Source organism: Eptatretus burgeri, chromosome 1, assembly GCF_056783735.1.
Source record: "Eptatretus burgeri isolate ZD-2024b chromosome 1, Ebu_testis_v1, whole genome shotgun sequence".
NCBI lineage: Eukaryota > Metazoa > Chordata > Myxini > Myxiniformes > Myxinidae > Eptatretus > Eptatretus burgeri.
The window spans coordinates 35064848-35136936 of record NC_140961.1 but is presented as its reverse complement, the minus strand read 5'-3'; the positions used below and the strand labels follow the sequence as shown (position 1 = coordinate 35136936).

Below are 72089 nucleotides of genomic sequence, written 5' to 3'. Positions count from 1 at the left end.
ACTGTTGCATGACTGCAGTGAGTACATCATCCTGTAGTAATATTAATTATATTTTTCCCTTGTAAGTTCAAAGTTGAACTCGTCTAAGCCATTTACAATAGATATGAAGCTCGGTGCCAAATTTGGATATTCTAGCTACCCTCGTCCAATTATTCTGCTGACAAACAGGAAAATGCACAGACGGGATTATCAGAATACCCACGAGCTCGCACAGTGTGTGGCTGCAGCAACAGTAACACCGATGAGATTATCACAACACTCATGCACTCAGCCTACGGCTGCAATGTAAATAGTAACATGGTTAAAGTCTAAAATACATCTTTTTTGAAAAATATATTTGCTGTGCAGATGTGCTCCCCCTTGACGTGAATGCACACTTGTTTGCTGCCACATAGGCCTGCTCCTTCACTACCATACAGGTGTGCTGGAATCAAAAATACTTCACGCAAATGAAAAGTTTTTTTCGGCTTTGTCCAGTGAGTATCTGCTTTGAATTCCTAAGTACTTTGAATGAGGTTCTTCAAAAGCATTGAAAACTTGAGGTTCTTGAACCTTTTGCTTTGCAAGTTGTCAATGAAAGGCTTCATTTATGAAAAAACTAATTAAACAAACAAATTAACAAAAAAAAAAACTAGTGAACTTGATTCCTCATCAAAACATCATTGCATTACATAAAACAGCGCAACAAAAGGTTCCTCTTAACAATAGGCTGAAAAACTTACTTCCAATTAAAAGCAAAATCATGGAATCCATCATAAATGACACGGCATATCATTCTTCTTTCCCTTGGCCCGATGTCAGACCATCATTTTGGTTTCTGACCCTGTCGCCTACCCTGTGAATGCTGCTGCTGCTGCCGTCCCTAAAAACCCTGAATCTCAGCAAAGAGATAACAGCCATGTCTGGAAACATCATAACCATTTGATATGACATAGTAAATCCGATTCCATTCCATTCCATTGGGACTATACTTTGTGCAGAGCATTGATGCTACCGAAGCAGTCTCCTTGGCCATTGGACACAACCCTGGATGGATCGCCACTCCCACAGTATACTAACATGCTGGCACTCATTTTCCCGACCTCGGAAGGATGACAGGCAGAGTCAACCCCACCTGGTATGAATTGAACAGACGAGTGTGATTTGAACTCAGGATCCTCAAATCCCAAGCCCACCACCCGAACCATTAAGCCAACACCAGGCATAGTACACCCTATGTGTACACGCAATCTTGTCGAAAAGGACAACAATTTTGGTCGAGTTTAAAACTGCAGCACATATTGAACACGACAAACAAATAAACACATATGGAAGGATATAAAGAACTATCCCATACACATTTAACAATTTGTTATCCCTTGGGTCACTTTCATTAAAATATTCTCAATCTGAAATCTTTGCACATCCTTTCTGAACTCAACAGGATGTGATCAAAGATGACATATACTGAACTGAAATCAAGTTCAAGCAATAACAACTCAATGTACCTTCAACAAAACAAAAATTGGCATTTCAAAATGGCTCAATGAAATATTGAAACAAAGCTCATGTGGCAATATTAATGACAATTACAGCACACTATTCCCTCATGTGCAACAGCTTTTCCAGTTTCCCAGGAGTCTCTCTAATATGTTCTCACCCAAGGATAAGTCATTTGTGTAATTGTGTATGCTGACCTTTTTCACTCCATTCTGCAAAATTCACAGATCCAAGATTTTCTTTCAAATAACTTCATATTTCTATCTGATATTTCAAAATATCCATTGTCTGCTTCGGGATTTTTTTTCTAACTTGTTCAGTAACTTGTCCAAATTTTGAAAAATTGACAATGTTCTTGGCAGAAAATCACAACTGATGGTGCACGTTGTCAATGAAGACACATATATGCTATTCACAAAAGTGTGAACCCTTAAGTGTTTTATTTAACACAAGGATTTGGCTAATAGAGGAGTTGAACGACAAAGTGCACAAGGTTCACAAATTACCCAAGGATATTGGGGATGGCTCAGGGAGGGGGGACTTACATCAGGAGGAAAGGGGAATAACACAAGAAAGTTGCACCGATTCAGTCATATCTTTGGAAGAAATGTCTTCCAAATCGATATATTAATTTTTGGGATACAAAATCCTGGCTCATGGAAAAGCGATTTTACAGCGAATACAGAAGGAAGGACCTGAGAGTGAGCCAGTGGGACGTCGACACCACAGCAAAGACATTCATGAACCAGAGGAGGAGAGAAGTGAGAACGAAAAATAGCAACATCAAGTAGAAAGGGTTGGTGAGGAAGAGTTTATGAGTAGAAATATATCTCAGGTTGGGACTTTTAGTGAGAGTGCACTGCAAACTTGAAGTCCTGAAAGGAAGAGTGGGATTGAACAAATTGAGAGAGATTCCATAAGGACGGAAGAGAGAAACTTTGAATGGAGGTGAGAAGTAAGCCTGTAATTTGTGAGTGCCATAAGGAGAAGATCACTGAAAGCATGTGTGCAACCTGAATGGTTTAGGAAGGGATGGAGAGACGTATGAAAGAACAAAGGGAACAAGACCAGGGACAAAAGGTAAAAAAAAAAGAAGCCATCAACTTGATTGTGATGAGAGAGGTATTCCTTGTGCTTCTGCTTCAAATTTTCAACTCTACCAGACTGCATTTAATTTTATCTTCTAATGTTCATCTCCCCTTTCTGGTATCGATAGAGAGGACAAATTTTCAAATCACATTATAAATCACCAAAAGTAAAAATCACTTGTGTGGTTAAGTCCAGCATTATCATGGATGTCATAAAACCAGGTACAAAGGTGGACTTGTATGTTGCAAGTCGCAAGCTTCATGTATCCAACGGGATGCAAAACTGTTGCATGCATGAGATATGTCCAGGGGGATTGTCCTGACTATTTGTTTAAGTTAGGGTCTTCAACCATTGCAGAAAGAGAAGTAGCAGCATGTTCATAATTGAGTGACTGGAACAGAATACAAACTAATGTTCAGATGTCAGATGATTTCAAAGGAGAAACCACTCACTTTGGCAGTTCTACAATAATGAACTCCATAACTTTTTGGAAACATGATTGTAATATTGGAAATATGAATACTCGCCTTATGAAGTGACTTCACATTGCTCTCAGTCAGGTTTGCCTTCCCAGACCAAATCATTATCAGATGCGATGGAGATGGCAGCCAAATCCTTCTGAGAGGGCAGATTGCAATCCTTGCCAGTTGGCCTGTGCGAACAACCATATTCTGTAGCGTTGAGGTTCCTCACTTATAATAGAGATATGAGCTTTAAAATGTGCTCAAAGGAGTCAACATGGGTGGAAGAGCAACAGAGGAGGTTGTAAAGAAAGTTAGTCTTTACCAGGTCAAGAAGAAGGAAGACGTACCATTTGAGAAATGAAGCTGGAAATTGAAATATGATCCTAAAGACTTGCACAAGACCTCAGTTGCAATTCCATGGCTGATTGTTGCAGACCTCATATTAATCGAGCTGACATCGTTACAGTTATAGTCGCTATGAATGGGAAACAGAGAGTGGAGAAGGATGGTTATGAGTTGATCCATGTTTGTAGAAATTGTGGTATATGGAATTGAGACATAGATAGTACACCACAAAGATAAAACGTTTGGTGGTTGGGGAGACGTTTGTACAGCTACAGGTATTCCGTGGGGTTATGAGGGGATAAGGTGGACAATGGACACAGTGGGGACTGGAGTTTTTGACAATGAAGCAACAGCAGTGGGTCAGAGTCGGCGTTGGTCACACACAACAGAGAGAGAGAGAGACAGAGACAGAGACAGAGACAGAGACAGAGACAGAGACAGAGACAGAGACAGAGAGAGAGAGAGAGAGAGAGAGAGAGAGAGAGAGAGAGAGAGAGAGAGAGAGAGAGAGAGAGAGAGAGAGAGAGAGAGAGAGAGGGAGAGAGACAGAGAGAGAGAGAGAGAGAGAGAGAGAGAGAGAGACCGAGAGAGACAGAGAGAGATACAGACACAGAGAGAGACAGAGACAGAGACAGAGACAGAGACAGAGACAGAGACAGAGACAGAGAGAGAGAGAGAGAGAGAGAGAGAGAGAGAGAGAGAGAGAGAGAGAGAGAGAGAGAGAGAGAGAGAGAGAGAGAGAGAGAGAGAGAGAGAGAGAGAGAGAGAGAGAGAGACAGGAGACATCCTGCAAGAGGAACGTTTCTGGGAAACATTAAAATATTGGAAGGAAGTAATATCGAGTACTGTATATGAAATAAATAGGAAGTAATAAATCCTCTCTCTCTCTCTCTTATCACATTACTTATCCTGCTGGCTCAACAATAGCTCAAGCTTGTTTAACTGTCAATGGTCCAATTCATTTCCCAATCTCCCTTCATTGCTTCCCTCTTTTGTTGCTTCTTCTTTTTGGCTTCATAAACCATTTTCTCTCTCTAGCCCATACAATACAGGCATCACGAGCACCATAACCTTTTAAGATGATTATGACCTCCGCCACCGAAAGTGAAGGAGGTTACGTTTTCACCCCTTTCTGTCTGTTTGTTTGTCAGTCTTTGTGTGCACAAGATATCTCAAGAAGTTGTGGACGGATCCAGATGAAATTTTGTGGGCAGGTTGGGTGTGTGACAAGGACGAATGATTCGATTTTGGTGAAGATCCAGATCCGGATCCGATGACAAGAATTTTTAAGTGATTCTTCACCATTGAGAGAAAGGGCCAAAAATGATATATAGCACAATATCTCAAAAAGTTGTGGACAGATTTGGACGAACCTTGGTGGACATGTTTGGTGTGTGACAAGGAAGAATTGATTCAATTTTGGTGAAGATTCGAATCCGGATCTGGACATTAGAATTTTTAAAAGTGATTCTTCATCATTGAGAGATCGGGATAAACTCGTATATAGCACCATATCTCAAAAAGTTGCAGACGGATTCGGATGAAACTCGCTGGACAGGTTAGCTGGGTGACCACGACGAATTGATTCGATTTTGGTGTAGATGTGAATCCGAATCTGGATACGAGAATTATTTAATTTTTAAAGTGATTCTTCACCATTGAGAGATACGGCAAAAACGATGTATAGCTTGATATTTCAAAAATGTAATGGGCCCGATATGTTCTCCTGGATCAGGAATTGCATGGTGGAGGTATGCGCTCCACCGAGTGCCCTTCGAGTTATTATTACACTTTGTTACAGCATATACCAGTGCTGAGGATATTTTATCTTTTTGTTGTAGCTTGTACAATTACAAAATTCATTCTTTCTTGCTGTAAATTTATTGCAAAAATTACTTCGGAAACATAAATATTTCAACAACTCTCATCCGCTTGCCATTCAAAAACAACTTTTTAGCATTTCTCTTTTCGATATTCTCCTGAACATTAGATATGTACTGTGTTGTACAATCTGAGTTTAGTCTTTTGAATTATGTGCCTGAGTTGTTGGTTATCTTATCTTCATTTCATGTTTTTGCATTTTGACAGGGTGGAAATTGACTTATGTGACTTGATTATCATACACTTTCCTGGACGCTTTGATCACAAGGCTTTGTGGTCAATTGGGTTCTGATTAATTTTTTTTTCACAAAAAGTCTCATATTTTAGTGTATTTCTAAGTGAAGAGGAATTGAATGAAAGAAGGAAACCCTTCAAAACACATAAATAGTTTTAAACACACATTTTTTTAAAATCAGGGAACATTAAAAAAAACAAAAAAAACAATTTCGTTGAGCACCCATAATGAAAATAAAACACTTGGTCAGATTCAATTTGGTTTAAGCACCAAAGCATAAGCTACAAACTGTCGATTCATGTGTGTCAAAAAACATGTGTGTCAATTAATAGATTTATTTGGTGATCCACCACAGTTGTTTGTACAAACCTGTTCTCTAAATCTTGGGATTATAAAACATTTCGGTTCTTTCTATCCAGATCCAGACGTGTTGCACTGGAAGGAATTCCAGATGGAACACTGGTCAGGCTTCGTGAATCACAGTAAACATTTGTACCACGACAGGAATAGAGTGAGGACCAATCAGCTTCTGATAACAATAATAACAAATTATGTTTTTTTATTTTTAAACCCTTTCATAAAAAAGAGAATACTGGAAAGCATCCCAAAATACAAAGCCCAACAGAGATGGGAAGTCCACTTTGTACTCAAACTAAAGCTGACAAAAAGAGAAATTTTTCTTTATATTTTATTAATGTTCTCCATATTCTCAGAATAAACGTTTGTTGAAAATTTGTTGACATGCCGAGACAGACACACTGAAGCTCAAATAGTGAATAAAGAAATTAATACGACAGAGATTAAAGAAAACCCAGCCCTCTCGTGTGGAAAAGTGAATTGGCTAATAAGGACGATTTGTAATTACTATGCCTTTGCCCTTTTCACCCAATTATTAATTAGTCTTCTCCATATTCTCATAAACACACACAGACACATGGCTGACACACAGACACACAGACACAGACACACACAATTGCCAAAAAAAACCGTCACATGCTATGTGGACAGACAGGCTAATAAAAGTTTCACCAAAGCTCTCCCCTAATCAAGCTCAAACTTGATATTTTTTTTAAAAAAACAGCATTTGACTAACATCCCAACATGACTGAATAGCCGATGCACTGAGCATGGCCACGTTTGCTCTAAATAAACCCCTCGGTGTGTATTGAATTATTCCTTTAAAGCCACATTACATCCAGCATCCTCGTGTATGTTTTGAAAAAGAAGGTGCTTGATGATGGACCATGTGCTTCATTCTAATCAGTAATGCACAGATATTCAAGGGAACTAAGAATTCACGATCCCTCTGGCTCAGAATGATGGACAAACTCGCTGTAATCATACTGCAGTGGCCCACGTCTCGCAAACTGGTGAGCTAAGACTGCTAGAGATTATCTTGTTAGTCACCTGAGTGGAGGGTTTCGAAGCATGCCCGGCAAGTCTACAGTGTGATGTCGTTGGGAGTTAAATAATCATGGCTGCCCGCTGAAGCTCAATGGACGATGGTTGAATGATAATTTGGTCACACCAGATGGAGATTCCGAGGCTCAAAAATCACAGTGACAGGGCTTTTAAAATGAGCAAGTTTAATGATCAATAAATAAAAGATGTCACCATGGAAACCCACCAGCATGCTTGTACTTGACAAAAACGGTCTCCATTCCTAAAAGTTATTCTAAATATGCAGGCCAACCTTGTTCTTATATAAACACAGCTCCAGTACTTTTGGAATTAAACATCGTGATATTCTGAGCAATCAATTGAAAATAAATTCAGTTCAATGTACAAGAGCAAACAAAAAAAATATTCCTATTGTCAGAACAATAATGAATGCTAAAGTTTACTGTTAGAAACATCTGCGAAAGAAGAAACATTTTGAAGAACTTGGATAAACAGCTTGTCTCTTGGGCTGATGATATAGTGTTATGATATTTGGACGTGGCGATTCAGACCTAACATCAGGTCCAGCTGGAATTCCTGCCAGTACAACATGGCTGAGTCTGTGGGGTTTGTTTGCTTCTTATCATTTAACTCAATGAAAAAAAATATATATACATCGAAGGGATTTGGCGGTTACAAGTTTAAATACGTTTGGACTTTTATTGCTAGTCAACATCACAAGAGAGCAAAATAAAATGTGATTTTTTTTTGAAACTTGCACATCTCAGAAATCAACGGGATTTGTCCAAAGATGAAAAACACTATCACCTTCGACAAAAGGTGAAGAAGCAACTTGAAGCTGTTCGAGCTCAGGAATGCAAAGTAAACAGTCAGAAAATTGGAATTTCAAAAGTCAGGCTTGATGAATTTAGATTCATACACAGCACACACACTACTAATAATGATAATTACACGTTTTCACTTACAGCATCACCAGCAACTTTTCCAAGCCCCCAACAGTCTCTGTCTCTGTCTCTGTCTCTGTCTCCTTTCATTGCCAAGCCTAAGTTTTCTCTTCCAGTTGAGTATCCTGCTCGTTCTTTACTCTGATTTGTAAAATTGATTGTTCTGAAATGTTTTGTCCAAGAGAGGATCATAATTCATAGATTTAAAAATGACATGTATAGCTTCTCCACTAAATGGAGAGCTACAAAAAGTATATTTATTAAATTTCACAGTTTCTTGTCAAAAACTCAAGTGATGTCACAGGATGATGTACAACACAATGGTGTGTTCGACCAACAGAATATCGAGCCTTATGGCTGACCAAACGGGTCCAATTCGCATTCAGAGGGAACGTTTGAAATCCTGTTTTTGTCTCGAGAACCTAAATATAGGTCTCATTAATCCTCTTAAGATACTCTACTCATAAAATACCGTCCAGAAGCCTACAAGAGTACAGTTTTTTGTGATTATAACAAACAAACTTTTCCATTTGGCAGTACAACTGGTATATTATGTCAATCATGCAGTAATGTGACCTTAAGTATGCATTTGATTGGTAGTTTTAGAGTTGTCAGATATATATATATATATATATATATATATATATATATATATATATATATATATATATATACATAACATTACAATCCATAAAAGCCCACACACTGGCTTTATTTATTTAATAATTCCTTTATTTCCATATTGACTACAATGGTTAAGTGTTACAGAACGGACGCTTGTATGCGCGCACACACACACACACACACACACACACATGCACGCACACCTGGAATTATTGGTAGTACCACTATTCTTTAGCAATATAATTGTCATTCACATTCTCATTCCGAGCCAAAATGCACATCAGTGCTGACTGTGCACAGTTGAAACAAGAAAACATACAATGGAGATGCTGACTCATCTCATTTTCTCTTATTGCAACACCGTTCAGAGGTCATGAAGCTATACTGTTGCATGACTGCAGTGAGTACATCATCCTGTAGTAATATTAATTATATTTTTCCCTTGTAAGTTCAAAGTTGAACTCGTCTAAGCCATTTACAATAGATATGAAGCTCGGTGCCAAATTTGGATATTCTAGCTACCCTCGTCCAATTATTCTGCTGACAAACAGGAAAATGCACAGACGGGATTATCAGAATACCCACGAGCTCGCACAGTGTGTGGCTGCAGCAACAGTAACACCGATGAGATTATCACAACACTCATGCACTCAGCCTATGGCTGCAATGTAAATAGTAACATGGTTAAAGTCTAAAATACATCTTTTTTGAAAAATATATTTGCTGTGCAGATGTGCTCCCCCTTGACGTGAATGCACACCTGTTTGCTGCCACATAGGCCTGCTCCTTCACTACCATACAGGTGTGCTGGAATCAAAAATACTTCACGCAAATGAAAAGTTTTTTTCGGCTTTGTCCAGTGAGTATCTGCTTTGAATTCCTAAGTACTTTGAATGAGGTTCTTCAAAAGCATTGAAAACTTGAGGTTCTTGAACCTTTTGCTTTGCAAGTTGTCAATGAAAGGCTTCATTTATGAAAAAACTAATTAAACAAACAAATTAACAAAAAAAAAAACTAGTGAACTTGATTCCTCATCAAAACATCATTGCATTACATAAAACAGCGCAACAAAAGGTTCCTCTTAGCAATAGGCTGAAAAACTTACTTCCAATTAAAAGCAAAATCATGGAATCCATCATAAATGACACGACATATCATTCTTCTTTCCCTTGGCCCGATGTCAGACCATCATTTTGGTTTCTGACCCTGTCTCCTACCCTGTGAATGCTGCTGCTGCTGCCATCCCTAAAAACCCTGAATCTCAGCAAAGAGATAACAGCCATGTCTGGAAACATCATAACCATTTGATATGACATAGTAAATCCGATTCCATTCCATTGGGACTATACTTTGTGCAGAGCATTGATGCTACCGAAGCAGTCTCCTTGGCCATTGGACACAACCCTGGATGGGTCGCCACTCCCACAGTATACCAACATGCTGGCACTCATTTTGCCGACCTCGGAAGGATGACAGGCAGAGTCAACCCCACCTGGTATGAATTGAACAGACGAGTGTGATTTGAACTCAGGATCCTCAGATCCCAAGCCCACCACCCGAACCATTAAGCCAACACCAGGCATAGTACACCCTATGTGTACACGCAATCTTGTCGAAAAAGACAACAATTTTGGTCGAGTTTAAAACTGCAGCACATATTGAACACGACAAACTAATAAACACATATGCAAGGATATAACGAACTATCCCATACACATTTAACAATTTGTTATCCCTTGGGTCACTTTCATTACAATATTCTCAATCTGAAATCTTTGCACATCCTTTCTGAACTCAACAGGATGTGATCAAAGATGACATATACTGAACTGAAATCAAGTTCAAGCAATAACAACTCAATGTACCTTCAACAAAACAAAAATTGGCATTTCAAAATGGCTCAATGAAATATTGAAACAAAGCTCACGTGGCAATATTAATGACAATTACAGCACACTATTCCGTCATGTGCAACAGCTTTTCCAGTTTCCCAGGAGTCTCTCTAATATGTTCTCACCCAAGGATAAGTCATATGTGTGATTGTGTATGCTGACCATTTTCACTCCATTCTGCAAAATTCACAGATCCAAGATTTTCTTTCTAATAACTTCATCTTTCTATCTGATATTTCAAAATATCCACCATCTGCTTCGGAATTTTTTTTCTAACTTGTTCAGTAACTTGTCCAAATTTTGAAAAATTGACAATGTTCTTGGCAGAAAATCACAACTGATGGTGCACGTTGTAGAGGAAGACACAGATATGTGTACTGTACTGAAATGGAAGATGCTTAGCAGGCAGACACGAGCGGAAGGACAGTCGAGCCGGGCTGTGTTGTGCAAGTACGAGCGCGGGCGTACTCTGCCCGGCAGCTCTCCTTTATTCGTATGCACACGCACGAGCCGGACGACTCCAGCATTACTACGACGCCTCAGGCGGCGCGCACACCTCATATCCCTTGCCGACCCCCACGGCCACTCCTCCCATCATCACGCCCACCATGCATCATCACCATGCCCTTCCCCATAGGCCCGCAGACTCCACCACACACCTCCCCCCTAAAACTATGATTATTAACTGATTACCATTATAAGAAGCATGCAGAACATGAAGGACTTTGTATAATAATCATGGAAATAAAATGAAAATAGCAAAGTATAATAACACACCACATCATATAATGTGTCGATGCGAGCGAGTGGAGCAGCAAAGGCCAGGTCTGACCGCGTTACCGATATGAAGCAGCAAAATGAGAAGCACAGCAGCACTACGCAGCAAAAACGCTCCCAGGCGGCCCATGCTGACATGACCCTCGCCAAGGTCGTAACGACCTTTCGAGCCAACCTCCCCCGGCACCATCAAACGCCTCCGGCCCACTCCCCCCAGGCAGACCCGACGTAGATAAACATCCCGAGGCCGGCAGCCCGCTATCTGGAAGCCGTGGCACCAGCCTTGATCGACCTTGGCCGGGGGCACTGAATAGCGCCGCTGGCTGCATGCATTTAATGCGCCAAAACAACTCACGCACCACAATCAGTTGAGACGCCAACGCCCGTCCCAACGGCCTTGAGCGAACACAGAGAGTTGCGCTCGCAATCAGAGGTGGGGGTAACGCTGACCAGGGCACCAGTCTTGGTTCCGAGTCGATCTCCGAGACCCACACGGCCGCTAGACGGGAGCAACTCCACTTAAACCACACTGCAATCATAGGCTCGTTATAAATCACTACGAATATTATTCGAAGCATCGCAAATTCATTTTTCCGTACAGCGCGCTTTTTTGATAAAATCCCAGCACATGACAAAGCAATTACCTGCGGCCCGGGACAATGGACGGCCAACTCAACCTTTTTATTCGCCACCACCGCCCCTGAAGCCCCCACATCACATTGATCATAATCCAACTCCCATTGACTGATCTCCGCCAAATCCACTTTTACACGAGAACTGCTGGCATTTATTTCAACAACGTTAAACTGCATTACTAGAGCAAGGAAAAGCACATATGCCCTGAACAACAACCCACAACCCGCATCACGAGTCCGTTTCTTGGTTGTCGACTCGATGTTGTGACTCGCGACTCCCTCTAACGCCACGGGCTCACCGTCACCTGTCGAAGCTGCCTGCACAACAACGACGCGCATTGCCTCACGAACCCTGCCAAAGCGCGGGAACTGAATCGCGAGCGAAGCACGGGAACTCATCGCGAGAGCTGATACGGCTCTCGCCGCCTGCCAGAGCCTCGCCCTCGGTACTCGACGAAGGCCTCGAAGAGAGCACTGGCACATCTGGAGGTACGAACCGGAGACCCAGTCCGAGGTGCGCCAGCCAGTCTCGACCCAACAGGGGGGCCCCTCCCCTCGTACAACGAACACCGAGAGCTGGGCGCGTCGATCTCGGTAGCGCACTGAGACGTCGGCCCTCGCAAGCGGTGCAATCGCCTCACCAGTGTACGTGTATAACGACAAGGCCGTCTTGACCAGGCGAATACCACGAAGACCACGAGCCGCCCGCTCATCCATGACCGACACTGCCACCCCGGTATCCACGCAAAACACAGTCGGTTGGCCATTCACTTCGACCTCAACCGTGAAAGGCGTCGTCATCTCCGAACCAACGGAAAACAGACTCAACCGTGGTTGCATCTCCCGCTCTGGCTCGCCGGCATTGTCAGGCCCCGGTTGCAGGCCGATCTCCAGGTCACTGGGGTCCTCTCGCACCTCGTCATCCAAGACCCCAACGGAGGCCCCCGCCATCCGACACACACGCTTCAAATGTCCCACCTTGTGACAATGCAAACACACGGTGTTCTTATACGGGCACATTTGTCGCAGGTGCGGACCCCCACACCCCCAGCAGCCGCGGAAAGTCCCTTCACTCCCGGTGCGACTGTGCTGCGGTGTCCCTTCGCTCCCAGTGCGACCGTGCTGCGGTGCCCCTCGTCCCGCACCGCCAGGCGCGCGTGCGACCTGCGGAACTTGAGCCACCGCTCCGACTCCGGGCTGCATGACTCGCGGCACTTGTGCGGTTACCGCGTGGACTTCGGGATTAGCCGCCATGCTCCAGCTGGAGCTACTCATTACGTCCTGGCCAGCAATGGCGCGGACATCCGTGAGCGTCTGCTCGACAGACGAAGCAGTCGCGACCACCGAGTCGAATGTGATGTCGGTTAATCGCAGGATAGCCGCTACCATCTTTGCGTCTCGCAGACCAGAAATAAAACGATCTCTGAGCCGTGTCGGACGCTCCTCTGCCGTGAATTTGCAAGGCACAGCCGCATGCTTCACTCGTTCCACGAAGTCCGCAACGCGCTCCTCGCCACCCTTAGCGAGATGATCGAACTGGAACCGCGCGGATGTAACGACTTCTCCGGCGCCAAGTGGGTCTTCATTTTCGCCACAATGTCCTGAAAGGATAGCACATCATCACTGGGTCTATTTGGAGCCACCAAATCACTCAGCAGGCGGTAGTGCTCCGTTGATAGCGAGGCGAGCAAGATCGCCTTGCGTTTCTCTTCATCCTCTACATCATTCGCCTGAAAGTAGCAACCTAACTGTTCAGAAAACAACTCGAACTCATCTCCCCCGAACACGGGTACACGTCCGTGTGCCGTGCCTCGACCTTCCGCCATGCTCCGTGAGACCCTTGGCTCCGTAGCTTGGAACCGCCCGGGTTACTTGCCGACCCTGCACACGCTGATCCGCAGATCCTTGTCGCCAACTGTACTGTACTGAAATGGAAGATGCTTAGCAGGCAGACACGAGCGGAAGGACAGTCGAGCCGGGCTGTGTTGTGCAAGTACGAGCGCGGGCGTACTCTGCCCGGCAGCTCTCCTTTATTCATATGCACACGCAAGAGCCGGACGACTCCAGCATTACTATGACGCCTCAGGCGGCGCGCACACCTCATATCCCTTGCCGACCCCTACGGCCACTCCTCCCATCATCACGCCCACCATGCATCATCACCATGCCCTTCCCCATAGGCCCACAGACTCCACCACAATATGCTATTCACAAAAGTGTGAACCCTTAAGTGTTTTTATTTAACACAAGGATTTGGCTAATCGAGGAGTTTAACGACAAAGTGCACAAGGTTCACAAATTACCCAAGGATATCGGGGATGGCTCAGGGAGGGGGGACTTACATCAGGAGGAAAGGGGAATAACACAAGAAAGTTGCACCGATTCAGTCATATCTTTGGAAGAAATGTCTTCCAAACCGATATATTAATTTTTGGGATACAAAATCCTGGCTCATGGAAAAGCGATTTTACAGCGAATACAGAAGGTAGGACCTGAGAGTGAGCCAGTGGGACGTCGACACCACAGCAAAGACATTCATGAACCAGAGGAGGAGAGAAGTGAGAAGGAAAAATAGCAACCTCGAGTAGAAAGGGTTGGTGAGGAAGAGTTTATGAGTAGAAATATATCTCAGGTTGGGACTTTTAGTGAGAGTGCACTGCAAACTTGAAGTCCTGAAAGGAAGAGGGGATTGAACAAATTGAGAGAGATTCCATAAGGACGGAAGAGAGAAACTTTGAATGGAGGTGAGGAGTAAGCCTGTAATTTGTGAGTGCCATAAGGAGAAGATCACTGAAAGAATGTGTGCAACCTGAATGGTTTAGGAAGGGATGGAGAGACGTATGAAAGAACAAAGGGAACAAGACCAGGGACAAAAGGTAAAAAAAAAAAGAAGCCATCAACTTGATTGTGATGAGAGAGGCATTCCTTGTGCTTCTGCTTCAAATTTTCAACTCTACCAGACTGCATTTAATTTTATCTTCTAATGTTCATCTCCCCTTTCTGGTATCGATAGAGAGGACAAATTTTCAAATCACATTATAAATCACCAAAAGTAAAAATCACTTGTGTGGTTAAGTCCAGCATTATCATGGATGTCATAAAACCAGGTACAAAGGTGGACTTGTATGTTGCAAGTCGCAAGCTTCATGTGTCCAACGGGATGCAAAACTGTTGCATACATGAGATATGTCCAGGGAGATTGTCCTGACTACTTGTTTAAGTTAGGGTCTTCAACCATTGCAGAAAGAGAAGTAGCAGCATGTTCATAATTGAGTGACTGGAACAGAATACAAACTAATGTTCAGATGTCAGATGATTTCAAAGGAGAAACCACTCACTTTGGCAGTTCTACAATAATGAACTCCATAACTTTTTGGAAACATGATTGTAATATTGGAAATATGAATACTCGTGACTTATGTATGGGCTAGAGAGAGAAAATGGTTTATGAAGCCAAAAAGAAGAAGCAACAAAAGAGGGAAGCAATGAAGGGAGATTGGGAAATGAATTGGACCATTGACAGTTAATGAAGTGACTTATGAAGTGACTTCACATTGCTCTCAGTCAGGTTTGCCTTCCCAGACCAAATCATTATCAGATGCGATGGAGATGGCAGCCAAATCCTTCTGAGAGGGCAGATTGCAATCCTTGCCAGTTGGCCTGTGCGAACAACCATATTCTGAAGCGTTGAGGTTCCTCACTTATAATAGAGAAATATGAGCTTTAAAATGTGCTCAAAGGAGTCAACATGGGTGGAAGAGCAACAGAGGAGGTTGTAAAGAAAGTTAGTCTTTACCAGGTCAAGAAGAAGGAAGACGTACCATTTGAGAAATGAAGCTGGAAATTGAAATATGATCCTAAAGACTTGCACAAGACCTCAGTTGCAATTCCATGGCTGATTGTTGCAGACCTAATATTAATCGAGCTGACATCGTTACAGTTATAGTCGCTATGAATGGGAAACAGAGAGTGGAGAAGGATGGTTATGAGTTGATCCATGTTTGTAGAAATTGTGGTATATGGAATTGAGACATAGATAGTACACCACAAAGATAAAACGTTTGGTGGTTGGGGAGACGTTTGTACAGCTACAGGTATTCTGTGGGGTTATGAGGGGATAAGGTGGACAATGGACACAGTGGGGACTGGAGTTTTTGACAATGAAGCAACAGCAGTGGGTCAGAGTCGGCGTTGGTCACACACAACAGAGAGAGAGAGAGAGAGAGAGAGAGAGAGAGAGAGAGAGAGAGAGAGAGAGAGAGAGAGAGAGAGAGAGAGAGAGAGAGAGAGAGAGAGAGAGAGAGAGAGAGAGAGAGAGAGAGAGAGAGAGAGAGAGAGAGAGAGTGACAGAGACAGAGACAGAGACAGAGACAGAGACAGAGACAGAGAGAGACAGAGAGAGAGAGACAGAGACAGAAAGAGAGAGAGAGACAGAGACAGAGACAGAGACAGAGACAGAGACAGAGACAGAGACAGAGACAGAGACAGAGACAGAGAGAGAGAGAGAGAGAGAGAGAGAGAGAGAGAGAGAGAGAGACAGAGAGAGAGAGAGAGACAGAGAGAGAGAGACAGAGAGAGAGAGACAGACAGAGACAGAGACAGAGACAGAGACAGAGACAGAGACAGAGACAGAGACAGAGACAGAAAGAGAGAGAGAGAGAGAGAGAGAGAGAGAGAGAGAGAGAGAGAGAGAGAGAGAGAGAGAGAGAGAGAGAGAGAGAGAGAGAGAGAGAGAGACAGAGACAGAGACAGAGACAGAGACAGAGACAGAGACAGAGAGAGACAGAGAGAGAGAGACAGAGACAGAAAGAGAGAGAGAGAGACAGAGACAGAGACAGAGACAGAGACAGAGACAGAGACAGAGACAGAGACAGAAAGAGAGAGAGAGAGAGAGAGAGAGAGAGAGAGAGAGAGAGAGAGAGAGAGAGAGAGAGAGAGAGAGAGAGAGACAGAGACAGAGACAGAGACAGAGACAGAGACAGAGACAGAGAGAGACAGAGACAGAGACAGAGACAGAGACAGAGAGAGAGAGAGAGAGAGAGAGAGAGAGAGAGAGAGAGAGAGAGAGAGAGAGAGAGAGAGAGAGACAGAGACAGAGACAGAGACAGAGACAGAGACAGAGACAGAGACAGAGACAGAGACAGAGACAGAGACAGAGAGAGAGAGAGAGAGAGAGAGAGAGAGAGAGAGAGAGAGAGAGAGAGAGAGAGAGAGAGAGAGAGAGAGAGAGAGAGAGAGAGACAGGAGACATCCTGCAAGAGGAACGTTTCTGGGAAACATTAAAATATTGGAAGGAAGTAATATCGAGTACTGTATATGAAATAAATAGGAAGTAATAAATCCTCTCTCTCTCTCTCTTATCACATTACTTATCCTGCTGGCTCAACAATAGTTCAAGCTTGTTTAACTGTCAATGGTCCAATTCATTTCCCAATCTCCCTTCATTGCTTCCCTCTTTTGTTGCTTCTTCTTTTTGGCTTCATAAACCATTTTCTCTCTCTAGCCCATACAATACAGGCATCACGAGCACCATAACCTTTTAAGATGATTATTACCTCCGCCACCGAAAGTGAAGGAGGTTACGTTTTCACCACTTTCTGTCTGTTTGTTTGTCAGTCTGTGTGTACAGGATATCTCAAGAAGTTGTGGACGGATCCAGATGAAATTTTGTGGGCAGGTTGGGTGTGTGACAAGGACGAATGATTCGATTTTGGTGAAGATCCAGATCCGGATCCGACGACAAGAATTTTTAAACTGATTCTTCACCATTGAGAGAAAGGGCCACAAATGATATATAGCACAATATCTCAAAAAGTTGTGGACAGATTTGGACGAACCTTGGTGGACATGTTTGGTGTGCGACAAGGAAGAATTGATTCAATTTTGGTGAAGATTCGAATCCGGATCTGGACATGAGAATTTTTTAAAGTGATTCTTCATCAATTAGAGATCGGGATAAACTCATATATAGCACGATATCTCAAAAAGTTGCAGACGGATTCGGATGAAACTCGCTGGACAGGTTAGGTGGGTGACCACGACGAATTGATTCGATTTTGGTGTAGATCTGAATCCGAATCTGGATACGAGAATTATTTAATCTTTAAAGTGATTCTTCACCATTGAGAGATACGGCAAAAACGATGTATAGCTTGATATTTCAAAAATGTAATGGGCCCGATATGTTCTCGTGGATCAGGAATTGCATGGCGGAGGGATGCGCTCCACCGAGTGCCCTTCGAGTTGTTATTATTACACTTTGTTACAGCATATACCATTGCTGAGGATATTTTATCTTTTTGTTGTAGCTTGTAGAATTACTATATTCATTATTTCTTGCTGTAAATTTATTACAAAAATTACTTTGGAAACATAAATGTTTCAACAACTCATCCGCTTGCCATTCAAAACCAACTTTTCAGCATTTCTCTTTTCGATATTCTCCTGAACATTCGATATGTACTGTGTTGTACAATCTGAGTTTAGTCTTTTGAATTCTGTGCCTGAGTTGTTGGTTATCTTATCTTCATTTCATGTTTTTGCATTTTGTCAGGGTGGAAATTGACTTTTGTGACTTGATTATCATACACTTTCCTGGACGCTTTGATCACAAGGCTTTGTAGACAATTGGCTTCTGATGAAAAAAAATTCACAAAAAGTCTCATATTTCAGTATATTTCTAAGTGAAGAGGAATTGAATGAAAGAAGGAAACCCTTCAAAACACACAAATAGTTTTAAACACACATTTTTTTAAAATCAGGGAACATTAAAAAAAAAAATTTAGTTGAGCACACATAATGAAAATAAAACCTTTGGTTCGATTCAATTTGGTTTAAAGGTCCCCTGACATGCAAAACTTTCTGGTTATTTATATATTAACTTGACCTTCCTCATGAAGAAATCACCCATGTTTTTTTCTTAAATAAAAAATGGGATAATTGGAGCAATATTTCGATCATTTCTGGTGCTTTTCAGAACTTGCTATGCCCCCACCCCTAAAAAAAAGTTGACTTCAGCGAACCGCAGCGTTGACGTCACAGACAGAAACTCGCACAGAGTGGATCGACTCGAGATCTCTGGAGTCTAGACCAGCGTTTCTCAACCTTTTTACCCCTCAGCCTTCACTAAGGGATATTGTCGTCACAGGCGTTGTCCGGGCGTCTGTCAACTTTTGGTTTCTGTCAATTTCGAGGAGAACGCCTTGTCCGATTAAATCCATTTTTGCAGGGTGTGTTGGGGTTGAGTAGAGGAAGGTTCCTTTCGAAAATGGGCGCACTGCGATTTTCAGTGTGGCCGCCACGGCAGTAGTCTTGAAATTGGTTTTCGTCAATTTCGAGAACGGCTTGGCTTGTACGATTAAATGCATTTTTGCAGTGTGTGTGTTGGAGTTGAGTAGAGGAAGGTTCCTTTCGAAAATGGGCGTGCTGCGATTTTCAATAGCCGCCACGGTAGCCATCTTGAAGTCTGATTGATTTTTGATATGACGTCCAACGTGCTCTAACTGACTGCTTCATCGTGACATCACTGCTTCCTTTTACAATGCATGGGCTGAGGGGTTACGCCCGCTTTGCGTACTATCAAACAAAAAATTAAAAATTAAAAAAAAAATTTTTTTACCCTTGTGGAACCCTTGAAATAGTTTTCATGTCTCAGGGAACCCCTGCATAAAAATTATTATGTACCATTATTAATATCCCGCTCTTTTATATTTTTATCGTAGTTCACGTGGTAAATATAATATTTTTTTTTTGGATACCCGGTTTAAGGAAAAAATGACCCCCTTTTTGTCAAATTTATTGGCAATGAAAAAAAAAACATACTGCTCGTTTGAGACCTCACACCGAGGTTTTAATTCACAAAAAAAAATTAGTATTATTTTTTGGTTTGAAAACGTCATTTTTGAAAGTGTTTGTCAACATTTTGACAATTGTTTGACTGTTTGTCAAAAGTGTCAAACAAAGTCTGTTCGGCAATTAAAAAACACACCTCATGTAACTTGATCAACAAAACTTAAACAAATAAAGCTGAAGCAATAAAGGTAAACAGAAGAACTAACCTAGAGAGAGAGAGAGAGAGAGAGAGAGAGAGAGAGAGAGAGAGAGAGAGAGAGAGAGAGAGAGAGAGAGAGAGAGAGAGAGAGAGAGAGAGAGAGAGAGAGAGAGAGAGAGAGAGAGAGAGAGAGAGAGAGAGAGAGACCGTGCAAGGAAGCAAAGAGAAGATAGATTGACACCGTGCATGCGTCCCATACTTGAGTCAGTCACTCAATGATGCATGAATCCGCCGCGTACAGGACGTCCACTAACCAGTGAGGGCGGTTTCACACTGGCGCCATATAGACATCGTTAAATACATTCCCTATGGTTGTTATAATTGTAAATAATATAAGAGGTTGAAGCCTCTATTATAATAACCAAGGAGTTTCCAACGATATGCCGTACGTGTATAGTAAAATTACGAATATTAAATCAAACAAAAACTACTCAAAAATACGTTAGCCTATTTATTACTGTTTCTCACGGAACCCCTCGCGACCTCTTGGGAACACTAGGGTTCCGGGGAACCCCGGTTGAGAAACACTGGTCTAGACTAGTCCGATAAATCCGTCGTCCGTCCGCCAAGGCCTATGAATCCGTCGTCCGTCCGACTAGGCCGATGAATCTGACGTGCTGTCGCTTTCTTTTATTATTCTCTTTTTCTCTGTCTCTCTGTTTCAGTCTCTCTCTGCAGCCTGTGGCTGCTGGTTGCATCATTGGTTGGGACACGGCTATACCGCTGATGCAGTGTCCCCCTTACCAGCACACTGGTGCTCATTTTGCCATCCTCGGAAGGATGACAGGCTGAGTCAACCTCCTGGTGTATTTTAATTCAGTGGCCAACGAGGCTTGAACTCAGGACCCTAGGATCCCAAGCCGCCACCCTCACCACTAAGCCAACACCAGGCTTATTGTTTTCGACTGGTGCTACATGACAACAGTAGGAATAAAATAAATAAAAATGCAACAGAACGTCAGATTTATCGGACTACTCCAGACAATTGTGTCGCAAGCTGTGTTCTGCACACAAGTTTTCATCGTATCCGAACAGCGAGGTTGCTTTGTTTTATGCGCGGAGAGATACGGCCGATGACATGCGCTGGCCTTGCTTGCGATTTATTCGCCGCGGAGAAGCATCTCCGCTGCGCTGCGCTGGTCACGTCACCTCACAAAAATATTTCTGATATCGAGCAGTATGCAAGTCGAATTTACATTATTGAATTACGAATAGAATTTAGTCTTACCAGTTGTTATTTCCGAGTCTTCCTTCGATGTCCTCCCGATCATAATGAACGCCAGGAATTTCATTGCCATTTTCCTCTGCTTGTCCTGCTTCGGGCTCGAATTGGTAAGGCCATATTCCATTTCCAGCTTCCTGAACTTCACCTCCCGCGACTACGTTATCCGATAATTCTCCATGTCTCTCACACTCAATGTCGTTGCCAGACAAATGAAAGTCCATGTCATCCATTATTCAAAACCAAATGTTCGATTTTTTTAAAGCAGAAATGAACGAAGCGATTGAGTCGACCAATCGAATGTGGAAACACACAGGAAGCCAATAGAATCACGTCAACCACCAACCCGAGTAATTTATGTGCAGCCTTTGTCATCCTGTAGTTGACGTCATGTGGGTTATGCCCCTTTCAGGCAAATTTTTAGGGGCGTTCCCGAAGAGGTTTGTTTTTTTTAATTTTACATTTTACAGAATGAGTATTGTGAAAAAATTGTCAGATCTGAAATCACAATGAAAAACTCCTATAGGACATATATAAATGAAATTTCAGTACTTTTGGGTGTCAGGGGACCTTTAAGCACCAAATCATTTGGCATATTTACAAACTACAAACCATCATGGCTTCCATATTTACAAACTACAAAAAGCTACAAACCGACCATTCAAGCGCATCAAAAAGCATGATTGATAGATTTATTTGGTGATCCAGCACAGTTGTTTGTACAAACCTGTTCTATAAATCTTGGGATAATAAAACATTTAGGTTCTTTCTTTCCAGATCCAGATATGTTGCACTGGAAGGAATTCCAGATGGAACACTGGTCAGGCTTCGTGAATTACAGTAAACATTTGTTCCCCTGCAGGAACAGAGTGAGGACCAATCAGCTTCTGATAACAATAATAACAAATTATGTTTTTTATTTTTAAACCCTTTCATGAAAAAGAGAATACTGGAAAGCATCCCAAAATACAAAGCCCAACAGAGATGGGAAAGTCCGCTTTGTACTCATACTAAAGCTGACAAAAAGAGCAATTTTTTTTTTTTTTAATATTCTCAGAATAAACGTTTGTTGAAAATTTGTTAACATGCCGAGACAGACACACTGAAGCTCAAATAGTGAATAAAGAAATTAATACGACAGAGATTAAAGAAAACCCAGCCCTCTCGTGTGGCAAAGTGAATTGGATAATAAGGGCGATTTGTACTTACTATGCCTTTGCCCTTTTCACCCAATTATTAATTAGTCTTCTCCATATTCTCATAAACACACACACACACACACACACACACACACACACACACACACACACACACACACACACACACACACACACACACACAAACCAAAAAAAAACCTTCACATGCTATGTGGACAGACAGGCTAATAAAAGTTTCACCACTCTCTCCTAATCAAGCTCAAACTTGATGATATAAAAAAACAGCATTTGACTAACATCCCAACATGACTGAATAGCCGATGCACTGAGAATGGCCACGTTTGCTCTAAATAAACCCCTCGGTGTGTATTGAATTATTCCTTTAAAGCCACATTACATCCAGCATCTTCGTGCACGTTTTGAAAAAGAAGGTGCTTGATGATGGACCATGTGCTTCATTCTAATCAGTAATGCACAGACATTCAAGGGAACTAAGAATTCACGATCCCTCTGGCTCAGGATGATGGACAAACTCACTGTAATCATACTGCAGTGGCCCACGTCTCGCAAACTGGTGAGCTAAGACTACTAGAGATTATCTTGTCAGTCACCTGAGTGGACGGTTTCGAAGCATGCCCGGCATGTCACAGTGTGATGTCATTGGGAGTTAAATAATCATGGCTGCCCGCTGAAGCTCAATGGACGATGGTCGAATGATAATTTGGTTACACCAGATGGAGATTCCGAGGCTCAAAAATCACAGTGACAGGGCTTTTAAAATGAGCAAGTTTAATGATCAATAAATAAAAGATGTCACCATGGAAACCCACCAGCATGCTTGTACTTGACAAAAACGGTCTCCATTCCTAAAAGTTATTCTAAATATGAAGGCCAACCTTGTTCTTATATAAACACAGCTCCAGTGCTTTTGGAATTAAACATCGTGATATTCTGAACAATTAATTGAAAATAAATTCAGTTCAATGTACAAGAGCAAACAAAAAAAATATTCCTATTGTCAGAACAATAATGAATGCCAAAGTTTACTGTTAGAAACATCTGCGAAAGAAGAAACATTTTGAAGAACTTGGATAAACAGCTTGTCTCTTGGGCTGATGATATAGTGTTATGATATTTGGACGTGGCGATTCAGACCTAACATCAGGTCCAGCTGGAATTCCTGCCAGTTCAACATGGCTGAGTCTGTGGGGTTTGTTTACTTCTTATCATTTAACTCAATGAAAAAAATATATAAACATCGAAGGGATTTGGCGGATACAATTTTAAATACGTTTGGACTTTTATTGCTAGTCAACATCACAAGAGAGCAAATTAAAACGTGATTTTTTTTGAAACTTGCACATCTCAGAAATCAACGGGATTTGTCCAAAGATGAAATACATCATCACCTTCGACAAAAGGTGAAGAAGCAACTTGAAGCTGTTCGAGCTCAGGAATGCAAAGTAAAGTCAGAAAATTGCAATTTCAAAAGTCAGGCTTGATGAATTTAAATTCATACACAGCACACACACTACTAATAATGATAATTACACGTTTTCACTTACAGCATCACCAGCAACTTTTCCAAGCCCCCAACAGTTTCAGTCTCTCTGTGTCTCTGTCTCTCTCTCCTTTCATTGCCAAGCCTAAGTTTTCTCTTCCAGTTGAGTATCCTGCTCGTTCTTTACTCTGATTTGGAAAATTTATTGTTCTGAAATGTTTTTTTTCAAGAGAGGATCATAATTCATAGATTTTAAAATGACATGTTTCGCTTCTCAACTAAATGGAGAGCTAGAAAAAGTATATTTATTAAATTTCAAAGTTTCTTGTGAAAAACTCAAGTGATGTCACAGGATGATGTACAACACAATGGTGTGATCGACCGGCAGAATATCGAGCCTTATGGCTGAACAAACGGGTCCAATTCACATTCAGAAGAAACGTTTGAAATCCTGTTTTTGTCTCAAGAACCTAAATATAGGTCTCATTAATCCTCTTAAGATACTCTACTCATAAAATACCTTCCAGAAGCCTGCAAGAGTACAGTTTTTTGTGATGATAACAAATGAACTTTTCCATTTGGCAGTACAACTGGTATATTATGTCAATCATGCAGTAATGTGACCTTAAGTATGTATTTGATTGGTAGTTACAGAGTTGTCAGATATATATATATATATATATATATATATATATATATATATATATATATATATATATATATATATATATATATATATATATATATATATATATATATATACACACAGTACATTACAATCCATAAAAGCCCTCACACTGGCTTTATTTATTTAATAATTCCTTTATTGCAGTATTGACTACAATGGTTAAGTGTTACAGAACGGACGTACACACACACACACACACACACACACACACACACACACACACACACACACACACACACACACACACCTGGAATTCTTGATAGTACCACTATTCTTTGCAATATAATTGTCATTCACATTCTCATTCCTAGTCAAAATGTACGTCAATGCTGACTGTGCACAGTTGAAACAAGAACACATGCCATGGAGATGCTGACTCATCTCATTTTCTCTTATTGCAACACCGTTCAGAGGTCATGAAGCTATACTGTTGCATGACTGCAGTGAGTACATAGTCCTGTAATAATATTCATAATATATTTTCCCTTGTAAGTTCAACTCGTCTAAGCCATTTACAATAGATATGAAGCTCGGTGCCAAATTTGGATATTCTCGCTACCCTCGTCCAATTATTCTGCTGACAAACAGGAAAATGCACAGACGGGATTATCAGAATACCCACGAGCTCGCACAGTGTGTGGCTGCAGCTTCAGTAATACCGATGAGATTATCACAACACTCATGCACTCAGCCTACGGCTGCAATGTAAATAGTAGCATGGTTAAAGTCTAAAATACTTATTTTTAGTTCGCCTGTTCGAAGAACAGAGAGCTATATAGCGATACCCCTGGCATGAGCGTGAGAATGTTAAAGTTTTTGGTGCAAGTTATTTAGAAGCTTGCCATTCATTTAATGTGTACTAGGATGCTGATATTTGGCATGGAGGTTCCTTTGGGGTATACTATTGATGTAGTGAACTTGAAATTAAAAAAGAATTTCAAATTTTTAAAATTTTTGACCTGTTTTGAACTTAACTTTTTTTGTAGCACATCAATGTTAAAGTTTTTTTCCTTTCAATGTTTTTATCTCCCACACTATTTTTTACTGATTACAATATGCAAATACATATATTGCTTTAAAATTATTTGGATCAGACTTCACTGCAATGCTTTATAAAAAATATTATTAGACGAGTCTTTTAAAAACGATAAATGTATAAACAGGCGAGCATTGGGTGGCTTTGACACCAATTCTCTGATTTGAAAAATATATTTGCTGTGCAGACGTGCTCCCCCCTTGACGTGCATGTGCACTTGTTCGCTGCCGCATTAGTGCAGCAGATAACTGCAAAAATACTTTGGTTTGTGATGCAAGCATGAAATTTGGCACAAATACTCTTTGAGGTCCACTTTTTTCAAAAAAGGTGTTGGCCACGCAAAATTCCAAGATGGCGACCATTTTTCAAGATGGCCGCCATATGCACAGAAAATTCCTCTTCTGCAGCTAAATATTTGAAACAAAACACAACATTAAGGGTGTAAACCAAAGTTTTTTGTGTCTAAGATTTTAGCATGATTATTCTTTGTAATGCAACACCTCACAGCATGGTTGTAACAAAGATGGCATCCAAGATGTCTGCTGCAAAACCAAAACAATGCTCATATTTCAGGAAATAATAGACATACTCATAATTTTTGGATCTATACCTAGGTTTTTGGGATCAACTAATTAGGTGGACATGGTTTTAGATTCCTAGTTCCCATGCATACTGCTGAAACAAAGATGGGAGTCCAAGATGGCTGCCACAATAGCTATAAACCATTGTTCACGAACTTGCGTTTGGAACAAAATCAGGATTTTTTGTTTTTTTAAGGTTTACTAACTTGACAGATATGGTTCAGATATGGACAGAAAAATTCTTCCCATTTTGCAAAGGGAAAATCAACCATGGATGGTTAGTCGCCATAGGAGATGCTGAGGCCATGCTCATGCAGCATTTCTACCAGGCTTCTCTTCCTGGTTTTGGCAAAGATAGAGAGACCCATGTACACTGGGAATGGTGTTTCTCTGTCTTTGGAGTGTCTGTGTGTTGCTGCTCCCTATATGTATCGGGAATAGCAGTTATACTGCAGCAGCTGGGAAATGGCCTGGTCAGACTTTGAAGCCCCAAATCTCAGCTGTGATTTGATGTCTGCTCCATGTTCAACCATCCCGACAAATTGAAGGAGAATGGGTGGTATAGCATCTTTAACACAGCCTTCAGGAAATGTGCCATCAAATCTTGATTGATGGTCTAGTATGTGCCGTCTCAAGATTTTTTGCAGCTTTAGCCATCACAAGTGCATCAGAGTATTCTGATGCTTTTGATAGTGAAAAAGCCACATATTTCTGGAATGCTAAAAGCACACCTCTTCCCTTTTTGTGAGCTTCAAGCTCAGGGATTTCAGCCAATAATTTATCCTTTAATCTGGTGGTATTGACAGTGGGAGTATCAACAGCCAGTTGTGCCAGACGTTGTTGGTATAACTGGTAAATATCTGCAAGAAGACTGTGGGACCGTTTGAATTCAGACTGGTTTCAACAATGGAATTCACCAATTCCGAAAGAACCAGTGGGTACACATCTGGTTCCTCCTTAGTTTGATGTGAGTCTTTCTCAAGACTTCTGAGATGGTATCTCTCCCTGTTGTACAGAGCAGTGAGACAGGCACGATGGTATTTTAGTTCCTGGGCAATGGCATCTCCACCACCCAGTTTTGCTAACAACGTGCCATCATTCAGTGTTTGAGCACACTCGTGCAGCCTCTTGTCCAAGTTCATGGTCATAACTTGCTGAAGATCAGATTCAGGTGATGTCTTTTCACACATAATACATACTTGACCATTATGGCTAGTTCGACGCTGCTTCACATGCCCTTCATCTGTTTCACTACCACGAGAGTCAGATCGACGTTTCTTGGCACGATCGAGTTTAGTGTTATTAAATAACAACCGACAACTCATGTGGTACTTTGCCTCATTCCTTCTCAGCGTTGCCTCTATACCTCCACCCTCATTCAGTCTAGCTGGGTCTAAAATCAATGGGAGTGCACTGATCTCATTGAATAGAGGTATATTGGTCACTAGCATAGTATACCCATCATGTTCTGGGACATGATAGGTAGGAGGGGAAGTCAGGGCTTCATTCTTTTTGGCTTTTGGGCAAAGACAGCATCGAGTCCAGTCTGTTTGCCTCTTGGCTAAAATTGGATTCGCATCTGCCATTTTGATTAAGGCCGAGGGTTTATCCTTTTACCACCTAAATCAACGTACATTCCTGTATGGGATACAACTAGGTTCGGGTGACCTGCACCTAGCCCGATCATTCATCCAGTGTCATTTAAGTCCCGTGTGATCTGTACACCATTCAGGTAACTACATGAGCAAGTCATGTATAGCCCCCTTACCCTTGGCTCGGCTCTCCCGCGCTGGCATACCCTGTCAATTCAGGCGCGGCTATCCAACTAAATCTAGTAACTACAAACTACTGTTTACTAGCTACTGGATATTGGGCTGTTAGACAGCATTTGGGACACTAAACTAAACTATACTACAACTACTAGTCTATTACTACAGCATTAGTAAAGCAAGATCAGCTGACACTGAACCCCATGCTGAGTTATACAGCAGTGACGTCACCAGTGTGCCCTGGTTGTGCACTGACATCACTCTATTATGATTATGCTCAGCTTTCCTCCACCCTCTAAAATGCAATCTGACAAAATAAGTATTAATTATAATGAAATCCATTATCTTTATTACCTATTTGCCGACTTATAGTACTTAGTATTTCAATGTTTATTCAATGATGAGATATTTTTAAGTTTTACGACGGCCATCTTGGATGCCATCTTTGTTGTGACAGGTAATTTTGCAATATATGATAAACAAGTGAACATTTATGCAATAAATCAGAAATAAAAGTATTTTACCACTAAATTTTGTGAAATGATAAATGATTATTACCAGCTTGATTTTACTGGAGATACGGCTTAGCAGCCATCTTGAAAATGGCAGCCATTTTAATTTTCAGCAAGAACAATATTTTTGCATAAAGAGTGATCCTTGGAGACGAGAGATCATTAATGTTAAATTTCATGCTTGCATTATAAGATATTCCGATGAAAATTAGAAAATATCTTCAGCACAGTTCCTGAAATATTAGGATTTATAGATTTCATGGCGGCCATCTTGGACGCCATCTTTGCTTTGACAATTTGATTATGAACTCGAGCCCAGACAACATTCCTATTAGATTCTTTGACTGCTAAAACCTAGGTATACGCTCAAAATATTGTCTTTAATCCAAATACTTGCTTTAGGAATACAGTAATCCCCCGTTTATCGCGGGGTTACATTCCAAACCTCCCCACGCTAAGTGAAAATCCGCGATGAATGGACGCCTCCCCAAAAAATTGACTCGTCTGGTCTGGTCGGTTTGGCAGTGATTGGGTTTGAGGTGCCGGAGATCGACTCGTCTGGTCTGGTCGGTTTGGCAGTGATTGGGTTTGAGGTGCCAGAGATCGACTCGTCTGGTCTGGTCGGTTTTGAGGTGCTGGGTATGAGCAGTGCTCGTCCAACTGCGGCAAACCTTTTTCCTTCCCGAAGCATATATCGAGCACCTTAACCTTCTCCTGGAGCGTCCCAGGACCTTCCTCTGGCGCTTCGGTTCCTTGCCAGAAGCCTAAGAGGGTGCAGGGCATTTGGGCGGCATTGTGGGGCTTGGAGAAAAAAACGTAGAAAATATTCGAAGTTCACAAGCGAAACTTTGTCTCGTGCGTGGTGTGACTGGTCGAGCACCACGCGTTATAATTTATTGCTTAAATAATTAATTTATATTTTATATATTATTACCGCGATGTACCGGGGGAATCCGCAAAAAAAATTAGTTACGTTCCAAGGGAAAACCCGCGATGAACCGGGGGCACGATAGGTGAACCGTGATGAAGCGGGGGTTGACTGTAATACTTTTCAATTTGGATGGCGGCCATCTTGGAAAATAGTCGCCATCTTGATTTTTTTCGTGGCCAGCGCCATTTCTTAACACAGTAGACCAAAGAGAGTATTTGTGCCAAATTTCATGCTTGCATCACAAACCGAAGTATTCTAGGGGTATTTTGCAGTTATCTGCCGCACTACATAGGCCTGCTCCCTCACTACCATAGAGGTGTGCTGGAATCCAAAATACTTCAGGCAAATGAAAAGTTTTTTTTCGGCTTTGTCCAGTGAGTATCTGCTTTGAATTCCTAAGTATTTTGAATGAGGTTCTTCAAAAGCATTGAAAACTTGAGGTTATTGAACCTTTTGCTTTGCAAGTTGTTTAATGAAAGGCTTCATTTATGAAAAAACTAATTAAACAAACAAATTAACAAAAAAAAAAACTAGTGAACTTGATTCCTCATCAAAACATCATTGCATTACATAAAACAGTGCAACAAAAGGTTCCTCTTAACAAAAGGCTGAAAAACTTACTTCCAATTAAAAACAAAATCATGGATACCATAATAAATGACACGACATATCCTTCTTCTTTCCCTTGGCCCGATCTCAGACCATCATTTTGGTTTCTGACCCTGTCGCCTACCCTGTGAATGCTGCTGCTGCTGCCCTCCCTAAAAACCCTGAATCTCAGCAAAGAGATAACAGCCATGTCTGGACATATCATAACCATTTGATATGACATAGTAAACCCTATTCCATTCCATCTCATTGGGACCAGACTCTGTGCAGAGCATTGGTGCTACCTAAATAGTCTCCTTGGCTATTGGACACAATCCTGGATGGGTTGCCACTCCAACACAGTATACCAGCATGCTGGCACTCATTTTGCCGACCTCGGAATGATGATAGGCAGAGTCAACCCCACCTGGTATGATTTCAACAGCCGAGTCGGATTTGAACTCAGGATCCTCAGGTCCCAAGCCCACCACCCTAACCATGAAGCCAACACAAGGCATAGTACACCCTATGTCTTGGTTTTTCAAACCCAGGGGCGCGACCTCAAGTGGGGTCGCGGGAATCCGCTTGCAGCGAAACAAAATTGTCTATTTTCGATCGGTGTTCACTTTTACGGGATGTAATATAAACGGTTCGTTCAAAGTATGGGAAACGGTGCAACATGATGCTTGGAATGGGATCCAGCCGATGCGCGGGTTCCCTGAAGGGTGGTTCATTTTGGCGGGAAATTAGTGGTTTGATCCACGGCCTCTCAGAATCAGACTCTGACTCTATCATTAACGTCTATTCACGTCTCCACGTACGACTCGAGACCTTATTTGTAATGGCAGCACCGGCCACCAGCAAATCTCAAGGACATTCTTACCAGGATAAATTTCTGGACCTTGGATTTTACTAAGTGGTGGATAAAAGTGGGGCACAGAGGCCTCAGTGTGTGATTTGTTTCGAAGTGCTTTCTACGGAGTCTATGAAACAAATTAAGTTGCAGAGGCATTTGACTACAAAACATGCGCCTTATCAGGATAAGGAGAGAGCGTTCTTTGAGAGGAAACTTCTTGCACTCAAGAATACGCGTCTTGACAGAGAGGGTACATGCCATCAGACCAATTATCGGGCATTAGAGGCCTCGTATCGAGTGTCGCTCCATGTTGCCAAGACTAAAAAGCCTCACTCCATTGCGGAAGAACTCGTGCCACCATGTGCAAAGGACATGGTATCTCTGATGGTTGGGGAGGAAGCGGCGAAGAAACTGGCAGTTATACCCCTCTCTGACAACATCATCCAATGCAGAATTGAAGATACGAGTCTGGACTTAACGGCTCAGGTTGTACAGAAGATCAAGGAATCGCCGTGGCAAGCCATACAGTTGGACGAGTCCACTGACATCGCATCGTACGCGCAACTCATCGTCTGGGTCCGCTTCATCAAGGCTGATAACTTTGTCGATGAGGACATTTTTGGGAAACGAGAGCAGTTTTATCGTGACCATGATCTGGACTTCGGAAAGTTGCTCGGTTCTACAACAGACGGCGCGCCAGCAATGTTAGGAGTGCGTTCTGGATTCAACGCTAAATTGCTTGAGGTGGCTCCTGAGATCTCCATGGTACACTGCATGATTCACCGAGAAGCGCTCGCCTCTCGTACTTTGCCAGAAACCTTGCAGAGCGTGCTCTCAGAAGTCGTAAAAATGGTGAATCACATCAAATTGAGCGCCATCAACACTAGGTTATTCAGGCTATTCTGCCAGGAGATGGACGCCGACCATAAGAATTTACTATTCTCCACTCAAATCATGATGGTTATCTCGAGGAAACCTTCTTCTGTGCGTTTACGAGCTCAAAGATGAACTGAAGGAGTTCCTACGCACACAAGGGAAAACGGCATGTGTTGCGTTGCTTGAGTCGGACTCTTGGCTGTCAGAACTGTGCTCTCTCATTGACATATTTGAACGACTCAATGTCCTCAACCGCTCCCTCCAAGGCAAAGACGCCAACCTTATGAATTTTCACGACAAAATGAGCGGATTTCTGGCGACTCTAAAATGACTGGCAGACAAAGCAGCTGTTAAGCGCTTCAGCCTTTTCCCCCATCTGGTGGAGCATCTAATGACCTGCCAGTACGATGATACTGAGCTTGACAGTCTTTCTGGGGAGATAGCACGTCACCTTCGGTCGCCCATTGAACAGTTCGAGCACTATTTCCCTGAGCTGGATCTGCAGTCCTTTTCTGTGGTTCGGGACCCTTTCACGGATCCACTGGACTCGATTGCCGATGAAGATGATACAGCACAGGAAGAGCTTGTGCAGCTCCAGTAGGATTCAGGAGCGTAGGCTCTTGTGCGGACGAATTCGTTGTTGACATTCTGGTGCAAAATGCTGCCATCGTACCTGACCTATCACGGTGTGCCATTAAGGTTCTCATGCCATATTCTTCATCATACTTTTGTGAGCAGTCGTTCTCCACCATGGTGGTGATTAAAACAAAGTACAGAAATCACCTAGAAATGGAGCATGATATGATCCTGGCATTGTCATCTACTTCTCCACGAATAGAGGAGTTGGTTTCTGAAAAACAGGCTCATCCTTCTCACAAAATGTATCTAAATGTCATTCGGACTAAACTTCTGAAACATTCAACTGTACTATTTGGATACTGTCGGCTATTCTCCATTTACTCATCTATGAAAACATGACGATGGTGAATAAAGTAAACAGAAATGTTCTTGTGTCATATGAAACCTTATGTATTATGAATTGGGGTTTGAATCTTTTGGGTCACCACTAAAAAAAAGTTTGAAAACCACTGCCCTATGTGTACACGCAATCTTGTCGAAAAGGACAACAATTTTGGTTGAGTTTAAAACTGCAGCACATATTGAACACGACAAACTAATGAACACATATGCAAGGATATAACGAACTATCCGATTCACATTTAACAATTTGTTATCCCTTGGGTCACTTTCATTACAATATTCTCAATCTGAAATCTTTGCACGTCCTTTCTGAACTCAACAGGATGTGATCAAAGATGACATATACTGAACTGAAATCAAGTTCAAGCAATAACAACTCAATGTACCTTCAACAAAACAAAAATTAGCATTTCAAAATGGCTCAATGAAATATTGAAACAAAGCTCACGTGGCAATATTAATGACAATTACAGCACACTATTCCATCATGTGCAACAGCTTTTCCAGTTTCCCAGTAGTCTGTCTAATTTGTTGTTACCCAAGGATAAGTCATATGTGTGATTGTGTCTGCTGACCTTTTTCACTCCATTCTGCAAAATTCACAGATCCAAGATTTTCTTTCAAATAACTTCATATTTCTATCGGGTATTTCAAAATATCCATCGTCTGCTTAGGGATTTTTTTTCTAACTTGTTCAGTAACTTGTCCAAATTTTGAAAAATTGACAATGCTTCTTGGCAGATAATCACAACTGATGGTGCACGTTGTTGAGGAAGACACAGATATGCTATTCACAAAAGTGTGAACCCTTGAGTGTTTTTATTTAACAAAAGGATTTGGCTAAGGATTTAACACAAGGATCTCTCTGTCGCAGCACACACAACACTGCTGAGTAAGTCGTACTGGTTTGTTTGTTCTCACTTGTACAATGACTCTATTAATCATTTCCTCCTGCAAATATAATCCATCGATTCATCAAATATGTATATCTATGATGCATTCTTCAAATAATACTTTTATTTTTGGGTTAATTAAAAAAATATAAGTCCTGCATATTGTTAGGATCAAAGAGCACACAGCTGGATCAGGAATCCAAGACGCACAAATTTCAATCAAGATGAGCATTTCTATTTCCACAAATTATGAATCGATTGAATGAGGTGTCACTTGTATTTGCAGACAAATATAACATAATCGCAATTAATCGATGATATCACGATGTAAATTTGCCTTTTTGATTGAAAGGCATACGAATAAATCAATAGTCATTCAAGTATTCCATTTTTTGAGTTATATCAAATCGTTTTAAAAATGATTTTTAAAATGCAGTTTTTGACCCAAAATAGCCGTTTCCATGGCAACCATAGGTCAAAATTCATGGCATTCACTCAGAAAAATTGCTGCTAGTTAATGAAAACCATTGACCACCGTCAAATTAAATTTATCAATGAAATCTAATTTTTTTAATTGGAATTCAAAAAAGTGGTTTTTGCCCCAAAGCTCTGATAAAGTTGCCATTTTCAATGGTCATCACATCAAAATATGTTCCCGAGCTATAGAATTTTCCAAAAAACCAGAGGTTTGCCACCCCAGGTGGTACCGACATCTGCTCTGGCCCATGGAAGCCTGGTGTTGGCTCAGTGGTTAGGGTGGCGGCTTGGGATCCTAGGGTCCTGAGTTCAAGCCCCGTCGGCCACTGAATTAATACACCAGGGGGTTGACTCAGCCTGTCATCCTTCCGAGGTCGGCGAAATGAGTACCAGTTCCAGTGTGTGTACTGGTAGAGGGGCACTGCATCAGCAACACAGTCGCGCTTCAAGAAATGATAGCTACTCCGGCAGCTAAGCTGCCAGACGCCCACCACCTGGCCCATGGACTAAGAGTGCACTGTTAACTTGAAGTCGTGAAAGGAAGAGTGGAATGGACAAATTGAGGAAAGCGAATCCACAAGGATGGAAGAGAAAACATTAATGGAGGTGAGGAGTAAGCCTGTATTTTGTGAGTGCCATTAGGAGAATATTATGAGAAGAATTTGTGTAACCTGAAAGGTTTAGGGAGGGATGGAGATAAGAAAGAGCAAAGGGAACAAGACCAGGAAAAAAGTGAGAGAGAGAGACAGAGAGACAGAGACAGAGACAGAGAGAGAGAGAGAGAGAGAGAGAGAGAGAGAGAGAGAGAGAGAGAGAGAGAGAGAGAGAGAGAGAGAGAGAGAGAGAGAGAGAGAGAGAGAGAGAGAGAGAGAGACAGAGACAGAGACAGAGACAGAGACAGAGACAGAGACAGAGACAGAGAGAGAGAGAGAGAGAGAGAGAGAGAGAGAGAGAGAGAGAGTGAGAGAGAGAGAGACAGAGAGACAGAGAGAGAGAGAGAGAGAGAGAGAGAGAGAGAGAGAGAGAGAGAGAGAGAGAGAGAGAGAGAGAGAGAGAGAGAGAGAGAGAGAGAGAGAGAGAGAGAGAGAGAGACAGAGAGAGAGACAGAGACAGAGACAGAGACAGAGACAGAGACAGAGAGAGAGAGAGAGAGAGAGAGAGAGAGAGAGAGAGAGAGAGAGAGAGAGAGAGAGACAGAGAGACAGAGAGAGAGAGAGAGAGAGAGAGAGAGAGAGAGAGAGAGAGAGAGAGAGAGAGAGAGAGAGAGAGAGAGAGAGAGAGAGAGAGAGAGAGAGAGAGAGAGAGAGAGAGAGAGAGAGAGAGAGAGAGAGAGAGGGAGAGAGAGAGAGAGAGAGAGAGAGAGAGAGAGAGAGAGAGAGAGACAGAGACAGAGACAGAGACAGAGAGAGACAGAGACAGAGACAGAGACAGAGACAGAGAGAGACAGAGACAGAGACAGAGAGAGACAGAGACAGAGACAGAGACAGAGACAGAGACAGAGACAGAGACAGAGACAGAGACAGAGACAGAGAGAGACAGAGACAGAGACAGAGACAGAGACAGAGAGACAGAGACAGAGACAGAGACAGAGACAGAGAGAGAGAGAGAGAGAGAGAGAGAGAGAGAGAGAGAGAGACAGAGACAGAGACAGAGACAGAGACAGAGACAGAGACAGAGACAGAGACAGAGACAGAGACAGAGACAGAGACAGATAGATAGATTCCTTGTGCTTCTGCTTCATATTTTCAACTCTACAAGACTGCATTTGATTTTTTTCTTCTTCTCATGTTCATCTCTCCTTTCTGATATCAACAGAGAGAGAGAGAGAGAGAGGACAAATTTTCACATCACAATTACACTATAAATCACCAAAAGTAAAAATCACTCATCCAGATAAGCCTCAGGATCATCATAGATGCCATAAAACCAGGTACAAAGGTGGCCTTGTATGTTGCAAGCAGCAAGCCTAAGGTGTCGATTATGATGCAAAACTGTTGCATGTCTAAGATACAGTATGTCCATGGAGATTGTCCTGATCACTTGTTTAGCCTTTAGGGTCTTCAACCATTGCAGAAAGAGAAGCAGCAACATGTTCATAATTGAGTGACTGGTACAGAATCCAAACTAATGATCAGATATCAGTTTATTTGAAAGGAGAAAAGACTCACTTTGACAGTACTGTAATAATGAATTCCATAACTTTTTGGATATATGATTGTAATATTGGAAATATAATCACTCGCCTTATGAAGTGACCACATTGTCCTCAGTCAGGTTTGCCTTCCTAGACGAAATGGAGATGCTATGGAGATGGTAGCCCAATCTTTCTGTGAGAGGACAAATTGTAGTCCTTGTCAGTTGGCCTGTGCGAACAAGCATATTCTGCAGCATTGAGGTTGCTCTCTTATAATCGAGAGATATGAGCTTTAAAATGTGCTCAAAGGAGCCAAGATGGATGAAGGAGCAACAGGGTAGGTTGGAGAGAAAGTTAGTCTTTACCAAGTTGAGGAAGGAGGATGAACCAGTTGAGAAATGAGGCTGGAAATTGACATATGGTTCTAAAGATTTCCTGAAAGCCTCAGGTGCAATTCCATGGCTGGTTGTTGCAGACCTAAGATTAATTGAGCTGGCATCGTTACAGTTAAAGTCACCATGGATGGGGAACAGAGAGTGGACATGGATGGTTATGAGTTCATCCATGTTCGTATAAATTTAGGCATATATAATTGAGGCACAGATAGAACACCACAAAGATAAAACGTTTGGTGGTTGCAGAGACATACTGCATGTATGTACAGCCAGAGGTATTGTTATGGGCCAGGTATCGGCTGTGAGCACGACTGCGAGGTGGAGCAGTAGGGATGACCACCGAACACCCGGAATCGAGATCATCCGAAAGGTACGGGTCCCTTACAGGACCGTGGATTGTCAATAAATCAACCGCGTGGGCACAGGGTTATTTGCCAAACTTCAAAATACCTCGAGGCTCACGTGGCGAACAAGTTTTCACACCCTCGACGGCACTCGTACGGGATGAGCCGTTTCCGTGCTCAACCCGTGTGTGACCCGAGCGGATGGTTACCTAGGTCCCGTCGGTCCAAAGGTACAATTTGCCGCTTCCCAATTCCCAAAACGCACTGTGCTAAACCAATAAAGGAAAGGACAAAGACGAGCTGAAACATTCAACAAATGGCAATATTTATTTACAATAGGTGGGGAAGGAACACATAAAGGGCAGAGTTATCACGACGAATAGAAATGCAAGTATGTACAAGGCAAAAAGAGCACTTAACAAGTTGCTACTTAAAGACAGGGCCCCAGACACACACGTGCAAACACAAATGCCCCAAAAGAAAAATGGACCTTCCCGCCTCGTGCGGTCTTCGACGTCCTGGATCGGCGGGACTCGAACCCGCAGCTCAATGCCGCTGCAAGCACCGGGTATGGAGGACAGCGTCGGGCTCCCTCCTGCACGCGACGAGCCCAAAGCCAGAAGACCAGCAGCGACACGATACCAGCCCAGCGCCAGCGACGAGAGATCGATCCGAGAGCCAGACCACGCGCTCGAGCTGACGGAGAACCAGACTACTCGCTCGAGCAGACGGGGCGCAAATTGTTTGTTCTCTGTTCCTTCGTCGTCTTCTCGGGCACGGTCCGCTCATGCGTGGCCTGCGCCTATTGGTCCACTGTCGGCAACCTCGCTCACACCCCCCGGATTGGGCGAGAGAGACATCAGGTTATCGTGAACTCCGCCCACATACCTGCTGACATGCACGTGTGCAATAGTACCGGTGGAGGATGGTGGGAGGAAGCGAAGGCAGGTGTCGTAGTTATTGTTGTTATAAAAATCCTAACTATCAAAATAACTTCGCAGCGCATGTACACTTAATTTCCATTCGACATAGGGGATGGATTCCAACTAGAAACACATACTTATCGAAATAACTAAGGCCAAAAAAAACCAAAACATTTGTTTCCTATTGCATGGCCAAAAAAAATTGGGTCGGAAGGTAGGGAATTTTTTTTTTTTGACAATTTTTTTTGCCATGAATACATTCATATAACTTGATTAAAAATGTTTATTTTCCTTGGTGGTAGTGGTGGGGTGGTAGTGGTAGTGATGGTGTGGTAGTGGTGGTGTGGTAGTGGTAGTGATGGTGTGGTAGTGGTGGTGTGGTGGTGGTGATGGGCGGATGGTGGTGGTGGTGCACTCAACTTGCCAAAATGCACTTTATTCTGTCTTAAATTTCTCTACATATTTAACAGTGAATGCATGCTGAAAATATGCATTGTTTATTAATATATATATATATATATATATATATATATATATATATATATATATATATATATATATTACCGTTTTTACAGCCATTTTTCCCTGCTGTGCAGGGGTTTGGCTTTTCATTGAGGCAATGTTTTATGGCCGGATGCCCTTCCTGACGCCAACCCTGGTCGCCTCTTACGACACACAGGGATATGGTACACCTATTCTAACCGGGGCATACACCGGGACCAGTACACTGGCACTCATTTCGCCGACCTCGGAAGGATGACAGGCTGAGTCAACCCCCTGGTGTTAATTCAGCAGCCAACAGGGCTTGAACTCAGGACCCTGGGATCCCAAGCCACCATCCTAACCACTAAGCCAACACCAGGCATATATATATATATATATATATATATATATATATATATATATATATATATATATATATATATATATATATATATATATATATATAGTTTACCAGCAAGTCCAGTGCGTTTTTGCAAGTCTATTGCACCACCACCACCACACCACTACCACCACCACCACGCCACACCACTGCCACCACCACGCCACCACATCACCATCATCACCACCATCACCACCACAATAGGTGAAACTAACCGTGAAAAGACTGATCCACAAAGCAGTCCTCGTGCGCGTTTGACTCGGGTGCCGCCATTTTGAAACTCTCACTGACGTAACACGCGGGATTCAAAATGGCGGTACCCGAGTCAAACGCGCCTGAGTCCAAATTGTCCAAAACATCGTAGGGTCGCATATAAAAGCAATGGGTCGGTAGGAAACCGGAAACAAACTCCTTTTTTTGTTTGGCCTAAGCTATGGGGACGGCTGTCTGTCTGTGTGTGCACAAGGCTTCCAAATTCGTAACAGTATTTCGTATGATTAGGAGGGGATAAGGTGGACAACAGACAGTGGGGACTGGAGTTGTTGACATTAATTAACAACATCAGCAGGATAGGGCAGGGGTCAGTCAACACAGAACAGAGAATAGCCAGATAGAGATAGAGATATAGAAATATAGAGATATAGAGATATAGAGATAGAAAGATAGAGAGATAGGAGCTATCCTGCAAGTGGAACGTTTCTGGGAAACATTAAAATATTGGAAGGAAGTAATATAGAATACTGTATATAAAATAAATAGGAAGTAATAAATCCTCTCTCTCTTATCACATTGCTTATCCTGCCAGTGTAACAGGATAAGTCGCCCCCTGGACAACTTCCCCCGAGGGGGGGGGGGGTACTTGTCCTAGGATAAGTCTCCCCCCTCCCTGGATAACTTGCCCCCCTATGGCCAAAAATAGATTTATACTAAAATATATATATACCTCTCAGTGTTCATGTTCTTTACATACTATTTTTTATCCATTTTCTATTTTTTTGTATGTGTATTCTATTCCCCTAAGGGGGGGAGAGTTGTCCCGGGGTGGGAGGGGGGGTAGTTAAACTGTTACACCGGCTCAACATTACTTAAAACTTGTTTAATTGTCAATGGTCCAATTAATTCCCCAATCTCCCTTCATTGCTTCCATTTTTGTTGCTTTTCTTTTTGGCTTCATAATCCATTTTCTCTCTTTGGCCTTAACAGGCAGTCACAAGCACCCAAGACATTTTAAGATGAATATTATGATTGCTATCACCTATTCTATCCACACTGATTATCATGACATCTTCGTCTCAACATATTGAACCAAAAAAAAACAATATTCCAGTGTTAAAATCTCGCGCAGAAGCTGATAGACAAAGGCTGAGATACAAGAAGTGCATTCACCAATGTTTTACAATCCGATTTCAATGATTATGAAATCTGATTGATATGATCAGACAGAATTTTAATTATAACAACCTTTTGCTCGACCAATAGTGCTCAAAGCACAAAAGCATTTGCTAATTTAATGTGAAAAAACATAAGGGGTAATCTATTTTAATGCAGTTACAAGTATGTTTAAAGAAAACGAGAGAGAGAGAGAGAGAGAGAGAGAGAGAGAGAGAGAGAGAGAGAGAGAGGGAGAGGGGAGAGAGAGGCAGAGGGGCGAGAGAGGCAGAGGGGAGAGGGAGAGGGAGAGGGAGAGAGAGAGAGAGAGAGAGAGAGAGAGAGAGAGAGAGAGAGAGAGAGAGAGAGAGAGAGAGAGAGAGAGAGAGAGAGAGAGAGAGAGAGAGAGAGAGAGAGAGAGAGAGAGAGAGAGAGAGAGAGAGAGAGAGAGAGAGAGAGAGAGAGAGAGAGAGAGAGAGAGAGAGAGAGAGAGAGAGAGAGAGAGAGAGAGAGAGAGAGAGAGAGAGAGAGAGAGCTGGCACGGTGCGGTGCGGCTAAACCTGGCGCAGCTAAACGCGTTATGTGGCTACGAAGACAGCTCTCTGGCAACAGGACTTCACCCAACACATTTTTATTCAATGAAATTGGCGCATACGAGGGTATGCAAGCAGCAGCTTCTTCACTCTCTGCAGATCTGGATAAAATCACAAGCATGTACAACACATGGAACATGTCTTTCAACCCTAACAAATATCACACTCTCACTGTGTCTCTCCAAAAGGACCGTTTGGAAAACTCCCCCATCTACTTTCTTGAGAATCCTCTGGAAGAAGTCCTTTCATTCAAGCTTCTGGGTCTCACTATCTGCCATGATCATTCCTGGGAAAGCCACATTTCCAAGCTGGCCTCCAAAGCCAGTCGCCGACTGAGCATCCTCCGTCGTGCAATGTCCTTCCTTGGCACACCTGAGCTCCTGATGACGTACAAAGCTTTCGCCCACAGCCTGATGGAGTACTGCTCTCCCCTTTGGGTGATGCTCCTGCCTCTCACCTCTCTCAGCTTCACGCTGTGGAAACCAAGGCATTTCGTCTTTGGGTCTCTCACTCTCTCACCGCAGGCAGGTTAGTGGTCTTTCTGTTTCCTTCCATCTCCTCTCTGGCTTCAACCCCCTGCTCTGACAGTGATCTGCCCCCCCCTCCCATATTTCCACAGGGTGTTCAGTGTCTGCCTATAATCCCCTTCTGGTAAAACTACCAAAATCAAGAATCACTGCTCACTTTCACTCTTTCATTCCTCCTTTTTTTCCTGCCTTTGTAACAAACTCTCACACACTCTTCAATTCCACTCTTCCCTCCAGGTCTTCAAAATAGCTGCTCACAACCACCTCTTATCTTCCCCCATCCAAAATCATAATCTTTTCTACACCCGTTAATCCACTCCTCACCCACCTCCTTCAAATTCCCTGTAGTGTCCATCTTGTTTACCCCGTGTATCCGGCCCCATGACTCTCCCTTCAACAGAACTCTGAATGTCTCTGTTCCACATTTTTTTGTGCTTCCCTCTCCCACCCCTCTTGTCTCTTGCTTATCTTGTTATCCGTTCTGTGTGTTAGCTCTTATACGAGCCTCGACATTGTATATAAAAAAATAGACTTGGTGCTGGTTAGAGTGTCCGCTCTGAGTTTGGTGGTCGGTGGTTCAAACCCTGGCTGAGTCATACCAAAGACTTTTTTTTAATGTTATGGTGCTGCTTCCTTGCTTGGTACTCAGTATTAAAAATAAAGATAGAATGTTAAGTATTAAAAAGATCGAGTATTATAACATGTAATCAAAAAAAAAAAAAGTTCAGTGCAGATTAAATCAAAGCAAGGCCTCATGGCCCCCTCATATGTTATAGTTGTTTGAAGGGAAACTGAAATTATTATATTATATTATATTATAATCACAAAACTTGAAGTTTGTTGACCTGCAGATGCAGCACTGTTGTACTGGCAGGGAATCCAGAAGGAACACTTGTCAGGCTTCGGGAATTGCAGGAAACGGTTGTTCCACTGCAGAAAGAGAGTGAGGATCCATCAGTATTGATTGTGTTGGATTATTTTTACAATGAGTAATTTGTTTATTATTACGAGTAATTTGTGATTATTACTGCAATTTAATTTTTAGGACTTGCCCTTCCATGGAGCGACTTGCACATCCCAAGGAAGGAAAAATACTGAAACATCAGCACTTCTGTACTTCTTCAAGGTGGATAACCTGAACTGTTATATTATTTGTTTTTTAATTAATTCAGCTCGTTCGTTCTGTTCTGGAATTAGCAACTACCATTAACCAATAAGTACTTCACTGCATGTACAACACCTGCTTCTTCATTAACTTTATTTGCAATTGCATTATTTCTCAGGAATAAATATATTTTTTTGGAAAGTAAGTTTTGCTTTCACATTACTTTCCTCATCTTCATGAATGGCATGTGATAACGTTGTAATGTTTATCATTTTCAAAGTGAAGGAAAACGTCTCACATTTCCAGCCTTGAAAAACTGTCAAAAAACTAGATTTGGGAATCAGGTGTTCCACATTTAATGAAAGATTTTCACAAACTATTGATGACAAACATGAATCTGGTACACCACACAGAGGAAAATCTCATGTTTTGTTCCTTGTTCCACTTTGGCACTTCAATGTAAAACATGGAGGACTACAGGCTGAGTGAGCTGGAGAAAAACATACTTGTTGAGTGGTTCATCGAGACAAAGTCAGCCCTGACAATACAGAGGAAGTTCAGGAAGTTATAAATAAATCTAAATTCTGGAAACAGTGGAGATAAGTTAAAATCACCAAAAGCAAAAATCACTCATGCAGATAAGCCTCAGGATTATCATGGATGTCATAAAACCAGGTACAAAGATGGCCTTGTATGTTGCAAGCAGCAAGCCTAAGGTGTCGATTATGATGCAAAACTGTTGCATGTGTGAGATACAGTATGTCCATGGAGATTGTCCTGATCACTTGTTTAGGCTTTAGGGTCTTCAACCATTCCAGAAAGAGAAGCAGCAGCATGTTCATAATTGAGTGACTGGTACAGAATCCAAACTAATGATCAGATATCAGTTTATTTGAAAGGAGAAAAGACTCACTTTGACAGTACTGTAAAAATGAATTCCATAACTTTTTGGATATATGATTGTAATATTGGAAATATAATCACTCGCCTTATGAAGTGACTTCACATTGCTTTCAGGCAGGTTTGCCTTCCCAGACCAAATGAATAACAAATGCTATGGAGATGGCAGCCCAATCTTTCTGTGAGAGGGCAAATTGCAGTCATTGTCAGTTGGCCTGTGCGAACAACCATATTCTGCAGCGTTGAGGTTGCTCTCTTATAATCGAGAGATACGAGCTTTAAAATGTGCTCAAAGGTATTTGGATGGGCAGATACAGAATAGTAAAGTTTGAAAAGAAAGTCAGTCATTGCCAGGTCGAGGAAGGATTATTGCAATGAGTAATTTGTGTATATTATTACGAGTAATTTTTGATTATTATTATGAGTAATTTGTGATTATTATTACGAGTAATTTGCAAGTTTATTTTAACAATGAGTAATTTGTGGTTATTATTGCAATGAGTGATTTGTAAGTTAATTATTGCAATCAGTAACTTGTGATTATTATTGCAATGAGTAATTTGTGATTATTATTGCAATGAGTAATTTGTGTATATTATTACAATGAGTAATTTGTGATTATTATTATGAGTAATTTGTGATTATTACTACAACGAGTAATTTGTGATTATTACAATGAGTAATTTGTGTTTATTATTATGAGTAATTTGTGATTATTATTATGAGTAATTTGTGATTATTATTATGAGTAATTTGTGATTATTATTATTATGAGTAATTTGTGATTATTATTGCAATGAGTAATTTGTGTATATTATTACGAGTAATTTTTGATAGTTATTACGAGTAATTTGTGATTATCATGACGTGTAATTTGTGAGTTTATTATTACAAAGTAATTTATGATTATTATTGCAATGAGTAATTTGTTTATTGTTACGAGTAATTTGTGATTATTACTGCAATGAGTAATTTGTAAGTTTATTATTACAGTGAGTAATTGGTGATTATTATCGCAATGAGTAATTTGTTTTTATTATGACAAGGAGTAATCTGTTTTTATTATTACAATGAGTAATTTGTTTTTATTATTACAAGGAGTAATTTGTGTTTATTATTTCAACGAGTAATTTGTGATTATTATTACAAGGAGTCATTTTTGATTATTATTACGAGTCATTTTTGATTATTAGTAATTTTAAGTTTATTATTACAAGGAGTCATTTTTGATTATCATTACGAGTCATTTTTTATTATGAGTAATTTGTGATTATTATTATGAATAATTTGTAAGTTTATTATTACAATGAGTAATTTGTGTTTATTATTACAAGGAGTAATTTGTGTTTATTATGGCAATGAGTAATTTGTGTATATTACGGCAATGAGAAATTTGTGTTTATTATTACAATGAGTAGTTTGTGTTTATTATGGCAATGAGTAATTTGTGTTTACTATTACAAGAAGTAATTTGTGATTATTATAATGAGTAAGTTGTGTTGTTATTACAGTGAGTAATTTGTGTTTATTATTACAAGGAGTAATTTGTGATTATTATTACGAGTAATTTGTGTTTATTATTACGAGCAACTTGTGATTATTATTGCAATGAGTAATTGTGTTTATTATTAAAATGAGTAATTTGTGTTTATTATTACAATGAGTAATCTGTGACTTATTTCAAGTAATTTGTGTATATTATGAGTAATTTTTGATAATTATTACGAGTAATTTGTGATTATCATTACGTGTAATTTGTAAGTTTATTATTACAAAGTAATTTATGGTTATTATTGCAATGAGTAATTTGTTTATTGTTACGAGTAATTTGTGATTATTACTGCAATGAGTAATTTGTAAGTTTATTATTACATTGAGTAATTTGTGTTTATTATTACAATGAGTAATTTGTGTTTATTATGGCAATGAGTAATTTGTGTTTATTATGGCAATGAGTAATTTGTGTTTATTATTACAATGAATAGTTTGTGTTTATTATGGCAATGAGTAATTTGTGATTATTATTATTATGAGTAATTTGTGTTATTACAGTGAGAAATTTGTGTTTATTATTACAAGGAGTAATTTGTGATTATTATTATGAGTAATTTGTGTTTATTATTACAATGAGTAATTTGTGTTTATTACAATGAGTAATCTGTGACTATTATTTCGAGTAATTTGTGATTATTACTATGAGTAATTTGTGATGATTATTACGAGTAATTTGTGACTATTATTTCAAGTAATTTGTGATTATTATTACAATGAGGAAATTGTGATTATTATTATTAAAATCATTTGATAAGTACAGTGGTTTTCAAACTTTTTTTTAGTGGCGACCCAATTTCAGAACCTCTCCACATCGCGCGACCCAAAAGATTCAAAACCCAATTCATAATATACAAGATAAGATTTCATACGACACAAGGACATTTACTGTTTACTTTATTCACTATCGTCATGTTTTCATAGACGAGTAAAGGGAGAATAGCCGACAGTATCCAAATGGTACAGTTGAATGTTTCAGAAGTTTAGTCCAAATGACATTTAGATACATCAGTGAGAAGGATGAGCCTGTTTTTCAGAAACCAACTTCTCTATTCGTGGAGAAGTAGATGACAATGCCAGGATCATATCATGCTCCATTTCTAGGCGATTTCTGTACTTTGTTTTAATCACCACCATGGTGGAGAACGACTGCTCACAAAAGTATGATGAAGAATATGGCATGAGAACCTTAATGGCGCGCCGTGATAGGTCAGGTACGATGGCAGCATTTTGCACCAGAATGTCGACAACGAATTCGTCCACGCAAAAGCCTGCGCTCCTGAATCCTGCTGGAGCTGTACAAGCTCTCCCTGTGCTGTATCATCTTTGTGCTGTGTCACGTGATTGGGTTTTCGTATATCATGCCTCGCCCGCTAGGGGTGGCAGGAATGTGCTTCTGGTCGCGCAATAAAGCGGAGTTGATGCTGGCACGCTTGCTCCTCGTGTTCCACTGCACCTCGTACACTCTAATCTTCATCAGCAATCGAGTCCAGTGGAGCCGTGAAAGGGTCCCGAACCACAGAAAAGGACTGCAGATCCAGCTCAGGGAAATAGTGCTCGAACTGTTCAATGAGCGACCGAAGGTGACGTCCTATCTTCCCAGAAAGACTGTTGAGCTCAGTATCATCGTTCTGGCAGGTCGTTCGATGCTCCACCAGATGGGGGGAAACGCTGACGCGCTTAACAGCTGCTTTGTCTGCCAGTAATTTTAGAGTCGCCAGAAATCCGCTCATTTTGTCGTGAAAAATCATGAGGTTGGCGTCTTTGTCTTGGAGGGAGCGGTTGAGGACATCGAGACGTTCAAAGATGTCAACGAGGTAGCACAGTTCTGACAGCCAAGAGTCGACTCAAGCAACACTACCCATGCTGTTTTCCCTTTTGTGTGTAGGAACTCCTTCAGTTCATGTTTAAGCTCGTAAACACGCAGAAGAAGGTTTCCTCAAGATAACCATCTGACTTGAGTGTAGAATAGTAAATTCTTACGGTCGGCGTCCACCTCCTGGCAGAATAGCCTGAATAACCTAGTGTTGAGGGCGCTCGATTTGATTCACCATTTTTACAACTTCTGAGAGCACACTCTGCAAGGTTTCTGGCAAAGTACGAGAGGCGAGCGCTTCTCGGTGAATCATGCAGTGTACCATGGAGGTCTGAGGAGCCACCTCAAGCAATTTAGCGTTGAATCCAGAACGCACTCCAACATTGCTGGCGCGCCGTCTGTTGTAGAACCGAGCAACTTCCCAAAGTCCAGATCATGGTCACGATAAAACTGCTCTACTTTCCCAAAAATGTCCTCGCCTTTTGTGGTGGCCTCCAATAGTTTGATGAGCAGAGGCTCATCGACAAAGTTATCAGCTTTGATGAAACAGACCCAGACGATGAGTTGCGCGTATGATGCGATATCAGTGGACTCTTCCAACTGTATGGCGTGCCACGGCGATTCGTTGATCTTCTGTACGACCTGAGCTGTTACGTCCAGACTCATATCTTCAATTCTGCGTTGGATGGTGTTGTCAGAGAGGGGTATAACTGCCAGTTTCTTCGTCGCTTCCTCCGCAACCAGAGATACCATGTCCTTTGCGCATGGCAGCACGAGTTCTACCACAATGGAGTGAGGCTTTTTAGTCTTGGCAACATGGAGCGACACTCGATATGAGGCCTCTTATGCCCGATAATTGGTCTGATGGCATGTACCCTCTCTCTGTCAAGACGCGTATTCTTGAGTGCAAGAAGTTTCCTCTCAAAGAACGCTCTCTCCTTATCCTGATAAGGCGCATGTTTTGTGGTCAAATGCCTCTGCAACTTAATTTGTTTCATAGACTCCGTAGAAAGCACTTTGAAACAAATCACACACTGAGGCCTCTGTGCCCACTTTTATCCACCACGTAGTAAAATCCAAGGTCCAGAAATTTATCCTGGTAAGAACGTTCTCGAGATTTGCTGGTGGCCGGTGCTGCCATCACAAATAAGGTCTCGAGTCGTTCGTGGAGACGTGAATAGACGTTAATGATAGAGTCAGAGTCTGAGTCTGAGAGGCCGTGGATCAAACCACTAATTTCCCACCAAAATGAACCGCCCTTCAGCGAGCCCGCGCATTAGCTGGATCCCATTCCAAGCGTCATGTTGCGCCGGTTGACATACTTTGAACGAACCGTTTATATTACATCGCGGAAAAGCGAACACCGATCGAAAATAGACAATTTTTTTTCGCTGCAAGCGGACCCCCATGACCCCACAAAATTTGCTCGGCGACCCCACTTGGGGTCGCGCCCCCGGGTTTGAAAAACCAAGGATTAGTACAATGAAATTTAAATATGCATTTCAATAAAATCGACATTATCAAAGCTTTTCAACTTGCACTCCTCAGGATAAAACCACAAGCAGATGAACAAGAAGTACCAAACTCTCATTTACAAAGTTACAATGTAATGTCCTCAAGGTTGATTGGTTGAGAGAAACAAAGGACAGGATTACCTGATTGGTGGAATCATAGAGCATCATGAATAATGAGTCGGCGTAAATAAACTATCATGAATAATGAATAGGCAGAAATGAACCATCATGAATAATGATTAGGCAGAGATGAATCACCAAAGTACTGGCGGAAACGTAATGCTAATTAGCTGAGGGTTAGCTGGGGGGAGGGGGTGGTGTGGTTTTCATGATGACTCAATGTCGACAGTGGTGCAGTTGTCACACAGTCAAACCATCATTGTCAAAATAGATATAAAGTTCGAACAAATTCATTGTCTTCAAAGAATAGGGTTGGTTGACGTGATGAATGTGGCCTCCATTGCATGAAGGTGAGCTAAACTGCGTCCTCCACTGTGTATTTTAAACCAGCTGATACGGTATTGCTCTGCACACTGAGGATTCTTCAGTTAATGGTAACCAATTGCAGAGGCACAGGGAATAGTTGTCGTACAATGTACATTCCTACAAGCCCAAGTTGGTTGTCTCTGTTTGGTTGACTGACCCCGTCTGATCCCCAATGGAACATGTTGTTCAATGCGATCCTTTAATCTCACAGATGTGCGGTCCACATACCCAGCATCACACTGGCACTGAAATTTGTAAATAATCTTACTTATACGAGAGGTGGGCAGAACATCTTTTTGGACTGACGGAAGCAACCGGCAGGTGGTGAATATAACTCATGGTTGAACAGCATAGTAAGAATGGGACACTGTCTGTTTGATCTGGTTTTCAAACCGTTGAGACACTTTGCCTTTCCAAGGTGAACATAAGTATATAGGACATTTACCATGTCCGATTAGAGGATTCTTTGGTGGGTACAGGGTGATCTGTTCAGAATACCCATTATCAAAAAGAATAGTCTTGATGGTCTCAATTTTAGCATGGTGTTTACCTGTGGAGCAGATCTTTCTTACTCTACTGACCAAGATACCAATCAATCAAATTTTCATTTTCGAGGAACTGTAAGATTCCCACCTAATATGCACTCCAGTAAAGTAGACTTACAGTGTTTTTATAAGTGTCAACCGATTTCTTAACTAAGATGTCCAAGAAAGGAAGTATGCCGGAGCATTCCATCTCTAAGGTGAACTCTCGGGATGGATGAAGAGAGTTTAGTAATGCCAAGAAGACTCGACATGCTGAGGTTGACTCAAAGACAGTGAAGATGTCATGCACGTCACCGATATATAATAGATGGAAGGGGGTTGAACTCCAGGATGTGGATCTGCAAAGGCACATTTTTCACAGTAACCTCAAAAGATGTTTGCCAAGACGGGGCCTGGATGGGTCTCATTGCAACACCATCGATCTGAGTATACATTGAATCATTGAAGCTGAACTCGACATAAAGGGTTGCCATATTCATCAATGCAATGAAGACAGACTCAGAGATCGGTGGAGGTGTCAATTCAATATGATACAGAAGTTTTGCGCAGGTTTTGATCACTTCTGTCAGTGGGATATTTGTGAATCGACTGGCCATATCATATGGGCACATTGTGGAATTCTCATTTAGGTGTGTGATAGTCCATATGGCATTGGTATAGATGAAGGAATCCGCAATTACATGTTCTGAGACACTGTCCAGTGCTGGCCTCAAATCAAATCCTGACTTGAGGCCAGACGAGCCGATCTCGCTCACGCCTACTGTGGGATTCCAAAGATTCGTCTGATTTCCATGTGCAGCGCGATTGCCTGGTTGCCATACGTGACCTGAAATCCAGATTTGCAGACCAGATAAAGGCTCCCGCATGGTTATTCTGAAAAAGAGTGACTACATTGAGAAAATGGCTGTGATTTTGAGCGATGTGTCCAAGTTCCAACACCTGGGAAATACAACTAAACGTGACCACACATCTCATTTGGAGAAATAAATGGTGAAAAGACTATTGCAACTCTGCAAATGAGGAGACCTCTCTAATGAGGTTTACGACCCAATTAGTCCTGTCAGATCGCAAAGACCTAGCAAGTATGGTCTGTCAAAGACTCATAAAGATAGTATTCTTCGATGGCCGATCCTTTCGATGACTGGCTCTGCACAGCATGAACTTGCCAGATGGTTATATGAACTATTGCAGCAAATACTGGACAGTGTCTCAGAACATGTAATTGTGGATTCCTTCACCTTCGCCGATGCCATACGGTCCATCACACACTTATACGAGAATTCCACAATGTGCTCATATGATATTGTTGTGGGCCGGGGGTCGGTGGCGATAAACGACCACTAGGTGGAGCAGTGGAGTCGTCTCCCACCGAACACCTGGAATTTAGGTCGTGACCCTTGGATAACTCCAAAGGTCACGGATCCCTTAGCGGACCGTGGACGCCAATACCTCGACCGCGTGGGGTTGGGTTAATTGCCTAATTTCAATCTACCTAAGTACCCACGCAGTCTAGCTACCGGGGAACCACACCCCCGGCCGACTCTGTCCGGACTGAGTCGCAGGTACCGACTCGGATCCGGCGTAACCGAGCAGAGTTACCAGAGCCGCGCCGGTCCCAATGACAGCTTACGGCACCAACGGCCTTACTATTGCTCAAGCCCGAAACATGCTAGGCCAATGAAAGAAAGGACAGAAAACGAGCTGGTACATTTAACAATCGGGGTTTATTTATAATGGGGCAGGGGAGCACAACAAGAGCAGAGTTATCTGAATAAAGAAATGCAACTTACAATGAACGAGAACACTTATACGATTCTACTTACAAGACAGGGCCCACGGACACACACACACACACACACACACACACACACACACACACACACACACGCACACACACACACACACACACACACACACACACACACACACACATACCCAAAATAAACTGGACCCCGTGGGTCTATTTCGATCATCAGCCGGGCCGGGGTACCTGTCCTGCCTTGCGCGGCCTGCTCGAGCTTGTCCGGTGGCAGGACCTTCACCTTCACCTTCGCAAACCCACCGCAAACGTCGCTGCACCAAGCTCCGGGGACCAAGAATGGTGCCACGGGCGCCAGCCAGCACGGCCACAGACGAAGCAACTCGCCACCGGACTGCAGACCCTCAGCAGTCGCCACGATCGTCTGCAGAACCCTCGTCAACCAAGCTTATCGCCCCAATGACTGCTCACCACTCAACTTATCCTTCCCCTCCCCCGCGGGTCGAGGGAAACGCTCTGAGGTACTCGCCTCCGGATTGGACGAGGGATTGTCGGGCGACTCATGGCCGCCGTTGATTGGACGAGCTCACGGTGGGCGGAGGGAACCTCACCCCTGTACGTGACACGATGCACGTGGGCGATGGCGTTGTTGTTGTAGTTGGTGATGCAGAAGATGTATAAAAAAACCGAACTAAAAAGTAACTCGTAGCACACACAATATTCCCATTAGACAGAAGGAGGGATTCTAGCCATAAACACATACTTATCGAAATAAGTAAGCTAAGGGAATGCTGTCTGTTTGTGTGCAAATGGCTGCCAGATCTGTAACACTACCCCCTCCCCTTTTTACAGACTCGTCCCGAGTCGTCAAATTTTTGTGTGCTATGCAGGTGTAGGTCCCCCCCCCCCCTACACCCCCGAGTACATTTTACCTACGGATCCCTGAGTGCGACATTTGTATACGTATCCCAAAATAAATAACCTAATGCGCTACGTAACTAAACTATCAAACTCACTCGGACAACTTAACTAAATTGCCGGCGCGAAGACAAACAACAGGTGGGTTACAATTTATTTACAATTTCACCTTATCTACTTACACTAACCATGGCTCATGACCTGTGATCTGTGAAGGAAAAAGAAAGTCACTGGTGCAGTGGAATGGATGGATGCAGAACATAAAATGGACACATGGGCTGCTCAAATGCAGTCCATGTGGTGTGGCTGCCTGCAGGGCAGTCCTTGCAAAACACTGGAGATGGTCCTGGCGCACATGGATGAGATAGAGAGGCACACAGACACACAGAGAGACAGAGAGACAGAAACAGATCGACAGGACACATCCTGCAAGAGGAACGTTTCTGGGAAACATTAAAATATTGGAAGGAAGTAATATCGAGTACTGTATATGAAATAAATAGGAAGTAATAAATCCTCTCTCTCTCTTATCATATTACTTATCCTGCTGGCTCAACAATAGCTCAAGCTTGTTTAACTGTCAATGGTCCAATTCATTTCCCAATCTCCCTTCATTGCTTCCCTCTTTTGTTGCTTCTTCTTTTTGGCTTCATAAACCATTTTCTCTCTCTAGCCCATACAATACAGGCATCACGAGCACCATAACCTTTTAAGATGATTATGACCTCCGCCACCAAAAGTGAAGGAGGTTACGTTTTCACCCCTTTCTGTCTGTTTGTTTGTCAGTCTGTGTGTGTACAGGATATCTCAAGAAGTTGTGGACGGATCCAGATGAAATTTTGTGGGCAGGTTGGGTGTGTGACAAGGACGAATGATTCGCTTTTGGTGAAGATTCGAATCCGGATCCGACTACTATAATTTTTAAAGTGATTCTTCACCATTGAGAGAAAGGGCCAAAAATGATATGTAGCACAATATCTCAATAAGTTGTGGATGGATTCGGAAGAAACTTGGTGGACATGTTTGGTGTGCGACAAGGAAGAATTGATTCAATTTTGGTGAAGATTCGAATCCGGATCCAGAATCCGAGAATTTTTTTTGAAGTGATTCTTCACCATTGAGAGATCCGGCTAAACTCATATATAGCACGATATCTCAAAAGGTTGTGGATGGATTCGGATGAAACTCGGTTGAAAGGTTAGGTGGGTGACCATGACGAATCGATTCAATTTTGGTGGAAATCTGAATCCGGATCTGGACATGAGAATTATTTTTTCATTTTTAAAATGATTCTTCACCATTGAAAGATAGGGCCAAAAGCGATTACATAGCATGATATTTCAAAAATGTATTGGGTCCAATATGTTCTCGTGGATCAGGCAATGCGTGGTGGAGGTATGTGCACTATCGAGTGCCCTTCCAGTTATGATTGCTATCACTCATTCTGTCCACACTGTCATGATTGCTTTGTCCAAACATATTGAAACAAAAACAAGAATATTCCATTGTTAAAATTTATAGCAGAAGCTGATGCATAAATGCCGAGATACAAGACGTGCATTCAGAAATGTTTTACAAACGAGATACTCCCAATATTTACACAAAGACATGATGACGTCTCAAATACTTTTCAAAATATAAGAAAATGTAATAACTAATATTATTTTTGTTGAGTAATCTATTGTCAGCTAATGTCCTTGTAACTTATGTAAAAGAACAATAAAGTCTCTTCATGTCCTTGTAGTGTATCTGAAGTATGTGTAAGTGTCTTCATTGGCCTTAAATAAATGGAAAAAGTTTTAAATTCCCACTTCAGAGGAAACCACATTTAAATTGCCCAGTGATTGTTATCTTTCAGTACTGTATGAAGAAAAAAATGCATTCTTCTGATTAAAATACAAACTTGATGATTTTTTGACAAAATTAACATCAGCGGAAATCTGGGATCTCTGATGTATTAAACCAATAACCAGCAAAATAATAAATCAGCTGAGGTTATTCACCATTAAAAGCTTCGAAGGGCTGAATTTTTAGGACTTGCCCTTCCATGGAGCGACTTGCACATCCCAAGGAAGGAAAAATACTGAAACATCAGCACTTCTGTACTTCTTCAAGGTGGATAACCTGAACTGTTATATTATTTGTTTTTTTAATTAATTCAGCTCGTTCGTTCTGTGCTGGAATTAACAACTACCATTAACCAATAAGTACTTCACTGCATGTACAACACCTGCTTCTTCATTAACTTTATTAGCAATTGCATTATTTCTCAGGAATAAATATCTTTTTTGGAAAGTAAGTTTTGCTTTCACATTACTTTCCTCATCTTCATGAATGGCATGTGATAACGTTGTAATTAATGTTCATCATTTTCAAAGTGAAGGAAAACGTCTCACATTTCCAGCCTTGAAAAACTGTCAAAAAACTAGATTTGGGAATCAGGTGTTCCACATTTAATGCAAGATTTTCACAAACTATTAATGACAAACATGAACCTGATACACCACACAGAAGAAAATCTCATGTTTTGTTCCTTGTTCCACTTTGGCACTTCAATATAAAACATGGAGGACCACAGGCTGAGTGAGCTGGAGAAAAACTAACTTGTTGAGTGGTTCATCGAGACAAAGTCAGCCCTGACAATACTGAGGAAGATCAGGAAGTTATAAATGAATCTAAATTCTGGAGACAGTGGAGATATCATGGGGAAGATAATTTAGCTGATTTTGGCCAAAAGACACAGTATTGTCCTAATTGCTGGAAAACTTTGTGGAACTGAAAACAAACTTTACAAACTCCAATCATCATCTGTACTATCACAAGAACAATGATAATAGATGAGATATAACTGTAATATAAAGGCAGTAAGTGCAGTTGTGAAAGTGTGTTAGTATGTGTGTAAGCATTATTGTGGATATCCACTTTAAAAAAAACTCTCCATCTCCATGACATTTATTATGTAAAGAAAAATGTATCAAATTAAACACTATTTTCCTAACAAAGCAATATTTCTTAAACATTCACATTCTTTATTTATCAAGATTATCATGAATGATAACTGCAATTTAAAATATTGTGAATAGTAACGTGTATTGTCATGAATAATAATGGCAATTAAAAAGAATATTTTTTTTTAAACACAATAAGTATGTAAAGCTACTTTTCTTCTGGCTTGTACCAAAGATTATGAAATCTGATTCAAACGATCAGATGGAATATTTATCATAACAACCTTTTGCTTGACCGTTATTGCCAAAAGCATTTCCTAAATTAATGTTAAAAACATGAGGGGTAAACTATTTTAATACAGTTCCGAGTATGGTTAAGGAAACCTGGCATAGAGTTGACTGTGGTTGGAGCATCCGCTCTGAGTCTGGGTGCTCGATGGTTCAAACTCTGGCCGAGTCATACACAAGAGTTTAAAAATGGTACGGTGCTGCTTCTTCACTTGATGCTCAACATAGATAAAAAAGGATATATAGATGATGGATTAAATTATAACAGAGACAAACTATTATACTGACCTAATGTCCTTCCGAGGTCGGCAAAATGAGTGCCAGCATGCTGGTGTACTGTGTCAGAGTGGCGACGCATCCAGGATTGTGCCCAATAGCCAAGGAGACTGCTTGGGCAGCACCAATGCTCTGCAAAGAGTATGGTCCCAATATCCTCCAAATTACCCCCTCCTATGTTAAATAATTTTTTGTAGGGGAACTCATATTATTATAGTATAATAACAAAACTTGCATTTTGTTTATTTCCAGATACAGCTCTGTTGCACTGGTGGGGAATCCAGAGGGAACACTCGTCAGGCTTCGGGAATGGCAATAAACAATTGTTCCACTGCAGGAACAGTGAAGAACCATCAGCATTGCTCTTTTCTTATTTTCTTATTACAATTACAACGAGTAATTCATGATTGTTATTTATTACTCGTATTATCTGCGTGGGAGTGCGACCTGTCCAAGATTGTAAACCACGGAAAGAAACTGTTTTGGCCGCACTAACGCTCTGTATCGACATCGTGCATGATCCCCTCAATGTTTAACATAATTATTAATTTGGGTCACACTACATACAAAATGCACGTGCTTTGAAAAACAAGGTACTGACAGATGGAAAATATAAAGTACTCCTGGACCAGTTGCCTGTGCGCTCATGGACCAAGTGCCTGTGCGCTCATGGACCAAGTGCCTGTGCGCTCATGGACCAAGTGCCTGTGCGCTCATGGACCAAGTGCCTGTGCGCTCATGGACCAAGTGCCTGTGCGCTCATGGACCAAGTGCCTGTGCGCTCATGGACCAAGTGCCTGTGCGCTCATGGACCAAGTGCTTCTTCCCTCAAGCAAGTGCCTGTCTGCTCTTCTCCTGAGCCTGGGCACCCCTCTGCCATGGAAGCACACTTGTCTATTGTGCTGGTATCCTATAGAGTCCAAAATACTTTTTGCAAATTAAGAACAACCTCACACTTTATTCAGTGAGAATTTGATTTGAATCCCTAAATATTTTGAAGGAGGTTCTTGAACAGCGCTGAAAACTTGAGGTTCATTTATACTGCAAGTTTTCACCGAAAGGCTTGACTCATGAAAAACTAATATCAACACACGGAGGCTGAATTAAGCAAAAAAAGAAAACTCATGTTTGCTTCTTCATCAAAAACTAAGACCATAGAATATCACTTTAAATAATTACTAACTTGCTGTTTCCACCCAATGATAATCACAGAATTACACCTAAAACAGTGGAACTCATGTCGGGTCAGTATAATAGTAAGCTCAAATTTGGGAATAATCATTCCTGAAAATCTTTCACTTCTACTGATTGGGCATTTCTCGTGTTGTGAGTGGTTCATCCAGTCATTTTCACCCATCCCTCCACAAGGCTGGAGATGGGGGTTGGGAGGGAGACATTAAAATGAGCTCCGTCCAACCGACCAATCATTTGTCCAGGTACTTTTGTGTACGGGATTTTTTTCAAAAACCGTTGAACATTTAGCTTCGATATTCCGCGTGGTATTATCTCAAGCTGATTAGATTACGGCGGTGATTGGCTAAATTCTGTTGCAATGGCAACCATATCGGTAACTTGGCTCATGTACATGATATTTCAACAACCGTTCAAGATTTTTCTTTCATACGACACAGATCTACTTCTCATACCACCCAAGAGCTTTGGGACCTTGAATAGCATCTCCTTGTTATGTTCGTTATATACAGGAGATGGTGAAGATATTTTCTCTTTCCTGACTATAATTCTTTCTGCTTACTTCCCTTTCCTCTTCCTCTGTATTATATAAACTTCTTTCTATTTCCACTTTCAATTTCTCCCTGTGCTTCATTCTATTCTCAGAAATGAAGACAATTTTTTTTTCTTTCCACAACCTTATTTCCATTGGAGGGCTGGCAGGACAGCCTACAGATGTCTCTTCTGGGTTTGAATCTCAGCCCAGCTATAAACTGTCATCCTGGTGTTTTACAGATGGAGCAATACATCACTACGTGTGCAGTCCATCAGATGGACGTTAAAAGGGTGTCCCATTTGCTCACATTAGTTGGTGGGTGTTCAATATCTTAATCGACTTGGCAAGGAGTAGGTGAGTTATCACAGGAATCCTGGACAGATTGCAAACTTCCTGCCCTGACCAACTAACTGGTCGAAAGGCAAGGACAAACCACCCAGCCTCATACACCCTTACCCAAGATGTGCTTCGGCAACCCCGACACTCTGTAAAGTGTATAGGAGTCACGAATGGTTATTTCAAATCACAATCAATGATTTCCATTAAATCCCCGACATCAAAGCAATGGCCCCCAATGTCGAAGTGGGATGGTGATAAAGCCATGTAACCTCATGTCATGTTCAATGTTAAAATGTTAAAATATCAAAAGTACCACTGCTATCAGATCAGCAATCCATAAGAGAGGAAGCAAGGCCTGAAGATGAGTAATGGTGTGAGGAAACATTTGGCCAAACAACTATGAAGTTTTTATGATGAAAGAAAAATGAGTTCCCTGCAACTACAACAGTATCTATTCCATGCTGCTAATAGTTCACGCAACTCAAGGAACAAACGGTGAACAAAATTTTGACTCATTCAGGAAACAGATATCGCTACACAACGTGCTAAATATCCACAACATGCTGGGCTTCCTCTTCATGACACTCCCTGATGGAGGTACAACTAAATCATGAAGAACCCGAACATTGGCACAATAAAAGGCAACAAACGATCTGAAATTGGGAGTCAATTTTCAAAAAACATAACAAGAAATTGTTCTGAGACAAACTGCACACGACCCTCCAAAACTGCCTGACATACTTCACTCATATCTCATACAATAATGGTTAAAATATTGGTGATTCCAGGTACCGAATATTAAAATGAAGAATGAACAATGACGTAGAATTTTCTCTTCCGTTGACGAGGTTATTACTCACATTGTTCATGTGATGGTACAAAGATTAAACTGTGGCTGCCAAACTTCAACTCCAATTGAGATTGCTTCCAGCACAACAGAGCTGTGGCTATATGACAATAAGCTATAGCCTCTTCCTTATCGTTTGGCCGATATGTATTTCTGTTGAATTAAAGTCATTCTTCTTTAACCTATAATGCATGCACTGAGTATTTGAAATAACAAATAATTGTATGAAGTTGAAACAATCAAATAAAAAATGGAATTGAGACAATATTATATTTTATGAAAAAGTAGCTCGATCAATGCATCTCTTTGAAGATATCATTTGTAGTGAAACAACGAACTGTGATTGATTGTTCATGGTTATTGTTACTCTCTGTAGCAACACACACAACACTGCTGAGTAAGTCGTACTGGTTTGTTTGTTCTCACTTGTACAATGACTCTATTAATCATTTCCTCCTGTAAATATAATCCATCGATTCATCAAATATGTATATCTACGATGCATTCTTCAAAGAATACTTTTATTTTGGGGTTAATGAAAAAAATATACTGCATATTGTTAGGATCAAAGAGCATACAGCTGGATCAGGAATCCAAGAAGCACAAACTTCAATCAAGATGAGCATTTCTATTTCCACAAATTATGAATCGATTGAATGAGGTGTCACTTGTATTTGCAGACAAATATAGCATAATAGCAATTAATCAATGATATCACGATGTAAATTTGCCTTTTTGATCGAAAGGCATACGAATAAATAAATAATCATTCAATAATTCCATTGTCGAGTTATTTCAAATAGTTTCAAAAATGATTATTAAAATGCAGTTTTTGACCCAAAATGGCCGTGTCCATGGCAACCATAGGTCAAAATTCATGGCATTCACTCAGAAAAATTGTTGCTAGTTAATGAAAACCATAGACCACCGTCAAATAAAATTTATCAATGAAATCTAATATTTTTTAAATTGGAAATCAAAAAAAGTGGTTTTTGCCCCAAAGCTCTGATAAAGTTGCCATTGTGCAATGATCATCACATCAAAATATGTTCCCGAGCTATAGAACTTTCCAAAAAACCCACAGGTTTTGCCACCCCAGGTGGTACCGACATCTGCTCTGGCCCATGGACTAAGAGTGCACTGTTAACTTGAAGTCGTGAAAGGAAGAGTGTAATGGACAAATTGAGGAAAGGGAATCCACAAGGATGGAAGAGAGAAAACATGAATGGAGGTGAAGAGTAAGCCTGTATTTTGTGAGTGCCATTAGGAGAATATTATGAGAAGAATGTGTGTAACCTGAAAGGTTTAGGGAGGGAGGGAGATATGAAAAAGCAAAGGGAACAAGACCAGGAAAAAAGGGAGAGAGAGAGACAGAGAGAGAGAGAGAGAGAGAGAGAGAGAGAGAGAGAGAGAGAGAGAGAGAGAGAGAGAGAGAGAGAGAGAGAGAGAGAGAGAGAGAGAGAGAGAGAAGGAGACAGACAGAGAGAGAGAGGAGACAGACAGACAGACAGACAGACAGACAGACAGACAGAGACATAGATTCCTTGTGCTTCTGCTTCATATTTTCAACTCTATAAGACTGCATGTGATTTTTTATTCTTATGTTCATCTCTCCTTTCTGATATCGATGGAGAGAGGACAAATTTTCACATCACAATTACACTATAAATCACCAAAAGTAAAAATCACTCATCCAGTTAAGCCTCAGGATTATCATGGATGTCATAAACCAGGTACAAAGGTGGCCTTGTATGTTGCAAGCAGCAAGCCTGAGGAGTCGATGGGGAATACATTTTAATTTTCAACTTGATCGGATACATGGTCTGGAGCCAGAATTATTTAATTTTTTGATATGGGTTGTTTGTTTTTTTCTTTTTTTTTGAATAAGGCTCACTTGACTGTGCCTGGATGGGTTTTAGGGTCGAGTAGTAGCAGCTGAAGTGTGAATCCTATCCAGGTTCCTCCTGATGACTTCATCCTTGCTTTTTGCTTGTTTGGTTCCTTCTGAACATGCCAATGTTCATCAACATCAATGCTCATCAACCTTGAGAAGTATGGCATGAAAAGGAGGAGGAGGAGGAGATTGGGACCACACTCTGTGCAGAGCGTTGGTGCTGCTTAAGCAGTCTCCTTGGCTATTGGGCACAATCCTGGACGGGTCGCCACTCCGACACAGTATACCAGCATGTTGGCACTCATTTTGCTGACCTGGGAAGGATGACAGTCCGAGTTAACCCCACCTGGTATTAATTCAACAGCTGAGCGGGATTTGAACCCAGGACCCTAGGATCCAAAGACTGCCATCCGAACCATTAAGCCAACACCAGGCAAAGCATGAAAAGCGTTGGTTAATGTGTCATATTTGTTTTCTTGTATAACAAATTTAAAAAGAAAACAAGTTTCAGGATCATTACATTTGGTGTCTGGAGTACACAAATAATAAAATGGCTAATTTTAATGCCTTTTCAAAAAATGCACCATGACATTGATTCAGTTTCCACAGAACTGAGTGTTTAACATGGAATCAGGAAGAGACTGCAGCTTGTTACTGTACAGTTGCAGGTTTGTTGTACTGGCAGGAATGCCATCGGGAAGTAAAACCAAACTCACTGATCCACAGCTAACCAGGGATCTGAGGATCTGTAAAAAAAAAACAAAAAAAAAACCTAGTGATCTGAGCGAGCAACTAAGACCAGGGATCTGAGTCTCAATCTCAGATTCCTCGTCAGAGTCCAAATCTCACATCCGTAGAGCAAGACTGAAACAAACCAACACAAGCTGGAGGCGAGGAAATGTTGGGGGAAACCTTTTAGTGAGAAACCTTTTAGTAATATTGTATTGTTACAGATTCGCGCCCGCCGGCGTGCTGACGGCCACATAACTCGAATCGCGGCACGTCGCCCACCGGACGGACAATCCAGTCGTGACCCTCTCGGACTAACGCCGGGAACCAGTCACAGGTGGACCTTTCGGTCTCACCGCGATCGAGCCAATCGGCCCCCGCGTGGGATAGGGTTGCTCGCCAAATTCGACCTACCTAAGTACCCACACGGAGGGTAGACCGGGCGATCGCACCTCGCCGCAGGTCGACTTCGGACACGGGCCACTTAAGCGACCCGTTCCGTACTATCGGGATAACCGAGCGGTGTTATCGTCGGCCTCGACGGTTCGATTAATTATCGGGCGTATTCAGCCCACTACCAACCCTTTACGTGAAGGAAGATGAGGATTCAATGAAAGAAATGACGAAGCGAAGCGGGAAACAGTTCAACATAAAGCACATTTATTCGCGATGAACGGAAAGCACACATATACAATTCCACCAAAAGCACATAGAAAAGAAGAAGACAAAAAGCAAATGCGACAATGCAGATCTAATACCGATTACGCGAGCACACGGCAACACTTATACAATTTTACTTCACAGACGGCGCCGACAACACACATTCCCAAAGCAAAAGAAAAGAGAACCACCCTCCAGGATGAGGGGGTAGGCGGGCCTGGGGCCGAGACCGTGTCGGGCCTACCCGTCTGGTGATGAGACGCGGAGCGGCGGTGGTGCCTCAACTCCGCGGGCCTCGCGGACAGTGTCTGGTAGGGGGTGGGAAGGGGGCCCCCTTGGTCGCACTATCTCAGCGCGGGGGGAAACAGGAGGGGGTTGCTGATGCTTGGGGAAAGGAGGATTTTTACTCTGTCTCGGGTCCCACGACGAGCGTCTCCACCTCGACCAGGTCGCGCCGTCGGCCTCCCTGGTGTGCAGCTCCCGGCACCGACGCGAGCACCCCCTCGTCTGCCTTCGCCGCCGCCGCCTCTCCACAGCTCCGTCCTCTTCGCTCCGACTCCAACTCCGAACTCTTCCTCCTGCGAACTCCCCAACTGCACTCAACTCCAACGCACACGACGACACTTTTCTGACAAACACAGCCGCTTATATAAGCCCCGTGGCTTCGCCTTTGACCCCCTGCCTTCGACCTTTCACCTCGCTCCCCATTGGCCCGAGAAAAAGTGGGCGTGAATGCTTTTTGATCCATGAATTTGCATATAGCGACCGCCCTCCAACGCCCTGGAGGCGGGGCCAAATCGCCTCTCGCTCACCGATTGGACGGAACAAAAGTGGGCGTGAGTCGTTTTTGATCCGTTTTTGGAGCGGAAAGTCCGTGGTTTTGTACACGCTGTTCGGCGCGCGCCCTGCACGAGTCCAATACCGGTACCCACAAGCGGCGCAAGAACGGTGGCGATGCGACGGTTGCGAGGGTTGACGGCAAAGGTCGTGGCTGCTGTGGTGAAGCGGCGCCGCGGTGGGTGGTTGATGTTGTGATGACTGTTGAGACGCAGTTGGCGGTGGTAATCATGGCGGTTGGTCCAAAATAAAGATAGTAAAAGAAAAACGGCTATCCTGAAGAGTCGCAGCTCGCATGAATGACATTTATTCCCTCTAGACAACGGGTTTGGGCCTAACTACACATGCACTTACCGAGATATCTCACCTAAGGGACCTGAATGGTGGTTTGCGAATTTGGTAACCACAACAGTATATTCTGTATCCCTGTTGTTCTTCATTGCTAAATGCTTTGCTTTGTAAAACGTCAATATGAAATCCTGACTCACCAGTAAATAGCACATTGGCAACAGAAATCTTTTAATTACAGTCTTCAAATCAAATGTGGAATCAAATTGCTTGGTGAAGCAACGTGGAAAGATGAGAACTCCAATTTGGTGATTTTGTTTTATTCGGATTACCTTCCCCACTGTTCATTTACTGAATATCTCGTACGTCCAGAGTTATGTGCTTGCTTTTCGGTTGTGGATATTTCATTGCTTCTCTTGTGTGTCATTCATTGTCCAGGCCATTTGCTATTGTGTTCTGATTTGTACATTTCATCTGACATTTATTTCTTTCACTTTCGCTCGCTCTTATTTAACAATGAGATTAAAAAAAAAAATCCATTGTTATCCCTCACTTTCCAACTTTAATTCCCCTCTGTGTTTGATTTCACCTTATATTTTATTAATTCTACATTGTGCACTTGCACCTTTTGTTGCCAACATAAACTGGTAAATGTGGTTCCTTCCATTATTCTTTATTTATTCATCTTTCTTGTACAGCCCTCCTGGTTCTACTTTCTCCATCCTGTGAATTTCTCTCCCCATCACTTTAAAATTATTCCTGGTCCACAGAATCAGAAATTAATATATATATATATATATATATATATATATATATATATATATATATATATATATATATATATATATGATATTAATTTGAAAGTAATAAAGAACGGAATGTGGTTTTTGATTCTAATTTTTTTTTTGTGGTGTTAAAATTAAAAAAGCCACCCTGGCTTCCCACCCCTAAGAAATCCAGAAAACTTCCATGGTCATTGTGTCCCGCGTGACATCATTAACAGTATGATTGTCTCGGAACACAAAAATAATGGCCGCACAACTTGCTTCAGACTCATCAGAAAGTTAATTTGACAAATAAGTTTCTGATCAAGAATCCTCAGATTACGATGATAGCATCTTCTACATCGTGATTTTGGCTATCAGACTGTACATGTATGAACCTGACGTGGAAATTGGGGATGACATCATTCATGAAATACCTGGCGCACACAACAATCAGGATGACATCGAAGAAAGACTCGGCCATAACAAGTGGTAAGTGGTAAATCATTGAGCAAGAACGTGGGGAATGTGGAGTTTAGTGGTATTTTGATGCAACACTTCTCTGTAATTCTTGTAGTAATGAGAAATGCACTCATTTAAAGCAAAACTATATACAATTGTCAACACCAGTAGCACGGCTTACTGCCATATTGGATGGGACTATCCTCGTAATGTACATGTCGTGAGTGAGTGATTTACAACAGGTAAATTAATACTGATCAAACATAACTGGACAACCACCGGGGCAACAGTATGCTACTTACACTCAGTTTCTGGCACTTTTTGGGAGCTCCTGTCCTTTTTCTTCTTTTCCATTACATTAAAATGATCTCTAATCTTCATGGGGATCACGTCGGTTTTCAATCACTTCAATTTTCTTTAGGCAATGACTCGATTATGAGGTTTCTATGATAGAAAAAGAAAGCGTATGGAGGCCGCACGTAAACATAAGTGCAGAAGCAAAAGTGTTCTGAAGACAACATAGTGGGTCATGTGATATATGACGTAATTGCATCGCTGTTTTTGGGAGGTGGGGACAATAGAGTTCAAAGACAAAAAAAAAACCTCTAAAATCTTCGTTTCAAGACAAAAACAATGATTAAGTGTTAAGTGAAGCCGTATTTTTTCATTAAACCAAACATAAATTTCTGATTGTGTGGACCTTTAACACAACACCGACACAACATTGTGTTCACTTCTAATGATCAATACTTCTACCATGTCAGTGGTGTGTGTGCATGCATTTTAAAACGAGGAATTCTTTGTTGGTGATGTTGTCTGCAGAATAGGCTGATGGAGGAGGGATTTGTGAACCCAACTTATTGTAAACTGTCACTGTAAACTCCCCAACAACTCCAAGATGTACATATTCCTCCAATAACCACCTCTAGTTAAATTTCCAGCCTGACTGCACACCTCAAACTCCTTTGCTCCTCGCTTCCGTGGAACCACCTTCCAGAGACTGTTCTTTCCCACTCTTCCCTTCAGGGCTTCAAGCAGGCAGGGTACCACAATCTCATGTCATTCCCATCCATCCCTACAATATTTTCTACCCCCATTATGGTCCAGTCAACCTAGTGATATACCCACCACCAATTGCAATAGTAATCATTCACGTATTTTCCCACTCCAAATGTAGAGAAGAATGACGTATTAAACGTCTCGGAAGATCAAATCATTGGAACATTTCCATTTTGACCCGAGTTTGAGGAAACGTTGCAAATAACAAATGTCGATCAAAATTTCGGGGTAGGGGCTACAAATAAGGCCAAGTCTTAAACCGATCTTCATGAAACTTCACCACATGGTAGAGTTTGTCATTACCAACGAACCAATTATTTTTTACTTGAATCCGATTTTCATCCGATTGACTTGAAATTTGAAGACCATTCATATTTCAGGTCACTGAAGTCAACCAGCCAATTACTTTTGAGGTCAATATTGACCAAAAAGTCAACATAGGCCAAAGGTCAACAGCTTAAGGTGAAATTTCTAAAATCCTTAATTTTCATCCAGTTGACTTGATATTTTAAAAAATATTTATATTTCAGGTCACTGAATTCAACCACCAATTATTTTGAAGGTCAACATTGGCCAAAAGGTCAACATAGGCCAGATTTCTAAAATTGTCAATTTTCATCCGATTCACATGAAATTTGCATATTTGATCACTGAATTCAACCAGCCAATTATTTTTGAGGTCAACCTGGACCAAAAGGCCAACTAACATAAGCCCAAGGTCAAGAACTAATGTGGTGTTGCTAAAATCCTTAATTTTCATCCGATTGACTTGAAATTTGAAGAGGATTTATATTTCAGGTCACTGAATTCAAGCAGACAATTATTTTTGAGGTCAACATCGACCAAAAGGGCAACATAGGCTGAAGGTCAACAACTAAGGTGGTATTTCATAAATCCTCAATTTTCATCCCATTGACTTGGAATTTGAAGAGGATTTGCATATCAGGTCATTGAATTCAACTATGAATTATTTTTTAGGTCAAATTTGTTTTATGAATTTTGCAAGTATTGTGCTCTGCACGATGTCTTCTCTTCTTATTCTGTCTGTCTTGTGTGTGTTTGCCTGTTTATCGCCTAAATGTCACAATTTTAAACCTATCTTCACGAAACTTCACCACATGGTGGAGCTTATCAGCAAGAAGCCGATTGTTTTTGTGGTCAAAAGGTCAACAAATTTGTCAAATTTCTAAAATCCTCAATTTTCATCCAATTGAGAAATTTGAAAGGGATTTTCATACGAGCCTAATGAATTTAACCACCAATTATTTTTGAGGTCAACCTCGGCCAAAAGGTCAACATAGGCTGAATTTCTATAACTGTCAATTTTCATCCGATTCACATGAAATTTGAAGATGAGTTGCATATTTGGTCACTGAGTTCAACCAGCAAATTATTTTGGAGGTCAACATGGACCAAAAGGTCAAACAACATAGGCCCAAGGTTAACAACGAAGGTGGTATTTCTATTCTAAACTACTCAATTTTCATCCTATTGACTTTAAATTTGAAGAGTATTTGCATTTATCAGGTAACTGAGTTGAACCATTTTTGAGGTCAACATTGTCCAAAAGGTCAACATTGCTCAAATTTCTAAAATTGACAATTTTCATCAGATTGACTTGAAATTTGAAGAGGATTTGCATTTTTGGTCTTTGAATTCAACCACTAATCATTTTTAAGGTAAAATTTGTTTTATTGATTTTGCAAGTATCGTGCTCTGCATGACACCTTTTTCTTGCTTGTCTGTGTTTGTCTACACAGATATTTACCGTTTTTCTCCACAACCGTTTGGCGGATTGAGACGAAATCTTCACAATCGGTGTGGAATAATGTGGAATATGTGGAAGAAGTTTCATTTTTATGATGTCATAATTGCATATGCAGAATGCTACATCTGATCAGTATGAAAAAAAAATTTATGGTCATCTGGGGATAAATTGCTGCAAAGGGAAAAAAATTGATGACGTCATGGATCACGTGATTCATCCCATTGACAGCAATATTGTTTTTTTTTAAAGACGACCTTCAACAGTCTTCTTCTCTGAAATGGATGAACAGATTGAGAAGAAACTTTACACGTATGACTACCTATCCATGTGTAACAAAAGATTCACACATATGACATCTTAGGTCACATGGTTTGGCAGCCATTCTGGATTTACCCTAAAACCTTCCATTAAAAAAAACAAAAACCTTCTGCTCCCGAATGGTTGGACAGATCAAGGGGAAACTTCACACAATTGTTCCACATTTCTTGCAAATACCAGGGTATTCACGAATAATTGATGTCACATGGTCTGGCAGTCATATCAGATTGAGCGAAAATCTTAGAATTTTTTTTTTCTTTTAAACCGCTTAATTAATCGACGTGAAACTTTAGGAGTTACGATGTAGTAGTGATGGGGAATATATATATATATATATATATATATATATATATATATATATATATATATATATATATATATATATATATATATATATATATATATATATATATATATATATATATATACATATGTTTTAAATTTAAACCTGATCGGACGCATGGTCTGACAACCAGAAATATATATTTTTAATCTGGGTTCTTTTTGTTTTAGTTTTTTTTGAATAAGGCTCATCTACCCACATTCCTCCTGATGACTCCATCTTTGCTTTTTGCTTGTTTTGGGTTCCTTCTGATTACTCCAAATCAGGACTGTACCTATTTGTTCTTCCATTTGATTTGAATTTAATTTATTTTAATCCCATTCTGAATTCAATTGAATAATAATAAACGTCATGGGTCAGGGTCAGGGTCAAGTGTCAGGGTCAAAAAAAGATCAAAGTGGGGTTGCATCAAAGCGGGACGTCTTGGTGTCTGGTCATCACTGCCAGCAGTTATAAAGTGGCAGTTCTAATTATGTCTTATTAATTACGTAACAAACGCCACTCAAAATACACCACACAAAAGTACCCAAACACCACACAAAAGAAGTCCTGGCGAGGGTCTGCAATCTCTGATTGCTATTTTTCTTATTTTATTTGCAACGTTTCCTCAAACTCAGGTCAAAATGGAAATGTTCCAATGGTTTGATTTTCCGAGACTTTGTATGTCATTCTTCACTAAATTTCGAGTGAAAAATACCTGGATGGGTACTATTCCAATTTTTGGTGGGTTTGGTCTTAAAATGCTGATCAATGCTAAAAACAATGCTGATCAATTTGATGTATGAAATATACTCTGGTACTGAGAGTGCTGTGAGATGTGGTGGTACCATCTCTGACATATTTTCAGTTGCTACTGGAGTTTGTCACAGGTGTGCACTGGCCCCCACACTTTTCAACACTTGTATGGACTGGATTCTGGGGAGGATGTCGGAGAGATCAAGCTGCAGTACATCATTTGGGAATGTCAAGATCTCTGACCTTGATTTTGCAGATGATGCAGTCATCTTTGAGGAGACTCCAGATATCCTTTTGGGGGCCCTCGAGGTGCTGAATGAGGAGTCAGAGCCGCTGGGATTACGGATTTCCTGGGTCAAATCTAAGCTCCAGTCTTTCAATGACATCTTTGATCCTGCTATCCTGTCTGTGGTGAGGATGTTGAGGTCACGGAGAGATTCATGTCTCTGCTGGCTGTAAGCCAGAGATCAATAGATGTCTGGGTCGGGCCTGGGGAGTCATGGATTCACTGAATCATGGGGTGTGGTGCTGTCGGTACCTGCGCAGGATGATGAAAGTCCTACTCTTCAGGTCCTTGGTGCTTCCAGTCTTGCTCTACAGATGTGAGACTTGGACTCTGTCCAGGGATCTGAGATGGAGACTTAATTCCTTTGGTACCACGTCTCTTCAGAGAATCCTTGGCTATCGCTGGTCCGACTTTGTGTCCAATGAGCGGTTACCGAGAGACAGTCAAATGAGATTTGTTACCTGCATTGTCTGTGAGTGTCAGCTGCGGTGTTTGGACAAGTAGCACATTTTCCTGATGCTGATCCTGCTCATCAGATTCGCTCTGCAAGTGAGCCTCATGAGTGGAGGAGACCAATGGGCTGACCACATGCCTCATGGTTGCAGCAAGTTGATCAGCATCTCAAGGAGATGGGGGATGGCCAGCAGGAGGCCCCTAGAGTAGTAGTAGAAAGTGGACGCAGCAACGTGCTGCTCCAGCACATGCTCCCAGACCTGACCTGTCCTGACAGGGATCATTAGGTCATCCATGAGCAGTATTTCCATGTTTTCAGTGATTGCTTTTGGTTCATGTGATGTTCCCACAAATTTTTTCGAACTGGGATATCAAAGTTTTTGCAGATGTGCCAGTGGATTACTTTTAAAACTCTGTTGTGTCATCGTGTGCACTGCTGTTCTGACTTGAGTTTTTACCTCTGCCACCGAAGGTGGAAGTAGGTAATGCATTCACCCCTTTCCGTTTGTTTGTTTGTCTGTGTGTAGGATATCTCAAAAAGTTGTGGACGGGTTCAGACAAAATTTGGACAGGTTGGGTGTGTGTGACTGATTAACTTATTAGATTTTGGTGAACATCCAGATCCAGCTCTGACTACTAGAATTTGTTAAGTAATTCTTCACCAATGAGCGATCGGGCTAAAATTATATATAGCACGATATCTCAAAAAGTTGGACAGGTTCGGACAAAAACTTGTTGGACATGTTGGTGTGTCACAAAAACGACTTTATTCAATCTTGGTGAAGATCAAAATTTGGATCCAGATCTGATAATTTTGAAGTGATTCTTCATCATTGAGAGATATGGCTAAACCAATCTTGCATTATATCTCAAAAAGTTGTGGACAAATTCAGATGAAACTTGGTGGACAGGTTGGATGTGGTGACAACGACAATTTAATTCTATTTTGGTGAAGATCCCAATCCGGATCTGGATACGAGAGTTATTTAGTTTTATACTGATTTGTCACCATTGAGAGATTGGGCCAAAAACGATATCGAGCATGATATTCCAAAAATGTATTGGGCCCAATATGTTCTTGTGGATCAGGCATTGTGTGGCATAGGTATGTGCTCAACCGGTGCCCTTCTCGAGTTTTTGAGCGTGTGTTCGGTCATTAAGCATAACATATTATTCTCTTTGCCAACGCCACATCTCTATCTCTCTCTCTCTCTCACCCCCTCCTCACACCCCTCTCAGCTGCAGTGTATAGCAACGTTTGGTGAAGCATCGCTCTCCCCACCCCCCCCCCCTCGCCTCTTTCTAACTCTTCTCCCCTTCCCAGCTTCCACTCCCTCCTCCCCATCCATCCTCTCCTCTCCACTCCCTTCTCTGCATCCTGTCCCCTCCCTTCCCTCCATCCTCTCCCCTCCCTTCCCTCCATCCTCTCCCCTCCCTTCCCTCCATCCTCTCCCTTCCCCTCCCACTCTCCTCTCTTCCCTTCTCCCTCCCCTCTGTCTTCTCTGCCTCTCCTTCCCCTCTACTCTCTCCTCCCTCCTTCCTCTCTCACCCTCTTTCTCTCCCCTCTACAGTGTTGTGTTGAACGATGTCATGACATGGGGGGAAGCTGCTATGGCATCGTTCCATGGTGTCATGTCTTTCACTCGGGCCTGCTCCTTTACTAAAATATGGACGTGAAGGCGTTTGTTCAGTTTCTAACAAACTGGTGACAAAGGTGGGATCTCTAAGGTGATATGTGGGAAGGCATATTCAAGACATGGTGGTGTTTGGGAATATTGGGCCTTTCGAGGAAAAAGTTGAGTTGTCCGAGGACTACATGGAAAAATGCGATGCATTTTTGGTGGCAAACCGGATTAATGAAGAGCTGAAGGTGAGTTTATTTTTGCCTGTTGTGGGAGCAGACGCGTTCAAGTTAGTGAAGAACTTGTCACCCAGCAACACCAACATTGAAAACTTATGCTCAGCTGAAGGTTGTTAACAGAGCATTACACGCCGAAACCGATCATCATAGCGGAATGCGATCAATTTTAGATCTCTTCCCAGGGAGAGAATGAGACTGGCTGACTACATCATGCGATTGAAGAAGCTCGCATAAATGTGCTCATTGGGAGCCTTTCTGAATGAAGCCTGATGCGACAAGCTGGAATCGGGACTCAACCCTAAAATGTATCAGTCTCAGAAAAATGTATTGTCCAAGGCAGATTTGTTGTTCGAGGAGGTCAGGGTGAAATGTCTGTCAGACGGGTTTGCTCGTAAAGCAAAGCAAGAGCACATGGGTCAGACATCATCGGATGCGAACAGTGACGGTGCAGCGGAGGCAAACCGAGTCCAGCAGGGGAAGAGAAGCTTCGTACGAGATGGGAGGAAAATCTGAGCACACAAAAAGCCAGTGGCCGGAGTCTGGTGACAATGTTGCGGTCGGACAAATCATCGCACAGAAAACTGCCGACTCAGGAATGCAAACTGTCATACCTGCTATGAAAAGGGACATATTTCCAATGTATGTCCAGGGAACAACAATCAACAGGATCGAAGACAGAATAAATTTGGTTTGTACCAAAATGGTGATGACTCTCATAATAAGGTTAAACATATCAAAGCAAAGGTAGCTGTAGGACATTGTGATATCACCATGGATCTGGATACTGGAGCGTCATGCTCAACGATCTCAGAGACTGTTTATAGAAATGATCTGTATGGGTATCCTTTGATTGATACAAACATAACTCTTCGTAGTTACATGGGGGAATTACTTCCAATATTGGGTTGTGTCAAGGTACCAGTCAAATACCCGGGTCACCCGGAGATGTTGTTAGAACTTGTGGTGGTAAAGGGGACATACCCATGCCGATTGGGGAGAGATTGGTTGAGTAAAATCAGACTAGATTGAGAAAATATTTTCTCAGCGTCAGAAATCACCAAAACCAAGGTCCTGGAATCAAAAGATTACCCCCCCCCCCCAAGAGTTCAATAGGTTTCTAGATCAGAACAAAGTACTATTCTCTACTACTGGTGCAGGGATAAAAGGGTACACAGCAACACTCAAATTAAAGCCAAATGCTAAACCAGTATTCCAGAAGGCAAGGAGAATTCCATACTCAATGGCAGACAAAGAAGGCAAAGAGTATGACAGACTGATAAAAGCAGAAATATTGCAACCAGTAACAGTCAGTGATTGGGCTTCACCAGCAGTACATGAACTCTCAAACCGAATCAAATCAGTCAGAGTCTGTGGTGACTATAAAGCCCTAAACGAGGCAATTGAGGATGATAATTACAAACTACCAAGTACTCAGGATTTGTTGGCCAACATAACACAGAATGGCACGCAGCCAAAAGTATTTTCCAAGCTTGATTCAACGGGAGCATTCAATCAATTATTCATCGATGAAGATTCCTCTAAACTACGAGTGTTAAACACACA

At 41.6% G+C, this 72089-nt stretch overlaps 1 long non-coding RNA gene across 1 annotated transcript; it reads left to right on the top strand.

Annotated features, from left to right (window-relative positions):
* Nucleotides 1-24702: 24702 nt before the first annotated feature.
* Nucleotides 24703-55467, top strand: LOC147034219 (uncharacterized). Its single transcript, XR_015057563.1, has 4 exons — nucleotides 24703-24827; nucleotides 41903-41994; nucleotides 42097-42177; nucleotides 55410-55467. It is a non-coding gene; the product is annotated as an uncharacterized LOC147034219 (long non-coding RNA).
* Nucleotides 55468-72089: the final 16622 nt, after the last annotated feature.